The sequence below is a fragment of the Helianthus annuus genome, chromosome 16 (assembly GCF_002127325.2).
Source record: "Helianthus annuus cultivar XRQ/B chromosome 16, HanXRQr2.0-SUNRISE, whole genome shotgun sequence".
NCBI lineage: Eukaryota > Viridiplantae > Streptophyta > Magnoliopsida > Asterales > Asteraceae > Helianthus > Helianthus annuus.
In genome coordinates, this window is record NC_035448.2 from 27,840,923 (window position 1) to 27,913,011 (window position 72,089).

At 38.9% G+C, this 72,089-nt stretch overlaps 5 protein-coding genes across 6 annotated transcripts in view; 1 reads left to right on the top strand and 4 right to left on the bottom strand.

Annotated features, from left to right (window-relative positions):
- The first annotated feature begins 14,098 nt into the window (after positions 1–14,098).
- LOC110919130 lies at positions 14,099–17,431 on the top strand. Its single transcript, XM_035985396.1, has 3 exons — positions 14,099–15,305; positions 15,636–16,325; positions 16,636–17,431. The coding sequence occupies exons 1-3, from the start codon at positions 15,106–15,108 to the stop codon at positions 17,360–17,362; spliced, it is 1,617 nt and encodes a 538-aa protein (XP_035841289.1). The 5' UTR covers positions 14,099–15,105; the 3' UTR covers positions 17,363–17,431.
- A 413-nt stretch (positions 17,432–17,844) lies between these two features.
- On the bottom strand, positions 17,845–28,299 carry LOC110916687 (coatomer subunit gamma-2). Its single transcript, XM_022161375.2, has 18 exons — positions 28,053–28,299; positions 27,145–27,239; positions 27,010–27,060; positions 25,769–25,882; positions 25,476–25,676; positions 25,258–25,359; positions 24,989–25,096; positions 24,603–24,836; positions 24,000–24,250; positions 23,278–23,449; positions 22,335–22,490; positions 22,187–22,237; positions 21,008–21,148; positions 20,712–20,909; positions 19,804–19,935; positions 19,530–19,703; positions 18,437–18,676; positions 17,845–18,266 (listed from the first exon to the last, which is right to left on the bottom strand). The coding sequence occupies exons 1-18, from the start codon at positions 28,093–28,095 to the stop codon at positions 18,075–18,077; spliced, it is 2,655 nt and encodes an 884-aa protein (XP_022017067.1). The 5' UTR covers positions 28,096–28,299; the 3' UTR covers positions 17,845–18,074.
- Positions 28,300–29,845: 1,546 nt separating this feature from the next.
- Positions 29,846–30,379, bottom strand: LOC110919131 (uncharacterized mitochondrial protein AtMg00810-like). The gene has a single exon (XM_022163412.1). It carries the CDS (start codon positions 30,377–30,379, stop codon positions 29,846–29,848), a length of 534 nt encoding a protein of 177 aa, XP_022019104.1.
- Positions 30,380–60,666: 30,287 nt separating this feature from the next.
- Positions 60,667–69,449, bottom strand: LOC110919132 (SWI/SNF complex subunit SWI3D). 2 transcript variants are annotated; one of them, XM_035985753.1, is made up of 7 exons: positions 68,876–69,449; positions 67,571–68,094; positions 66,087–66,782; positions 64,117–64,271; positions 63,026–63,480; positions 62,172–62,247; positions 60,667–61,209 (listed from the first exon to the last, which is right to left on the bottom strand). In XM_035985753.1, exons 1-7 carry the CDS (start codon positions 69,321–69,323, stop codon positions 60,882–60,884), a joined length of 2,682 nt encoding a protein of 893 aa, XP_035841646.1. In that variant the 5' UTR covers positions 69,324–69,449; the 3' UTR covers positions 60,667–60,881. The 2 variants fall into 2 exon arrangements, with proteins under 2 accessions (XP_035841646.1, XP_035841645.1); XM_035985752.1 differs by having other exon boundaries at positions 60,667–61,217; positions 62,057–62,247; positions 68,876–69,448.
- A 1,735-nt stretch (positions 69,450–71,184) lies between these two features.
- LOC110919133 (serine/threonine-protein kinase WNK2-like) overlaps positions 71,185–72,089 on the bottom strand; it is an 11,992-nt gene continuing 11,087 nt past the window's right edge. Inside the window, exons 2-3 of the mRNA XM_035985397.1 lie at positions 71,644–72,026; positions 71,185–71,577 (exon numbers count right to left, since the gene is read on the bottom strand). Of these exons, the coding sequence (XP_035841290.1) occupies positions 71,185–71,577; positions 71,644–72,026 (776 nt within the window). The remainder of the gene's footprint in view (positions 71,578–71,643; positions 72,027–72,089) is intronic.

Genomic DNA, 72,089 nt, shown 5'->3' on the forward strand with positions numbered 1-72,089 from the left:
CGAACAAGGTGATGGTGACGGTGGTGCGAGGCGTCCACACTCCACAAACCCACCAATCTCTGGTGACCAACACCGCAACAGTTGTCCCCAACGTCATTGTCAACCTCCGCCAAAGGTGATGTCGCCGATGTTACTGAGGAAGAAGACGACGACGCACTTTCTGACCGGTATGGGTGGATCCGAACAGGAACCTTGTTGGTGTGGGGCGGTTACTGTGGTGGATTTCGTATTTCTGATTTGTGAATTTTGGATTTACGATATGTCTTATATGGGTGATTGTATGAGAAAAAAATGAGAAATGTGTACACTTGGTGAAGGTATTTGGTTGATGATTTTATTTGCAATTGACAGTGAGTACTAGAGTAAAGCTTATGATGTTGTTGATGAGAATTGGTTCTAAGTTTTGATTTTTGTGTTAGTCGTCATTTTTTCCAATCTTCTAGTTGGAGTGGTGGTGGTGGATGGATAAGGACGGTCGTCGGAATTTGGAGAAGTCAGAAGTGGCGGTCATCCATGGTGACTCCAGTGAAAGTGGGTTGTGGGGGTGGGGGAAGTTTTATAATTTTTATTCTTATGTAATAAAAAAAAACATTTTGTTTTTTAAAATAAGTAAAGAAGGTATAAAAAGGAAAACAAAAACAAATATAAAAAATTGGATGAAATGACAATAATACCCTCATATGCAAAGCATGTAAGAGGTGTTAACTAAGTTTTTCAACGATGTTAGTTGCAAAGGTTATAGATGTAACGAAACATGAACATAAAGGTTGAGTTTGGCTGATTTCATAGTGAAAGGTATGAAGTGCAGTTTATGTATAACATAAAGGTTGATTTTTGCAATTTAGTCTAAATAAAAATGTGTTTAAGGGTAACAACTCCCAACATAATTAACAAATATTTACATACCAAACGAGAGTATTAAATCCAAAAGACTAGTCTGGTGAGTGAGAGAGTCCATTTGGTATATAAACCCCACATTAGTTGCCCATACAACTGATGTGGGACAAGTCTCATACCTTGCAATAGTATTAGTCTATAACAATCGACCCTCCTTAAGAGCCAATGTACTCGTTGGTCACGGCCATGTTGGTCACGACTGGCTCTTTCCAGACCACCGCTCCATGGGTCACCACTCCGAGCCTCGTTGGCCACGGCTGGCTCATTCCAGGTCACCACTTTGTGGGCCACCACTCCGAGTTCTGGATCTGATACCAATGTTACATACCAAACGAGATAACTCAACCCAAAAGACTAGTCTAGTGGGTGATGAAGCTCATTGGGTATATAAACCTCATATTAATTGCCCATACAACTAATATGGAACAAGTCTCATAACTTGCAATGGTATTAGTCCATAACAAAAATTAATTAAACAAATTATTAAATATTAACAACCAACACCAAGCCAACATATTATTGGGTCTAAATGACAACCAACAAAATATGGAAAAAAGGCAAAAAAAAAAATCGTGGTTTTATTAAGGTTGTTCACGAGTCGAACTGAACCGAGCGGATCTTTTTTTGTGATTGGCTCGTTTACAAACCGAACCGAGCGGAGCGGCTCATTTAAAACCGAGCCTCAAATCAAAAGAGCATTTCTGAGCAGTAAATATTTCAAACGAACGTCGAGCGAAGTTCGAGCAATTTGGACAACCGTGTCGCCCGATTTAAATTTGCTGAGAGAGATACTGACAATGTTGGGTCTCAAGTTTTTATGTCTTTAAAAACAGGCACATCTAATGGCATAATATTTTTCTTATGAATAACAAAGTTATGGCCGACAAGGCGATGCTCATATTGCACGAACAATGACGTTGAGAGTGGTAGACAATCGACTTAGGGTAAAGCCATGAAACATTTAGGTGATGAGTAGACTGTCGTTTATCGGTTTAGGGTTTAACTTTTAGATTTGATATAAATTTTTTTATTGACGTGCTTGGGCTAGTATGTATAGATATAGTTGTAAATTTGTATATAGTGGACCAAAATCTAATAGAGTGGTATATATAAAACTATAAATTTTATTTATATTTAAGTATATATGTGTGTATATGTATAATTTATATTTGTGTATATATATGTGTAGAGTAGGGTTCCTACGGAAAGTGTGTTTTTCCTAGAAAGTCTAGGAAGCGATCTTGTCCATTCGATTGGTGTGTTTAAGGGTTAAGATTAAATCAATGGCAATCTTGTAATAATTAACTATATTTAATAGATTGTTTTAAATGAGTAGGGGCAATTTCGTCCTTATGTGTGTTTTAAACCAATCAAAAATAACCGTCAGAGATATCACATTTCCTTAATTCACGCCAATTTCCCCCTCTCTCTCTTTCTCTCTCTAAACCCAAATTCGGAAACCCCCAAAATCATACCAAAAATACTTAAAATCATGGATGAAGATAAGAGATTTTCCTTGTTCCATATACGTAAGATCAAGCTTTCATTGTACTGCGTGTTTTACAAAGCGATTACGGGTGATTCTTGTTTGTAATTGATGGTATTTTGCTGGTTGCAGGGAAGAGATTCAAAAAACAGAAAACTTTGGAAAGGATAAATAGCAGTGGAACAGTTACCGGAAGCCGATCGAAAGCTGGGGCGAAATCTGCAGATGTAAAACACATTTGTATGAATCTGCTTGCTGTTAAAACACAGTTGTATGAATCTGAATTGCTGTTAAAACACAGCTGTATGAATCTGAATGATAAAACACATTTTTATTGCTGTTAAAACACAGCTGTATGAATCTGAATGATAAAACACATTTGTATGAATCTGCTTGCTGTTAAAACACAGCTGTATGAATCTGAATGCTAAAACACAACTGTATGAATCTGCTTGCTGTTAAAACACACCTGTATGAATCTGAATGATAAAACACATTTGTATGAATCTGCTTGCTGTTAAAACACAGCTGTATGAATCTGAATGCTAAAACACAACTGTATGAATCTGCTTGCTGTTAAAACACACCTGTATGAATCTGAATGCTAAAACACAACTGTATGAATTTGATTGCTGTTAAAACACAACTGTATGAATCTGAATGCTAAAACACAATTGTATGCATCTGCTTGCTGTTAAAACACAACTGTTTGAATCTGAATGCTAAAACACAACTGTATGAATCTGCTTGCTGTTAAAACACAGCTGTATGAATCTGAATGCTAAAACACAACTGTATGAATCTGCTTGCTGTTAAACACAACTGTATGAATCTGAATAATAAAACACAACTGTATGAATCTGCTTGCTGTTAAAACACATCACCAAGAATAAACTGTTAAAACACAGTACCAAGAACATGCTGATAGATTCCTGCAAGAAAACGAAGGAATGATTGATATTACGTGAGATCAGAAATCGAAAATGTGACACCCCGCGAAAACGCTTAACAAAACTAGCTTCCTCAGTGATTGTTCGTCAAATTTCGGGACGAAATTTCTTTCAAGATGGGGATGATGTGACAACCCGAACTTCCAAGGCCAATGTCGTTTAATCTTGTGATCCTAATTTCTCATTATTCATTCCGCTTCTTTGGGCTGAACGTCTTGTGCTAGTATAAAAACCTGTTAATATTAGATTCGCACTCTTTGTATTTGGGCCGAATATATTTGAGCCGCTTACATCACAATTTTGGTTAACAAACACATACCCTCATTTGGGCCAGATAGTATAGTTGTTGCACATGTTGGGCCGAATAAAGCCCAAGTGGGTTATTGTTTGGGGGCCGGCCATTAAATTAGAATATGTATACACACATGTAGCTACGTAACTTGATAACACAACACATATTCAAACCCTAGACTCCTCTAATCGCACATGGCGGTGGTAGACCCCCCTGGTTCGAAATAGCATCTTGATCGGTCAAAGTTCTGGTTAGTGGTTCCGACTTGTTGATTTTCGTATTTGTGTTATATTGTTTTGTGTGCTAGTGGATGATTGACGCTTATGATAATCTCTATTTAATGATCTTGTTTATACGTAATCTTGATTTAACGAATTATACATGTATGTTAACTTGTTGTGCATGATAAGATCCTTGATTGATAATTTGCGTAATAATTAGAACTATGATTACTAGTTTTATTATTGTATGATAATTTATAGTCTTGATATTGCATGATGTGGACAAACGTGGCTTTGGGTCAGACGATTACGTGTAGGGTGGGTTAGGTGTTGTGGTATATAGTATGCAAGCTGGATTGTTATGGGATTAGCAAAATAAACGTGGCATGAATAAATCTATTCAATAATAGTGGGTGACTGATGAGTAGGATTCCAATGATGGGTGCATAAAGTTAAACAAAGAAGGTAAACTAGGGTTGTACCATACATTCTGTCGAATAATTGTTGAAGTATGATTTGATGATGGCTTGCTGGAAGTATCGAACAATGCATGAATTTAGAACCATGTGTGTTATGTATCTAGGAACGTAAACTGGTAGACTGATGTTATAATCTGGAAGTCGTTATGGTAATAAGCATGTGTTGAATCAACAGAAATTAATTGATCCAATTCGGTTAACAAGGGTGCATGCATGAACTATTAATTTGATCTTAGGGGTAGCATGTTCATTGATCCCCACTGAATACGGATTTGATGATATGCGATATGTGCAAATAATGAGGAAAAGCATCTGATGAAACATACACACTTCATAGATTGATTGTTTAGGAATGGGCCGCCCCACAAAATAATAAAGCTGGGCCGTGAATTTAGTCTGTTACTTATAGGGGAGGGGCTGGGGTGTATACCTGAATCGGGCCTGGTGGATGGGCTGTGACGTTGATACAAGAATTTGGTGGGCTGGGTAATGTAACTTAAAGTAATTCGGTATATGTTTTGGGCCGCATATAACTGTTGGACACACACATAATTTGATCTTCTAGTTTTGGGCTATGCGACTAAACAGGGGACTAGGTGGGCCGGAAGCTGTTTGGGCTGCAACTTAAAAATAGGATATATATAGCGGGCTGCTTAGGGTATTGGGTCACGCCTAGTTTGGACTGCGGACACACTAACATACACTCTAACTAGGACTTGTGATTGGGCTGCATTTAAGATGTAATGCACATTAGAAGTGGGCTGGTTAATTGGAATTCTTGGGCCAGCAACGTAATTGGGTATCTTGCTGGTAGAATGGGCTGGGCAATAGTGCGTTGAGCTGGGCTCCATATTGTAATAACAGTTGGGCCGTGCAAGTGCTATGAATTTTATAATGGGCTATCTAAACTCACTTTGGGCCACACAGTGAGACCACACTACATGAGCTTATTGTGAATAATACTTGAAGATGCTACTTGATGGAAATACGTTATTAAACCAACGTGATTTACTTGTATACATGATTGACCATTACCGTATTATGTTATATGAATTTACATGGCCAGTATTCATGCTTGTTATTTATGCATTACCTATGCTCACAGCGTACACATTCAACCACTTAAACTATGCGACCTAGATGAACGAGCACTGTTAGTATAAACTACTACTTACGTGATACTTGTGCTACGTGTTGAATATGTGTATGTGTGCAGTTGTTTGGGAATGTGCGTATGATTTGAATTACAATTTGCATGACGAAACGTGTATGATTACCCTTGCGATGTAATGTGTATACTATTTGTGTTACATGGATAGGAAATGTGTGACTTGGTGTTAATGAAACTGATTGGTTTTGGTAACTATAATAGGGATTAACTGATTAACTTGGAATACGTGCCTTAATCTTACCAAGCAAACCAAAGGTGAGTTCATCTCTCTTGAGCATGCGTCCCGGTGGTTGGGACAGTCAGTGGGTATCCCGAGGAGGGATAAGTCTTTTGGGTAAAAACGGGAATGTTGGATAATATACTCTTCCTATCACCTTTAAAGTCCCTCCGTGTTGTTTGGTTACCTGGAAGGTAACATGGTATTAGTTAGTAGCGCTACTTAGGTTTGGCAACCTCACCCCGTATCTGGGAGGACGGGTGTTGAACTAATGACCTAGTCATGACCAATGCTTTGATAGGAGCATTGGAGAAAGGGCAAAATAATCAGAAGCCGTCTTGTATTCGGGTTATTATCAACATTGTCTTCATCATTACTTTCGGAATTAACTTCAATGGATTAACTAAACACTTGGTAACCAACGTTTTTGTAAAACTATGAACTCACCAGCGTTGTCTGATACACTTGTTGCATGCTCGCAGGTCGTTAGGTATCTTGGATTTGGGGAACTTGCTGTCTGGAGTAGCTGGAGTGGTCATGGGTCGACAGGAAGGATTTATGTGACTGATTTCTTGATACTATACTTTGGTTTTGAAACAGTTTAACTTCGTTTACTATTTGCTTCCGCTGAACTTATTGATTTTCGTTTAAACTTGTTGAATATGTTTTTATTAATAATGGGGATTTTATTTATAACTTGTATGGGTTCAATGTAATTGGTGGCTCGTTATTGGGATGTCACACGCCTAACAGGGACACTCCCTATGTGGTAATTTAGGGGTGTGACAGTTTGGTATCAGAGCCATTGGTTATAGTGAACTTGGTTTTAAAACGTTTTCATAAAACCAGACTATAATCGAACAGTACCGAAATCGACCATGACACTCAGCTCCAGACTGCAAGGTTCGTTTCTCATTTACGATTGCATAGCATATTTAGTGTACACTTATGTATAACATTACACGTGAATGCACACTTGGCACCACAGCATGAGCCCTTACATTACCAACCCCTGTTATGTGAACTGTTAGTGTGACACTACCCTTCGACTATTGTGATTCTTGATCCTATAAAACCTTTCGCTTGCTATTTGAATGTGGGGAACCTTTTAGCGCAAGTTAAGAGGCACTGAGATAAGCATGCAAATCGTCTTATTATTATGGGTGCACACATAATAATAACGCGAGGTGCATGCAAGTCCCAGTGAGGCTTAACGAGCGTGGGAAGGGTTCTGCCCTATGGTGTGTAAACTTGATAATTAGTATATTTCAACGTGATGTTTGACTTTTACCTCGTTTCGACCCTTAAGATAGTTCCCTTCTCTTATTAGAACCATGAGTGGACGTGGAGGAGGCCGAGGTGGTGGACGTGGCCACATTGCTATGACCCAGGCCGAATTAGAACCATGAGTGGACGTAAGGACTGACTCCCACCTTTCTTGTAAATAAGCATGTAGTAGAATTAACTGATAGTAAATCGATAGAAGCTTCTCATGTTCTTTTTGGTTGTAAACTTGATCTCGTGGGTCAAGTGTTCGACATTGACCTACTTCCCAATACTCCTGTAAGTTTTGACATGGTCATTGCCATGGACTTGGTTATCTATGTATCAAGCAGAAAATTCTCTGCAAAAAGAAAATCGTGTGTTCCCTCTCCCCAGTGGGGAAATCCTTATCCGTTTAAGATCATCGTAGTGGTGCCGCTGTTGGCGTTGTCACCGTCGTGAAAGCCCAGAAGTGCCTACGACAGGGCTACTCTGTTATACTAGCTCTTGTCACCGATTCGCCACTTTAAGAAAGGAAGATCGAGTATCTTCATGTTATTCGTGAAATTTTTGACATGTCTTCCAAAGAGTTACCTGGTTTACCTCCACATCGTTAGGTGGAATTTTAGAATTGACCCTATGCAAATCCTGATTTCCTTCTGGGGTACAGCAATCCCTTGGATTAGCTGGATACTATCACAGCTTCATCATAGGATTTTCGAAGGGTTCGCAACTTCAACCTCCTTAGCATAGCGGGGAGCTGTGAATTCTTGAGAAATAAAATCGGGGAACGTCTTTTCAGCTTTTGAAACCCAACCCTACAACACGCGGAGCATCACTTCTATCCGAGAGCACCGATGATCCAGCGATATACCATGATGGCTTAATTCAGAGTCCCAGTTACACGCCGATGCAACACGAAAGAGTGATGATTTGCGTAATGGTGTTACGAAGAGGAGCTGCACGACCTACAATCTCCGGTGGAAACCGTGGTCGTTGGATTTAAGTGGGAGGCATTACTTAGACGGTACCGAATGCACCAATTAGACCGAAAACAAGGGCCTCCAGTGCACCCTTGTTTCAATAGAGCTAACCATGTGATGGCATCGCTAGATGGAACTTCCGAACGAACACGGGATTAGGAGAACTATACCCACGCATCCCTGTAGCCGAACCTTATCACTTTCACTTGTCATCGCCGCTAGAAGTGAAGCAGTCACAGCTACACGCGTTTGTCGTTTTGCAACACTAATCTTTACCCACCACACTCTGTTTGGGCAAATGATACACTCGCGCGACCGCAATGTAACGAACCTCCCTGTTGTGCCATGCCGCCATGCACCACTACTGGAAATTATTTCTAGACAACAAATTTGCTGGCCAAATCCTTCGGATGTTTAATGGACCCCTGTTTCGCTCGATTCTTTGTACGAACCTCATTAATTCCCTGTTTCTTGATTGGCAACTGATATAACAAAATGCTAACAACCATACCATGATTTCTACCGATCACAAGATTAGCCCCCCAGGCGTTGTAAAGTACCTATAGATCGAGTTCGTCGGAACTCACTTCAAGCCATTGTTTTAGATCAATTTTCGGGACGAAAATTCTTTCAAGTAGGGGATGATGTGACACCCCGCGAAAACGCTTAACAAAACTAGCTTCCTCAGTGATTGTTCGTCAAATTTCGGGACGAAATTTCTTTCAAGATGGGGATGATGTGACAACCCGAACTTCCAAGGCCAGTGTCGTTTAATCTTGTGATCCTAATTTCTCATTATTCATTCCGCTTCTTTGGGCTGAACGTCTTGTGCTAGTATAAAAACCTGTTAATATTAGATTCGCACTCTTTGTATTTGGGCCGAATATATTTGAGCCGCTTACATCACAATTTTGGTTAACAAACACATACCCTCATTTGGGCCAGATAGTATAGTTGTTGCACATGTTGGGCCGAATAAAGCCCAAGTGGGTTATTGTTTGGGGGCCGGCCATTAAATTAGAATATGTATACACACATGTAGCTACGTAACTTGATAACACAACACATATTCAAACCCTAGACTCCTCTAATCGCACATGGCGGTGGTAGACCCCCCTGGTTCGAAATAGCATCTTGATCGGTCAAAGTTCTGGTTAGTGGTTCCGACTTGTTGATTTTCGTATTTGTGTTATATTGTTTTGTGTGCTAGTGGATGATTGACGCTTATGATAATCTCTATTTAATGATCTTGTTTATACGTAATCTTGATTTAACGAATTATACATGTATGTTAACTTGTTGTGCATGATAAGATCCTTGATTGATAATTTGCGTAATAATTAGAACTATGATTACTAGTTTTATTATTGTATGATAATTTATAGTCTTGATATTGCATGATGTGGACAAACGTGGCTTTGGGTCAGACGATTACGTGTAGGGTGGGTTAGGTGTTGTGGTATATAGTATGCAAGCTGGATTGTTATGGGATTAGCAAAATAAACGTGGCATGAATAAATCTATTCAATAATAGTGGGTGACTGATGAGTAGGATTCCAATGATGGGTGCATAAAGTTAAACAAAGAAGGTAAACTAGGGTTGTACCATACATTCTGTCGAATAATTGTTGAAGTATGATTTGATGATGGCTTGCTGGAAGTATCGAACAATGCATGAATTTAGAACCATGTGTGTTATGTATCTAGGAACGTAAACTGGTAGACTGATGTTATAATCTGGAAGTCGTTATGGTAATAAGCATGTGTTGAATCAACAGAAATTAATTGATCCAATTCGGTTAACAAGGGTGCATGCATGAACTATTAATTTGATCTTAGGGGTAGCATGTTCATTGATCCCCACTGAATACGGATTTGATGATATGCGATATGTGCAAATAATGAGGAAAAGCATCTGATGAAACATACACACTTCATAGATTGATTGTTTAGGAATGGGCCGCCCCACAAAATAATAAAGCTGGGCCGTGAATTTAGTCTGTTACTTATAGGGGAGGGGCTGGGGTGTATACCTGAATCGGGCCTGGTGGATGGGCTGTGACGTTGATACAAGAATTTGGTGGGCTGGGTAATGTAACTTAAAGTAATTCGGTATATGTTTTGGGCCGCATATAACTGTTGGACACACACATAATTTGATCTTCTAGTTTTGGGCTATGCGACTAAACAGGGGACTAGGTGGGCCGGAAGCTGTTTGGGCTGCAACTTAAAAATAGGATATATATAGCGGGCTGCTTAGGGTATTGGGTCACGCCTAGTTTGGACTGCGGACACACTAACATACACTCTAACTAGGACTTGTGATTGGGCTGCATTTAAGATGTAATGCACATTAGAAGTGGGCTGGTTAATTGGAATTCTTGGGCCAGCAACGTAATTGGGTATCTTGCTGGTAGAATGGGCTGGGCAATAGTGCGTTGAGCTGGGCTCCATATTGTAATAACAGTTGGGCCGTGCAAGTGCTATGAATTTTATAATGGGCTATCTAAACTCACTTTGGGCCACACAGTGAGACCACACTACATGAGCTTATTGTGAATAATACTTGAAGATGCTACTTGATGGAAATACGTTATTAAACCAACGTGATTTACTTGTATACATGATTGACCATTACCGTATTATGTTATATGAATTTACATGGCCAGTATTCATGCTTGTTATTTATGCATTACCTATGCTCACAGCGTACACATTCAACCACTTAAACTATGCGACCTAGATGAACGAGCACTGTTAGTATAAACTACTACTTACGTGATACTTGTGCTACGTGTTGAATATGTGTATGTGTGCAGTTGTTTGGGAATGTGCGTATGATTTGAATTACAATTTGCATGACGAAACGTGTATGATTACCCTTGCGATGTAATGTGTATACTATTTGTGTTACATGGATAGGAAATGTGTGACTTGGTGTTAATGAAACTGATTGGTTTTGGTAACTATAATAGGGATTAACTGATTAACTTGGAATACGTGCCTTAATCTTACCAAGCAAACCAAAGGTGAGTTCATCTCTCTTGAGCATGCGTCCCGGTGGTTGGGACAGTCAGTGGGTATCCCGAGGAGGGATAAGTCTTTTGGGTAAAAACGGGAATGTTGGATAATATACTCTTCCTATCACCTTTAAAGTCCCTCCGTGTTGTTTGGTTACCTGGAAGGTAACATGGTATTAGTTAGTAGCGCTACTTAGGTTTGGCAACCTCACCCCGTATCTGGGAGGACGGGTGTTGAACTAATGACCTAGTCATGACCAATGCTTTGATAGGAGCATTGGAGAAAGGGCAAAATAATCAGAAGCCGTCTTGTATTCGGGTTATTATCAACATTGTCTTCATCATTACTTTCGGAATTAACTTCAATGGATTAACTAAACACTTGGTAACCAACGTTTTTGTAAAACTATGAACTCACCAGCGTTGTCTGATACACTTGTTGCATGCTCGCAGGTCGTTAGGTATCTTGGATTTGGGGAACTTGCTGTCTGGAGTAGCTGGAGTGGTCATGGGTCGACAGGAAGGATTTATGTGACTGATTTCTTGATACTATACTTTGGTTTTGAAACAGTTTAACTTCGTTTACTATTTGCTTCCGCTGAACTTATTGATTTTCGTTTAAACTTGTTGAATATGTTTTTATTAATAATGGGGATTTTATTTATAACTTGTATGGGTTCAATGTAATTGGTGGCTCGTTATTGGGATGTCACACGCCTAACAGGGACACTCCCTATGTGGTAATTTAGGGGTGTGACAGAAAACAATAAATTCCGAAATTTATGGATAGTTAGTTATTGAAGATAATTTCCTAAAATAAAAATAGATTGTGAAAGTACATAAATGCCCTTTTAGATAAAATCTTTTAATGCCACATGTCGCGTTCTTATTGCTTCCTAGACTTTCTAGGAAAAACACACTTTCCACCCAACTCCTACTCTATATGTGTATATACATGCTTATATATCTAGGGGAAGGATCCACTAAAAAATGAATTTTGCCTAAGAAGGATTGTGATAATGACATGTGACACTCCTAATAAGTAGGAATGAATGGCATTTTTGTCCTTATAAATAGGAGTGAAAATGTAATGTGACGCCCCTTTTATTTTTTAAAAATACAACAAAAAATATAGCATAAAAAATGTAGTACAAAAAAAATATTGAACAAAAAATGTAGTACAAAAAATATAGCACAAAAAATGTAGTACAAAAAAATATAGCACAAAAAAATCTAGTACAAAAAATATAGCACGAAAAAATTCAGCAAAAAAATTTAGTACAAAAAAATCCAGCACAAAAAATTGAGAAAAAAAAATTAAGACAAAAAAATCTAGCACAAAACTATAGTACAAAAATCCAGCACAAAAAAATATTATACAACATAGAAATATAACACATTTTAGTGGGTTTTTTTAGTCTTCATATTTTATATAGCAATATGGTACTCAAATTAAAGATAAAAAGACGCTCGATTTTACGGTGAAATTTTTATGAAAAAATAATGTCGTATAAAAAAGTATGAACATTTAAAAAAATGGGGGTGAAATATGCATGTGCCTTGTATGTGGAGAGAGAAAGTTTATAAATAGGATTTTCCCAAGATACCCTTACACTTCTCCTTTCTCCTACACTTTCATCTTAACCATTGATTTGAAAAATGAATGGTTAAGATTCATTCTCATCCTATTTAGGCAAAACAAACTTTTTATTTGATCTTACCCCTATATATGTATAGGATTAGGTTCATGAGTGAACACTAGTGTAGCTTGCGAACTGAGTGAACTAATCATGGCCATACACGTGTGTAGATCAATGACCAGGATTTGATGTTGAAATACACTAGTGTATTTTACGATTTGATGATGAGATCCTGGCCATACACGTGTGTAGATCAATGGCCATGATTTGTTCACTCAGTTCGCAAATACACTAGTGCTCTCTCTAGAACCCCACCCTGTATGTATGTGTATATGTATATATATACTAATTAAAAATAATAATTCGAGTTGAACCGAGCCGAGAGGACCTTTGCTCATGCTTTGCTCGTTTACAAACCGAACCGAGCAAAGCGGCTCGTTTACAACTGAGCGTCAAATCGAACGAGCATTTTTTGAGCAATTTCCGAACGAGCGTCGAGTGGTTTGAACCGCCCTAGGTTTTATAAACTTCCTCCTTCATTAAACACATTAGGAATTACATTTTATAAGCCTCCTTGTTCATTAGATTCACTTATATACCTCTAATAGTGGTTTAATTATATGATTCTAAAGACTTCGATGTTAAAGTGTATATTACATAAACACGAAAGATCATATAAGACCTGACCTTGATAGAAAATTTGTATAAATCATACAACTAGTCGATTTAGTAAGTGTTATTTATCTGTCCAAAACACTACACCCACCATTAAAAACAAAAAGAAAAACAGATTTGAAATTTTTATTTGTCTATTTTATTAGAAAAAAAAAATTAATTACTTTAGAAAATCAATTTTTTTTTAATTTTTTATCTGCTTACATAAAGTTAGTTATTAACGCTCCATCTGTATATTTAAGGATTTAGTTATAGTGTGTTGTCATTATGAAGATAAACTAAATTGTAGAAATTATGTCTTTTGTACAATAAAAATAAACAAAAAAACAAAAGTTATGAAGTTACTATATGAAGATACATTTTTGCCTGGTATATTTTTTTTCTTTACCGATATTTGAAATAATTAAGGGTTATTGGATTTTATCACCTTCAACTATCGGCCTTTGGCCGTTGCCACCCGCAACTAACACTTTGACACCCGGCACCCTCAACTTGACTTTTTGTTTGTGCTGGCACCACTCAGTTAAATCTTCACTAACTGGGTTTGTTTTTTATCCGACGTGACACAAGTATGATGAGTTGGAGCTGATTACGTGGCGATGATGTTTCTTTAACATTTAAAGTATGATGAGTTGGAGTTGTAAATTTGGCACAAGTATGAATCATCTCTCCATTTTCTTGTTCAACATTTAAAGTTGACTAAATTGAACTGTGTGAATCATCTCTCCACTTTCTTCTTCAACTGTGCATTCTTCTTCAACTGTGCATCATCCCTATTTAACAGAGGCAAATTTACAATTCCAGAATTCTAAAGTCTGCAATCTTAACCGATTACTCTTCAACCCTGCAACCTCCAAAACTAAAAAAACAAACTCCAAACAACCTCACATTACTTATCACCTCACATGGATCAAACCTAGGGTTCGAGCATATCACACATTCAATTACGCATAAACCACAATTAACTAACCAAACCTAACATAAAAAACATACAAATTCAACAAAACACAAACACATTACCCAATATCGAAGCGATAGATACTCAAAAACCGATTCATCAGGCGAACACCCCAAGCTCCGCTGCTTAGCAGCCTTAATCTGCGCCGTTTCAGCGTCCGCCTCATCGGCCGTAACCGATCCCGAAAGAAAACCGAATCATCAGGCGAAACACTAATCGCAAGCACAAGCTGCATCTGAAACTCCTCCTCTAAGAAAATCGAATCAACGGTGTACGCGTTCGAGTGATCGTTGACGTTCTCAACGGCGACGTTTGGATCGATAACCGGAGATATAGGTTGAGGAGAATAAGATGAGGTTGTTGGAGGTCGTGATGACGTGTCGGCGGAGGGTATACGGTTGTTGTTGGAGGTCTAGATGGAGACGAAGTTTCCAGCAGGAGAAGAGTACCGGAAAAGAATTAAGGTGGGCTTAGTGGATCATGATCTTCAATTGGCCATGAATTGATGAGAAGCCAAATGATTATGAGGAAATTAGGGTTTTTCTGTGTTCATTAAGGAGGAGATGAAGGTTAAAACACATCATCGCCACGTAATCAGCTCCAACTCATCATACTTGTGCCACATCGGATAAAAAACAAACTCAGTTAGTGAAGATTTAACTGAGTGGTGCCAGCACAAACAAAAAGTCAAGTTGAGGGTGCCGAATGTCAAAGTGTTAGTTGCGGGTGGCAACGGCCAAAGGCTAATAGTTGAAGGTGATAAAATACAATAACCCAATAATTAATCTTAACGGTTTCCCTTTATCTTCACAAGACCACACACACTACAAACTAACATCCTAACAAACCAGTCATGCACCTTCTACTCCGTCCTACTCCAACACTCTCTTCTTACTCCGACCACCGTCCTCCGCCCCACCGCCACCTCCAGTTCCGCACATCCCACCACCGCAACCTCCGTTACCTCAAATCGCTCGGTATCCTCCAACCGCCTGATACGTACCTGCAGGCCACAACCATACCACAACTCCCATCCATGCAACCCACCTTTTAGTCATGAAGTCCACGTTCAAGCTTGTCTTTTGATTCTTAGTTTTGTAGTTCATTTAAGGTTTTTTCTGATTGGTTACTAATTAGTTAATTAATTAGTGGGTCATGACTTCAACATCTTTAGTGGGTAGTTATATTTGTAAGGCTATTTAAAGCCATTCAAAGTTTATTTTAGTAGAAATGAATTAAGCAAAGATTGAAGTTTCTTCTTTATCTTGTGTTCTTGGAGCTTGACCCCCTCTAAGGGTTATTTATCTTGGGAGATTGACCATCTCGAATCGGTCCCTATCATTTGGTGCTTTCATTCTCGATCATCATGCCTCCTCGTACAAGCTTCGAAGAAGGCATCACGACCTTAGTTGACATGGTCGGCCGACTAGTGACCCAACAAGAAGCTGTTGCCGCCCAACAAGCCTCGCATACCATGTCAATGCTTGACACCATGTGGAGTTTTCTCGCGGTACAACAGCAACAACTCTTGTTTCTTTGTGCCCGACTCGGCCTAGAACCTCCACCTCCATTGCCCGCTCGACCACCATCTCCACCGCCACTCGCCGCTCGTCCGCCACTACCACCTCCTCGACCGCCACTCAAGCCATTTGCTCCGAAGCCTTTCTTACATCAAATATCCACAACCGCATCCAAAAAACGCAGCCGTCAACACCAACAAGCAACCCCGCAAACCGCACCCAAAAGATCCTATTCTACCACCTCGCCCGCACCACAAATATCGCCCAAACCAAGCGCGAAATCTGCACCAAAACAAACCTTAGACGGAACCCATCGACACCCTTATTCACTCCCCAACACCACATGTGCACCTACCAAACATGCCACCAACAATAATAGCCACAACCCCCAAGTCTTGCTATTGCACAATGAGGAACTGAAGGCAACTGGAAGATGTGATTGGCGGCCTCCATGGCGCTACGTTATAACCGCACCAAATGCCCTTGGCAGAGTCGAATGGCGACCCCCATGGGGTGTTCCTACCGTCCTTGAGGACAAGGACGTTTTCGAGCGGTGGGCATTGATACGTACCTGCAGGCCACAACCATACCACAACTCCCATCCATGCAACCCACCTTTTAGTCATGAAGTCCACGTTCAAGCTTGTCTTTTGATTCTTAGTTTTGTAGTTCATTTAAGGTTTTTTCTGATTGGTTACTAATTAGTTAATTAATTAGTGGGTCATGACTTCAACATCTTTAGTGGGTAGTTATATTTGTAAGGCTATTTAAAGCCATTCAAAGTTTATTTTAGTAGAAATGAATTAAGCAAAGATTGAAGTTTCTTCTTTATCTTGTGTTCTTGGAGCTTGACCCCCTCTAAGGGTTATTTATCTTGGGAGATTGACCATCTCGAATCGGTCCCTATCACCGCCACTCACCACAACCCCCTCTCCAGCCACAGTCTCTCATATCCTCTCAACCATAAATTTCTTCAAGTCCAAAGGCTTCTCCGAACCAGATTTCCCGCGAATCGCTTACCTCTCCCCACATATCTTCACCGAAACATTCGACCCGAAAACCATCGAGCCAGTTTTCGAATTCTTAACACTTGACTTAGCTGCCGCACCTGAGGATGCCCGTGGGTTGATCATCAAATGCCCTCATATTATAGAGTCAGACCCCGAATTCTGTTTAAAACCAACGCTTGATTATTTAAAAGGCTTGGGGATTAAGCGGTTGAACGTTCCGACAACTTTGAATGCTCATTTGTTGGATACAAGGGTCCATAAGTTTGAGGAGAAAATGAGGTTTTTACAAGACGTTGGGTTTTCGGTTGTGGAGTCGAGAAGGGTATGTGGGCGGTTTCCTGCGATATTCGGGTATGGGATTGAGAATAATTTGAGGCCAAAGTATTTTTATTTGGTTAGGGATATGAAGAGGGATGGTAGGGAAGAAGTGAACAAGTTTCCGCAGTATTTTGGGTTTAGTTTGGAGAAGAGGATAAAGGTTAGACATTTGCATTTGAAAATGAGGAATGTTGATAGAGAGGTGCCATTGAATAGAATGTTGTTGTGGAGTGACCAAAGATTTTATAAGAAATGGAAATGAAAAAAGAGAAGAAAAGTATATGCTTAGCACATGTTGTCATGGTTTTTTTGACAAGTTTGATTTTGATTACAAGCTTTGTGTGGTTCACTATGGTTTTCATTAGTTGTAAGTTTTAACATCATTACACACATAGCGAAAACACCTAGATATGTAGGGATGCAAAAGAACTCGAAATCTCAATACATACGGAATGGATATTCAAGAACGGGGTTAGCATCACGGCACCACATACCAGAAGGGTGCAAATTGCAACGAAATGAAAAGGACAGACTCAAGCGTCCACTATTTCAAATTAGGGACGCAAGTTGATTCTGACAACATACCACAAAAACGCAAATTGCACTTTACTCTATAATCTTTAGAAATATAATAAATACAATATTGAAGTTGTAAAAAACTTAAAATTATTATAATTATAAAAGGATATCAAGTCTGTCTTTATGTGAGTTTGATATAAGGTCTCAAGCTAAGGCCCTAAACAGTTATGAGAAATAGTTTTATAATGCTACACACGACATAGTGTCGAAATTCAAATGTTAAATTGTCAAACATCAATAGCAAAAAAGACCCAACACAAAGCTTCTTATAAACCACTCTCAAATCTCAATCAATGTCTACGTGACTAAAACACAAAAACAAGTAACATTAAATCTCCTCAACAAACTTCTATGTCGAACTTGTCAGAATGGCAAAAATGGTAAATAAAAGCGGGCTAATTGGCTACTATTTCATGAATTGCATCACTAACGGATTCGTCTTCAGACCTAACTGCAAGTTTCATAGCCACTTCTTTGGAGCTATCGACCCCAAATGACAGCCGAACAAGTACCTTCACATTGCCCATGTATACACCCGATAACAAGCATGAGTGTGATCTTGAGTTGGCCGCAACCACCTCAGTGCCCTAAAAAACACAAACCCAAATAGAGAATTTTAATTTTTGGAAAAATATATAGACAAATGGGGTCTAAAACTATCAACCCATTTGTGATATAAGTGTGAAACACAACCCAAATCGGCCCATTTATAGGCAAACGGGTCGAAGCTGCCACCTCTACGAGACGTAAAAAGTACCTCACAAGGCTGCATGCCAAGAAGATTGATAACGGCATTTACAGCCTCACTCAAGCTTTCTCTTGGGCCAAGACCGTATTCGTCAATTCGCTCGAAATCCGGGCCCAGGCTTTCCCATGCATTTCTAAAATTGGAAACCCCAACCTTAAGCATGTAATCAGCTGCAACAATCTCAGAATCCTCAAGTTGATATTCATCTTCAACACCATCTTCCTCAGCCTCACCAGTTGAGGGATCAACCTGCATAATTCAATAAGTTGAAATATCCGATGAACCTTATTTATGGATGGTTAAATCTCTTAAAGTTGAACCAGCGGGGATTACTGTGAATACGGTATTCAAGTTCTGTTAATTATTTATATTCTTCATTAATAAGCTAACTAGCCTTTTAGAGTAATAACACAAGTAAAGGTATATAGTGTAAAAGGTCATTTTCGTCCCTAGGGTTTGGCCAGTTTTGCGACTTTCGTCTAAAGGTTTGTTATTCCGCATCTAGATCCAAAAGGTTTGAAATCTTTGCTATTTTCATCCGGCTCGTTAACTCCATCCATTTTCTCCGTTAAGTCGGGGGTATTTTCGTCTTTTTACCTACTTGTTTATTGTCTTTTGTTTAGTAAGGGTATTTTGAATACTAGTATATTATGCTAAATGCTTGTACATAAAGTGAAAAAGACCGAATTGCCCTTTAAATTAACAAAAAAGATGGAAATACCCCTGACTTAACGGAGAAAATGAATGGAGTTAACGAACTGGATGAAAATGGCAAGATTTCAAACCCCTTGGATCCAGATGCGGTAAAACAAACCTTTGGACAAAAGTCGCAAAATTGGCCAAACCTCAGGAAAGAATATGGCATTTTACTCAGGTTATATAATAAAGGTAAAAATATATAACCTTGACTAAAATTAAAATATAATACATCATCTAAACTTATACCCTAATCTGTTTAATAAAACGATTTAAAAAGATTTTACACATTAAAATAACACTTTGGACCCATTTGACAAATGTAACCCGAATTGACCATTATTAAAGTATATCTAAAGTGCCAGCTCTTGTACTTTCTAATAACATCAGACGAGGAAGTTATTACCTCTTTGACAAGAAACTTCAGCACGTTAGAAAATCTGCCCACGGCTGGGACCCCTTCTGGTTTCTCAAATGCCACAAATGTCTGACCAGGTGTATCATACGGTAAGGATTTCAACGGCTTTGTTGCCACCTCAGCAAATTCTTCTGCTTCCGAAGCATCTACAACAACAACGACCTAAAACAGACATCCACGATTAAGATAAGAGATATTTTATTTTATTTTATTTTAATATATAATTTACTTGAAAAGGCAGCTCTCTCTAAAATAAGCTTACATTTTCCAGTAACTGCTCAGGTATCGTATTTGTACAGTTGTACTGGAACACCACATGCTTGTCAAATATATGCTTCACAACGTTTACTGCATATTCTGTTTCAGCTTCCGTTAGCTCCACTGGGGTTGAGGACTGTTACAGATTTGAACCACATACAAAAATACAATAATTAGCTAATATAGAAAAAAAACGTACAGAAGTGGCAATATGGGCAGGTCCGACAAAAACAGGTCGGGTTAGGTTGCCCCAAAACGTTTATATAAATAATCAGTATCAACGTATGATTACAAATATCTACTATGTCACAAAGAATCTATTTTCTTGTATAGAACCATTTACAGGGTTTTATGCATTATAATTCACGTTGGGAGTCTTTCAACCCTTCCATCTAGGGGCAGCAATTCTTGACACGACCCAAAACCCAACCCAACCCAACCCAAATCCGACACGAAAAAAAACAGGCTTGGGTCGACTAACACGACCCGTATGAAAAAAAAAAAAAAAAAAAAAAAAAAAAAAAAAAAAAAAACATGTCGGGTTTGGGTTGACCCGTATTAAAAACAGGTCGGGTTCCCATATAAAAATGGGTTGACCAGTTAACCCGTTTAAATATTTAGAAAAGTATAACTTTTACTTTTCAATAAAAACTTAAAAAATTTTTGACACGAATAATAATAATATGAGTAGGTTCAGGTTTGCACATTTCAACCCGACACCTGACAACCCACCAACGCATAATCCCAACACGATTGACACCCTTACTTTCACCTCATTTTAACCTATTTCGTTTTACCCCTTGAGATAAAATACAACTCATTAACCAATTCATAATCAAACGATCGAAATTGCCACCTCTAAACAACAGGTATCAAGTTTGTATTTTATAACATTATATCCAATTGAAGAACCTTGAAAAGCTTTCCGAATGACGAAAACTCTGAAATAGAAGATAATAGCTTCTCATATGCATCAACTGTGGAAGTGGGACCCGCTGGTGGCGCACCAAGAGCGGTGGGCTTTTTACCAGCGGTTTTTTTCTCTGCAAGCGGCTGAGACTTGACTTCCTTGGGTACAGAACTGATATCAAAAGGTTCTTCTGTAGGTTCCTATATTGGAAGATAAACCAATAATAAAAATGGATAACTGTGGCAGACAAGATCATCAATAAAATTAATAAAATAAAAAATTATGAGAAGGCACTTACGTAACTCTTTAAACTAGCCTCAAGGTTGGCCAGGGGGATGTCTAGTGACCCAAAGAGAAAGTCCTTTACATCTTTATCAGTTTCAACAACTGAACCGTCTCCTCCAAGAGTATTTAAATACAGTGTAGCCCTATCACGTACCTACACATAAATTGGTGACGTGGCAATTTCAATTATACATGTCTTGCATCTACTAAGGTCAAATGGATTAAGCAAAAGGATTTAACAAAGTTATTGATAGCGAATAGCGACAAGGTACCTATATGCTCCATAGCGATAGCGACGAAATAGAGCCAGCTATTTCGTGTTTAGCGATAAGGTAGTTAAAAATTTAAGAAATATAAAATAGCTATTTATAATTTTTATGTATAGATATATAATGTTAATTTTATACTTTTTATGTATAAATTTATAAGTTTAAGAACCAAATGTCAATTAGTGTAAATAGAGGGGTTAAATGTTAAAACACACAAACTAATTTTACACTTTTTATGTAAACTTTTACAAGTTTTAGGGACTAAATGTAAACTAGTAAAAAATGTTGAAATCCATAAAGTTATTTATAACCCTAAAAGGCTAAAACACAAGAAACAGAGTCGCTCTTCTTCTTCCTGGTTTCCGGCAGAATTTGCAGCACCGGAGCCAGAATTCGTCGTCGGAATCACGCTATGGAGTCGCTAATTAACAGATTACGAGATATGGGCGATACGCTATGAAGCGCGCGATAGCGAAAGCTATCTTCGCTATCGATAACTATGATTTAACAAAAAATAATAATAGGTCAAATGCGCCAAAGAGATTGAAAGCCATACACAGTGTAGACAAATTCATTAAAAAAAGCTCTTAAAATGCTTTTATTAACGAAAGATCTAGATCATTTTGCAGTGATAAAGTTTTTTATTAGGTCATATTTCCACATTAATAAATTTTACATTTGAGGAAATGGATAAAGGAGTGATTGTAGCTTGACCCAACCCATTTTGACCCGCACTTAAAATTTGACCGTTTTGATCCATTACTCAACCCACCCATTTGACCACCTCTATCAAAAAGGCAAAACAAAATAATTTCCAAAATGGGCTTCAAAAGAAGCTATAAAGATTTCAAGTTTCAAGGCTTTGTAAAACACATATTTACTATGAACAAACAACAAAACCTATTGTTATAGATGCAACCAACCTCATCATCATTGTCATACAAGCAGCGCCTCAAAAGAACGAATACACGGGGCTGCAGTCAAATATATAAATTCATGCCCATGTTAGTATCAAGAAATAGATAATCCGCCTTGTTGATATAAGATATAAATAAATGTAAGCAAAGTTACCTTCAAAGAATCAACCACCGCACCAAACTTAGCCAATGTGCTTACTGCACTTGCCCGAACCGTTGCATTCTCAAGGATGACCCGATTATATATATACCTTATGTATTTGCTAGGATCAGAAGTCTTTGGTCCCTCCACGCCAAGAAAATGTAGAATCTGATCATAAGTTAACAGAAATTTAACATGTTTTAGTACTATAGCCGAATGTTGTGATAATGTGATTCTACCTTCACATCAATAGGCATATAAATTTGAAAATAAAGAGTATTTTTTTTGTGCATAAATTATGTCATGTGTATCAGTCCTAGGTGAGTCTGTTTCTTTACCTTCTTTTAACTTTTTGTGCATTCAATTCTTTTTCGTGATTATATATTTATACCTTTATATCAATATGAAAACAATTTCTCACAGAACCTTTTAGCTAGAGATGCACAAAACGGGTATTTTTATACCCTGGAACCAGGTAGGAACCGGGTCCGGGTTTGGTCAACAAAGTTAAGAACCGGGTAGGGTAGGAACCGGTTCCAGGTACGTTCAGGTATTTGACCAATTTGACCGGATTTTGACCAGGTCGGGCCTGGGTTTTGAACGGGTAGAGGTGGAACCGGGTCCGGTGGTTCCGGATCGGGTTCGGTTCCTTTTTCTACACCCGGGTCTGGAACTGGTATGTACCCGCAGGTCGGGTAGTATAGGAACCGCTTCCAGTCGGGTCCGGAACCGGGTTTTTTGTGCATCTCTACTTTTAGCTGAAAATTATAAAAATTGGAAATTCTTGAAAACAAGAACTAAACAATTGGGTCCCAAGTCCTAACAGATTTTACATTTTCTGCACACTTTCTAGTAGCTCACTGGACGTTTACACTAACAATAGAAGTCTCTAACTACTAGCTTAAAAATGAATACTGATCACAAAAACAAAAAAAAAACCCACCAACATGCTTACCTGTGTTGATAGGTAGGTAAATTCACAGTCCTCGATAAATTCACACAAGTGAAGAAGGCCGCTTTCTTTGGCATCTGGAATGTCCCTTATGAGTATCACAATTGAATCAACAATTGCTTTCTTGTACTCAAACCCACCTTCTTCCCTCAGAATATTGCTTAAGAAATTCATCCTTAATTAAATAAAAAAGACAATACGAGTATATGAGAGACAGCCACACTACATTTCATCCTTTAGTAAAAAAAAATGACAATGAAAGCCGGTGATAATGCATACATGATTACGTGGTCTATACAAATATTCAAAAGTTTTCACTAAGGCCACCAAAATGCTAAAAAGGGGAAAACCATACAAGATGAAAAGATGTTTTGAACTTTAAAGCCTTTCACTTCTGTAGCTGTAAAATGACAAAAAAACCCTTTATATGCGCATATATGTTTTAATGTTCCATCTAGAGTTGATTCTTGTCAGTAGCTTCAAGGGCATTTTGTCATTTTTAAAACTTTAAAAGTGACGAGCTTTCAAATTAAGGAACATTTTGGAGTTCACAATTTTCCAGCAGGTTTTTTACCGAGATTGACATAAACCGAACCAAACCAAATTTGATACTTGGGAGACCTTTAAATATGTCATAATATATGGGTGTCCTTAATGAAGACTTTTGAATATTTGGGTAGCCTATGTATGCATAATGGTATAAAATAACAAAAAAAAAAACTCACAATGATCTGTACTTGAGGGGAAACTTCAAACACAAGGATCTAATGGCATCAACCACAACAATTTTGAATTCATCAGCAATATCTGACATGAAGTTAGTAATTTGTTTCATCAGACGGTCAACACCTGATTCGTTGCCTGTTTTCAGGAGTGTGGTAATTGCAAGGGTAGCGATACTTCTATTTTGGTCTGAGATTAAACTCTCCATATCAATATTACAACTAGTAACTGCCATTGGATGCGTCATTGCCACCTGGATAATGTAGACATCAAAAAAGTTAGGATATATACCAACAGAATTATCGTATTAAATAGAAAAAAAAATGTTACATCTTTTTGTAAAGGTATGATTACTGAGGCAATCACAAGAAACTGAATTTACAGAAGATAAGAAAATATGTTGGTCATTTATGGTATTAACCCTAACTATAAGAACCATAAATACTGGAAATTATACGATAAAAGAAATGAAGAAACAGAAGACCAATAATGTACATGTTTACGTTCATTACAAGGGAACTAAGCGAGGTCACATGTAATGATGACATGGAAAACTAGCAAACAAAATATATTAATAAAATGTCAAGCTGTGGAATGGTAATTACCTTGTTTAATGTGCGGACAGCAGCAAACCGAAGTACTGGTTTAGAGGAACTTAAGAAAAGCTGTAAAACGGTAATTGCAGGAGTTAATTCTCTACTAGTAACACCATTTAATTCCGTTATTGCCCTCGCCGCTTCAAATATAACCATTTCTGCTTTGTGACGGAGACAACCTTCTAGATAGTCATAAAATGGGCGGTCCCCACTTTGATTATTCATACTTGATTCTCTGATAACCTAAAAAAAGGTATCACACACTTGGCAATAAGTTCGAACTTAACCAACCAATAAATTACTTTAAAATATATATATATATATATATATATATATATATATATATATATATATATATATATATATTATAATAATAATAATAATAATAACAATACCTGACTGGTGTAACGAATCAACAGGCATTGAGCCAAAGGTGAACGCACCGTACCCCTTGTTAAGCTGGTAACTAATTTGCTCACAGCTAATCTATCGTTTTGTCTTATCTGCAAGTATATCAATATTCTTATATAAACAGCTGATGTTGAAAGTTTTGGGGGCGTTTGGCTTTTAATAAGGAATCACTAAGGACATAAGTACAATAACATGGTGAAACAGAAACAAGAATCACAAGTATCTGATCAGCATAGGGCCAATGATTTCATACCTGGTGGAGCAGTGCAAGTGCATGAAACTGTACAAGTGCAGCCCTTGACTGAACTGCTTCTTGTACTTCATTACTCCATCTTTTCACAATCTCAGGGTTCGTCTAAGATAACAAAGATGTACAAGAAAAAGAAAAAATTTGTGGTAAAAATAGATATCATTAAATATCAGTAAAGAACACTGCACAACATAAAAAAACTCCCAAATGCTTAGTTGTACCTGGAGCAAATGGATACCACTGACTAAAGCTGCACTGGCAACCACAGGATTTTTGTCAACGATAGCTTGCTTCAAGTACCTCTCAATTTGAGTAAGAAGTGTTCCATCTGTAATACGGCATAATACACGGATAGCATTTGCACGATACACATCGGTTTTGCTATTCATATCCTTCATGAGTGAGCTTGTGACAATGATAACCTTATTTTTGAACAAGAATAACGTGTCATTTAAACATAAATATATCTAGATTTTATGAGCATGGAAGGGAATAAAATTGTTTATTATATAACCTCATCTGAAGAGGGTGAGAGCTCCTTTATAATCAAATAAACCATTCTTCTTAAACCGATATCTTTAGACTGGAAAAGTTTTGTCACAGAAAAGAAGACTTCTGTGGCTTCAACCTATATCGAAGAACAATAACAGAGAGTCATAATACGAAATCAACGCTAAGTACAAGATCCATTTTCAGACATTGTGGGCAAACACAAATGAAAAACATGGTCAGCAACAAACATATCTTTTCATTTGTATTTAGTCATGTGGCAGGTAAAAGCAATCCCATAGACCTTAACACATGGTCATCCACAATTTCACATAAGTACATATGAACTAAGATATCTAGTCATAACACTATTTGTACAAACTGTATAATGAGAGTGGTTTTGGTTCAGTTTGATCAGATGCAATAAATACACAACCAAAAATCCAAAGAAGGAACATGTTTGTCACAACATGAAAAGAGTATATCAAAGATATCATATATAAGCTTGTCCATATAAAAGTGTGGATTAGGATCAAATACAAAGGATCCTAATTGTAAGAAGTGTAAGAAGGATTTATAGAGTGACAAGTGTCCAATAACCTAAAAAAACCCACTACACAAAAAAACCCCACTACAAAAAAAAAAAAAAAAAAAAAAAAAAACCTTAAACATCCACCACCACCAAAAACCTAAATCCCCCCCCCCCACACACACACATCACCCACCCTAAAAAAAAAAAAATTTTTTTTTTTTTGCCGAGGGGGTGAGGGGTGGAGAGGGGGGGGGGGGGGGGGGTTTAGGTTTAGGTTTTTGGGTGGGGGTGGGTGTTTAGTTTTTTTAGATTTTTTTTAGGTTTTTGGGGGGTGTGGGGGGGGGTTAGGTTTTTTGGTGAGGTATAGTTTTTTTTTTTGTTTTTTTTTTGCCCGGGGGGGTTAGGTTTTTGGGTGGTGGTGGGGTGGGGTGGGGTGGGGGTTTAGGTTTTTGGTGGTGATGTAGTGGGTTTAGTTTTAGGTTATTGGACACTTGTCACTCTATAAATCCTTCTTACACTTCTTACAATTAGAAGCCTTTGTAGAATAACTTGACCCATAAAAGTGTAAGGTTCCAAAAGGAATTTAACCATTTAAGTCATAAACTAGAGATGAAAACCCACTCCATTTCTATTCCTTATGTGGCCTGATCTAAAGCATAAACCTATCCATATATCTGTATACAAGTTAATGAGGTCTGTTTAAACTTTAAACAGTCTTGAGAATGAAATCTGACCTTTGTGAAGGTTTCCCCTTGATTTAGAAGATAAAGCAGCTTTGTAATAACCTGACAACAGAAAGATAAAGCACATATTGTATGAAGCAAAGAATCCTAATACCAAGAATCAGATGAGATGAACGAAACAAGCACCTGAGAGCACCTCCTTGAATCTAACTGAGGATCATTGAAGACCCTGGCTTCTTGAAGAACTGCTCCCTTCTCAATACCGAGAAAGGGCGAGTACTCTGTTGCACATAATAAAAAATTCCACATTAAATACAAAAGAATAGTTTAACATCCCATTATTCTTTAACTATTAGGTAACGAAGATCCAAAGATCTATATCATTTTCCGGTTTTCTGAAGTGTGTAATTTATCCATGCCAATACAATATATCATTTCTCTACTATCTCATCATCTTGTTTGTTATAAGTCACAGTGATCTAAAAGCTATATTATAGTTTCATCAACTCTCTCTAAATAAGTCATACCATCTTACAACTTACAAGTCACAATGATCTAAAACTAAATTATCATTTCATCAAAACTTTCGAAATCGGTCATGCTATGTTATAACTCACAATGATCTAAAACCTAAATTATAGCTTCGTCAACAATCTCTAAATCAGTCATACTATGTTACAAGTCACAATGATCTAAAACCTAAATTATAGTTTCATCAACAATCTCTAAATCAGTCATACTATGTTATAAGTCACAATGATCTAAAACCTAAATTATAGCTTCATCAACTCTTTCTAACCAGTCATACAAAAAAAAAAACACAAACCTAATTCATGAATATCAAGACCGTTACATCCAGAGCCTACCAGATCAACTGATCAACAACTTTTAAGCACTTTCTAATCATCTCAACTAGTATTATCACAACAACACAGTGAAATTACACGTAAACCTAAAACTGAAATGAAAATCATCCGATTCGCGTAAAATTACGAACAGGACAATTTCAGAAACTGTATCGAACAAATTGAAACAGCTATTCGGATAATTGAACCGAAATTCGAAGGAGATCGTAGAGATTCAGAGGTTCGTACCTTCTTCGTCGCGATCGTCATCTTTCTTCACGTACTGCGCCATCGAAGAGGTGTGTGTTGAGAATTAACCTAAAAGTGTAATTACTGAAGAAGATCTAACAGATCTGTTTGAGTTTCTGTGTGTGTGTTTGAGTGTAATTGAAGCTTTTATCAATGGAAGATGAGGTTGCAGATCTCTGAACCTGAACCTGTTTCGATGATTTGTGAGAGTGAAGTTTGATCTTTTTTAAGGGTTTGAGCTTTGAAACCTACAAAAGAAAATGAAAAAAATGTAAATCTTCTTTTATTAGTTTTTTTTTTTTTTTTTTTTTTTTTTGAGTTAAATGTCATTTTAGTCCCTGTGGTTTGGTCCATTTTTTCAGTTTAGTCTAAATGTTTCATTTTTCGTATATGAGTCCAAAAAGGTTTCACTGTTGTCATTTTAGTCCACTGGGTTAACTTCATTCATTTTTCTGTTAACGAGAAGGGCAATTCAGTCATTTTATATGGCCGAATTACCCTTTTAGTTAACAAAATTACATATAAAATGACCGAATTGTCCTTCTCGTTAATAGAAAAAATGGATGAAGTTAACTCAGTGGACTAAAATGGCAACGGTGAAACCTTTTTAGACCCACATGAGAAAAATGAAACCTTTAAACTAAACTGGCAAAATGGCCCAAACCACAAGGACTAAAATGGCATTTAACTCTTTTTTCTTACAAAGTGAGAATAACGAAAGTACTTATTCTTAATTTGATATAAGTCTATAGCCATGTCACAAACAAATTAATCCATATAGTTAGATGTTATGTGGCATACGTGTCGCACATGTTCTTTTCCTTGCGTATCACCTGTTTATGTCTGTTATAATGCATATAAATGGATTTTCTTCGCAATTGTATGTGAAGTATCTTCTGAATCCTATCGTTTAGCGCGATAAATAAGAAGACATCACCGATACACTCGTGTATGACAAACATAGTGGCATGTCGATTCTTGTTTGTTTATCGTTTCGTTGAATTTTTTTATTCTCCGCGTTATACGTATTGCTCAAATACAAAGAAATGGGCGATGAACATAAAAATAATCAAATCATGAATTGTATTATTGATAATAATAGGAGATTACAATAGATTATATAGATAAATAAATTACATTCTAAACCCTCTATTATTAAACTAATTCTATCTTAACTATTAAGTCTAAAATTCCACCGCAACCTGAGGGCGGGGAACGACCTGCAACTTGGATCTTAACAGCGGAAATCGTTGAGAGGGTAACGGTTTAGTAAACACATCAGCAATTTGATCATTTGTAGATATGAACTTGTCATTAAGATTGCCCTGAGCAACTTGTTCACGGACAAAATGGTAATCAACCTCTACATACTTAGTACGAGCATGAAAAACGGGATTCGCAGATAGATAGGTTGCACCAAGATTATCACACCAAAGAGTCGGAGATTGATGAACTATTCCAAGTTCCTGAAGAAGCGACTTTAACCAGATCAGCTCAGTAACAGTGTTAGCGATGGTCTTATATTCGGATTCTGTAGACGATCGAGAGACAGTTCTTTGTTTTCGAGCAGCCCAATAAATCAAATTAGAGCCTAAATAGATAGCAAATCCCCCCCCCCCCGTGGAACGACGATCGATGAGGCAGCCTACCCAGTCAGAATTCGAGTATGCGTGAATATCTTGAGTCCAATGAGAGTCGGAGAAGGTCTGTAACCTGGAACCTGTGTCATGACGAAAGTATAATCCAAGCCGAACTGTGCCCTAAAGATACCGCAAGATACGTTTCACAGCAGCCTAATGATTTTCAGTCGGAGAATGCATAAACTGACAAACTTTGTTGACAACAAAGGCAATGTCAGGTCTAGATAAGGTAGCATACTGAAGAGCACCAACAATTTGGCAATATTTGGAAGGGTCCTCAAGAGGAGGACTATCATCAGGTAACAACTCATGAGAGGTACTCATAGGAGAAGACACAGGTTTACAATCCACCATACCAACCCTGTGAATAATATCCAAAACATACTTACATTGAGATAGAAGCAAATTGGAATCATGACGAAGAACTTCAACACCCAAGAAGTAATGTAATGGACCAAGATCCTTAACAGCAAACTGAGAGCTAAAACGACCAATGATGTCACGGATAGCAGTATCATTATTACCCATAACGATGATGCCATCGACATAAACAAGCACATACACAATAGTGCCTCGGGAATTCAAGATAAATAGGGACGGATCAGTTTTTGGATCCATAAAAACCAAGCTGCTGAAGTGCTTGAGACAGCCTAGTAAACCAAGCCCGAGGAGCTTGTTTAAGGCCATATAGTGATTTGTGCAAGAGGCATACATGATCAGGTCTCATAGAGTCAATAAAACCAGGAGATTGCTTCATATAAACTGTTTCTTTAAGATCACCATGCAGGAAGGCATTTTAAACATCTAGTTGACGAGTAGCCCATTTGTTTGTCACAGCCAGTGAAAGAACAGTACATATAGTGGCCGGTTTGACAACCGGACTAAATGTTTCATGATAGTCAACTCCCGGTTGTTGATGAAAACCCTTAGCCACCAGACGAGCCTTGTAACGACTTATCTTCCCAGTAGGATCTGTTTTCAACATGTAACCCCACTTACAATCAACCACATTAGCATTTTTGACAGGTGGAACTAATAACCAAGTACCATTCTTATGCAAAGCCGCCAACTCTTCAGCCATGGCATGATGCCACTCAGAAGACTTATTGGCAATGGTAAATGAGGTAGGTTCGGTAGGTATAGGTGATGAGGTAGTAGCGGTGTATGCAGCAAGGTTGTATCGTGTGGGTTGTTTTGGGTGTGGCCTAAGGTTAGGTGGGAGTATAAACTCATGAGATGAACCGATTGGTACGTAAGCACGTTCCAAGGACAGCCAAACTTCACGAGATGTTCGGCCTTTAACATGTTGAAAGATGATTCAGAGACGCTGGAGATTATAAGCATGCGAACATGCGCATCATTGGCAATCCATGGGGCATAACTTGGATTGTTTTGTGACAGCATCACCGGTTGTTACACTTTCTGGTGGACACGGTATAGTACCATTAACATAGCCAAACAAATTGTGGGAAATTAAAAAGGGTTCAATCAAGGATCGCCAATGTCCGTAATTTGTAGGTTTTATGGTAAAAGAAAACTTGTGGAAGAAGTGAGTAGTCTTTTCTTGATTTGTAAAAGTGGTTATTGCAGCCATGGTAATCGAACAGGGTTCTGATTTTGGTTGTTGTTGGTCGGAAGTATCGTCGGCAGGATTTGTAGAGGTGGCAGCAGTAGGGTTGCTGGCCACGATTGAATGGTGGCTGCAGTAGGGTTAGGGCTGGCAGGTTTGGGGGAGATTTGATTTGGCTGTGATACCAAATCAAATCATGAATTGTATTATTGATAATCATAGGAGATTACAATAGATTATATAGATAAATAAATAAATTACATTCTACACCCTCTATTATTAAACTAATTATGTATTAACTATTAAGTCTAATAAAAATAATGTATGATATCCCTTATGGCTTAATGTAATATGAAATATCATTAATATGTTTGTGTTTCTGTCAAATAATCGAGGTTCTTTAACAGTTAAGTTGGAATCTTAAACCATTAATTCAATTCACCTGAGAGGAGGATGAGTATTACCATCCAGAGCATGTGATGTCAAATTGTTAGACTACATAAAAACCAATAAAAAATCAATAACTAAACATTTAACGATGTTTTTATGTTTAAGTGTAGTTCTCTACCTTAAGAGGATATGCAAAGATAACAGCTTCATCTGACATGATTTGAGCTTCTAATCATCAAACACATGAGCCTCAATTCAACATCCACACCTACATAAACTTGCTTGCATTATGCTTAATAGACCTAGCTTTATCTAACCAAGGTCTTAAAGTTACACCTCACTATTTTGGATATTCACACTCAAAAGAACAAGCTCATCATGATGTTCGGATTAATCTTTCAAATACCACACACTATAAGTTTTTGGGTTGCTCGAACCCAGTGGCGACCTACTACTATGGTTAGGGGCGGCTACCCCCGCAAAAATCCCGATCGCACCCTTAAAAATATTGTTAAACCCTCTGATCATCCCACAGATAATAAATTTTGGATCCGTCACTACTCCCACCTACAAACTTTATATTGAGTTTTATATTTTCATTATAGTTAACTTCTGTTGTGCTCCCTGTGGTTTTGTCATTTTAATGGTTTTGCCCCAATAGTTTAAGAATGGTCATTTTCCTCCCTGATCTTTCGATCTTATTATCATTTTGCTCCCAGCCTTTAACTCCATCCAAAAAAACCATTAACTAGAAGGGTATTTTGGTAATTTATAGATAAAAGCATGGGCATGTAAGTATTTTCACATAAATAAACCTATAACTTGTTTATTTACACGTATATAATTAATTCTTTTCTGATCCCACATCTTTCCAACCACTCTTTCTAACAACCCACCACCATCCACAACCATCCACCACCACCTGCAACTACCACCTGTCGCCCGCCATTACTGTCGCCTATTATCCACCATTTGTCGACCACCATTACAAGCAATCGACCATCTGAACCCACGCATACACATTGGCAAACAAAAACAGCACCCCAAATCCCAAATCGGTGCCAACCTGAATCAGTCTCCAACCCCAAATCGAAATACAAACAAACCCAATCCCAAATAACGATTTAGTTATTTATAATTAATCATTGAAAACATTTTCTACTCCCATTCCTTTCTCCCCCAACCTTTTATGTATCACCACAACCAATCACCATTAACCATACCAACACCACCAACCACCGCCGCCACTACCCTACCCACTAATCTGAAGACCACCCTGCCAGACCGTCACCACCACCTCACCCCGTTGTCTGAACCCTAACCCACCACCAACCGCCAATAGCAAAATTACCATTTTAAACTATTATGGCATAAACGTTAAAATGAGCAAACCACAGGGAGCAAAACAGAAGTTAACTCTTCTATCTACTATAATAAAAGAAACCAACTTCTAGACACGTGTCATTCATTGAAGGTATCCTCAAATATATACTTATCTTATATTAACTAAATAAATAACAAATTAATATTAAATCTTATCATACATTAATAAAATATTATGCTCAAATCTAAATTGTTAATTTAATATATTTTTAAAACAAATATCTCTCTTTCCTACTTATCTTATATTAGATATGTAAATAATAAACTAATATTAAATGTTATCCTAATTTATTAAAAATATAACTTTTTTATTATTTGGTATACAAAATTATATTTACTCAACTCGTGTAAAACACGGGGTTTTTAAAAATTTAACTTTTTTTCTTTACTGTACAAAGTTACATTTATATACCCCGTGTAATACACAAACTTTTTTAAAGATATAACTTTCTATCATTTGCTATGTAAAATTAGATTTATTCAATACGTGTAATACACGGGATTTTTAAGGATATAATTTTTTTATTATTTGGTAGATTTTTCAACCCGACTATACACGGGTTTTTAAAGATACGACGTTTTTAGTATTTAATATACAAAATTACATTTCTTTAATCTGTGTAATACACATGGTTTTTAAAGATATAACTCTTTTTTAGATCTATTAAACACGTGTAATACATGGGGTTTTTAATGATGTAATTTTTTTATCATTTGGTAGATATATTCAACCCGATTATACACGGGTTTTTTAAAGATACGACGTTTTTAGTATTAGTATACAAAATTACATTTATTTAATCAGTGTAACACACATGGTTTTTAAATATATAACTTTTTTTATTATTTGATATATAAAATTACATTTATTTAACCCGTACAATATACGAGTTTCATAAAGATATAACTTTTTATTATTTAATATATAAAATTACATTTATTCAACTCCTGTAATACACGGGGTTCTAACCTAGTTTCATTTTATGATCGTTCATGAAATAGAAAAACGCATGAGGATGCATGGACTAAGCCAAACTTCTAGTTTAGACCAAGGCTCAACAGATTTATTTGACATTCTTACCAATGATCTAGTGGTATTGTGTTTGTCCATCACTGAAGAAACACCAAACTAATCTTGTGATTAGTCTGTGGTTAGTGCCTCAACAAAATAAGGTTAATCTTCTTTCGTCTCGCCAAGTACAACTAAGATGATCCTGCAAAACAATCAACACTTCATAAGCTCGTTACAAGGAGGGGAATAAGGGGTTCTCCTTGTAACCACCCTCCGGCGTGAGACTAAGTATCGATTTTGAGGATAATAATGTGTGTATTAAGTGAGAGAGCAAGAGAGCGATCCTTAAACCTAGAGGTGAAGTTCCCTATTTATAGCCGAGGTGGTTTGTGAAGGAGATGGGCTGATGGGCCTTGGGCCCGAAGACGACAACAAGGAATATCCATTTTGTCCCCTCTACCATGACCGTTAGTGATTCCAGATGAGAGAGGAGTTGGCGCACGCTGGATGGATCCACGTGTCCTGAAGACTGTCCTTGTTGTCTGGTCTGTCATAAGAAGCTAAGTGGAGATCATGGGGCAGTGGTTAGCGCATAATGATTGGTGCCACATATACGTCCTTGTGTACCTTTTTGTCTTCTGTACGCTTGTCCATCGTGCAGCACGATCGGATACAGCCTGTTGAACGCTTATTGGCCCACTGCTCTGCCACTTGTACCTTTCGTACTTGTCCGATGTTTACTAGCGCTCCTTGCATCTGCACGACCCCGTGTACATCCTGTACAGTCGGCGCAAGGTCAAGGAAGCCAATGTCACACCCCAACCAATGGCGGAAACATCGGGATGAGACGAAGTGTGAAGATTGCTAGAGTCATCATAACGCTATTTGTGACAATATTTAATAAACCGATTTCATTTCATAATTCTTTTGTCAACATTACAAAGAAATCAAATAACATCAAGTTCAAAGGAAATACAATACAACATAATCAGCATTGATACAACGATTAAACCTAAACGTCTATATGTGTATCTAGGCATCAACGCTACTTCATTTCATAGCATCATCGTCCTCAACCTGTAACATGTTTAAAATAAAGTTCAATGCAAAAGCAAAGGCGAGTATACAAGTTTGATACGTACATAGCAAAAGATAAGTTTGAACAATTCCTCATAGCAAGCATGTGATTCAAGATAAACATTTAAACATGGCATGTGTCTAACATATCAAACCAAGAAAACGCAATATGCTCATGACATAACCGATGATAAAGGGCGGGTCGTTAATCCTATAGCGCTACATATGTCACGGTTTGGCTCGTACGAAGTTAATGATAAGTTCAACACATAAGAATCACCCAAGTTTAAAGTATCAAGCCATCACGTATACAAGCATGTTATAGGAATGTTCATGTGTTTAAGCAAAATGTTCATGTGTAAGTTTGTTGATAGATAAAACATGTTACACCCCAAAAGTGATAAAAGTAAAAGGGGAATACGAGTATGCTCACAAAGTTTGCATATGTTTTCCGATTATCCAATGTGACAAAGTTGCCGAGGTTGGAAGGTTGAATGCGTAAGGGTTTAAGTTCAAGCATGTTTAGAGTCGAGATTTGGAATGAAAGTGACATGAAAATATTATATCAAAATATTCATCTTCACACATAACACTTGTATGACACTTGGTAACCTCATGGGTTATAATGATTTTATGAGTTGAACACCCATAAGAATCATAACAAGGTTTAGGTCCTTAGATGATAACCTACTACTTTGACAATTGAATATGATTTCAACATCAAAGATTCGAGTGTACATAGATAGTATGTAGGTCGTATATTATACACATATTATTAAGTCCAAATGTTCAAGTATTCAAGTAAGAGGTAGAAGATTACATCTTCATTTAGGTACCTCAAGTTGAGTCATGGGTGTCATGGATGGGGTAGGAAGACAAGGCTTCCATTTAGGTACCCCTTTGATGTTCACCACTACACTTGATGTAAAAACAACCAAGGAGGGTCATAAACTAAGGTCTTTACATGTATGTAAAGTAAACTAACTAATAGAAATCATCAAATCATGTGAGGATTGTATGTTTGGACAACCCAAGTTGTTCCATAATCACTCATGTATCAAAGACTATGTTTGACATGATTTGTGGGTTGAAACCCTAGACAAAACACCAAGTTTATGAGGTTTAATCCTCTGATTTCAAATGTCTCAACCTTGTTTTTAAGCTTAACCAACCATGGGATAAGTTGTAAGCATTAGGACATAGGCATGAGATGTGTTAGACACAAGTTGCATAGACTTAAACAAGTTTTGAAGAACATAAAAATCAAACAGAAAGTTTATGGACTATTTCGGGGCATTTCCAGGTCTGATTTCTCCAAGGAGAAGTCTAGGAATCGAACCCCATGATTATCCAAGCAAGTAGGAAAAGGAATCAAGTGAATCGGATAAGAATTGAGTGAGTTATGCTCATTTTCGTGAAGGGGTGTCAATCTGCTCGAACCTTTGCTTTCAGCTACGGTTTGGAGGATGTTTTGAGAGTTTTTAGTGTTGCAAAAGTGGTAGGGAGGCTGGTTATAAGTGGTATTTATAGGGGGAAGGATTAGGGTTTCAATGGGTTGGGCTTTGGAAGTGTTTAGAAGGGGTTACACCTGCTGCCATATTTCTTTATTTTTTTTATTTTTTAAAACATTATAATGAGTAATTTTGTTAATTAAGTTGTGTAATAATATGCAACAATGTTTCCCCTAACTTGTAACAAGGTGAAATATGAAAACATGATTTAACTAGGTAAAAAGTGTAATGTACAAGTATGTAACATGTTTGTAAGTGACAAGTATATATCACATATTAGATGATTAACCGTTGTATAAATAAGCATATTATTAGGGGTTTTTAGGTATCAACAATATAAGGACAAGCATGGACATGCATCGTGAATAAGTATAAGTATGAATTACAAATAAGGATTCGATGTACAATGAATTCGAACGTATGAACATGTATGAATATGTAGATGGTGAATTTAAAGAAATACGAATTTTATTTATGATCCAAGTCTCGGATTTTACAACGAAAAGACGACTACAATAATACAAGATTTCCAAAAATAGCATTACAAGGCGAGCTTTCTAATTATGGAAAGTATGAAAAAGCAGGGCGTTACAGCCAAGGCTTTTGTCCAAGGAGCTAAGTGTGAAAATTGATCTTGTGTTGGTCCTGACCTCATGCGCGGCTTGGAACACATCTTATTAGTCGGCGCAAGGTCGGGAAAGTTACCAACTTGGTTTAATATGGATATGGTCTCGCGCGCAACTTAAGGCTGACTCGTATGGTCGACGCAGGATTTAGGACCATACCCTTTCAAGTCCCCCAGTCTAGTGTTGCTTCCATGCGCGAGGCTAGTGGTTGGAGCTCTATACTAGAAAATAAAAATTAAGTGTCTACGCTTGCTTTGGTGTTCAGAAAGGCATCTTGTGTGCTAGAAAAGCTGGCGCGCGTGTTTTATGTCTTAACTTACGCGCGCAGCTATTTAGCTTACTACTGAAGTTATCTCGTTTATTTGCGCGAGAAAAATCTTGAAATTTGAAAAAGAAGCATATTCTGACAGGTTGGTGGCGAAAGCGACTGCTGAGGTGACCGTTGACATAGTGAGGATCATGTTGTCACTGTGTCAGGCGCGCCGTTTCGTCTGGTGTCAGGAGAGTGAGGCCCACGCGCGCGTGGTAACCGTCACTCCAGTTTTCCCGCATGACGTGTCGACCTGAGGATACTTTGGGCGACGTTTATTACAAGTCTTACACTGAAAGTCGCGCCAATGAGATCCATGCCCCTGTATGGGGTTTGAAACAGGGTGATACTTTTTCCACTTTCCCTCCATGCCAAGAATGGTTTCTGGGAGCTTTCCCCCAGCTGAAGTGCTTCATTAGAAAAAGCGCAAACACGAAAATTTGTATCAAGCTCACATGTTTGCGCAAGCCATTCAAGTGTCCACCAGTAATCAAATTACTCGTGAGTGACGTACCATGCACCGCGAGCGTGCTGAATGGGAAAATTACAAGGATCGCTTGTCTGCTGAAGCTAAACAATTTGAAAAAGCCAAGGTTGAATTGGCCGAACAAAAGGCTCAGTTGGAGGCTGAGAAGAAGAAAGAGGAATAAGGCCTCTTGGGTGTGAAGAAAAAGTTGCAGGCAAGTGAGGATACACTTGCTGAGGTACGTCGGAAGTGGCGTGAAGCGTGCGAGAGGGAAAACCAGAAAATGTACGCCGCGCGGAATGAAATTACCAACCTTAAGGCGCGGGTTGAAGAACTGACGAAGTCGAAGGCTGATTTCGAAGAAATATATGAAGCTGCTAAGGTTCACCGCGAACATGCGGAGATGAATCAGGTTCGTGCCGCCTCTATATGTGCTGATCAAATAAATAAAATTGAAAGGTTAAACAACCTCTTATCTACGCAGGGAGAGTTGAAACAACAATCCATCTCTAAGGATAGAGACATGGCTGGTAAGGACATTGAGAATGCCGAACTCAAGCATCGCTTGCGTGAGTCACAGGAGAGAACGGAGTCTCTCGAGATTGAGCTGGAAGCTGAAAAACAAAAAGCTGAGGCTGCCGACGAGGCGCGCAAGGTTATTCAAGCGGCCTTAGATGTAGCTCAAGACAATTATGCGGAGGTCCAATCGACGGTTGAGCCCTTAATCAACAATTTGGAGTAGCCACAACATTATGGGGTTGCGCATGTAAGTTACTCATTACTTTCTTTAGTTGTGTTTAGTGCCATTTTGCAAGCTAACTTTCCTTTCCATGGACAGGTCGTGAATGTTGTGTTAAATTCGATCGAGTTGGACCATCGGTGGCGGCACTTACAGTGGCAGCGCGCCATATGGGCCACCACGAGGGTTATACTGAATGCGCATCTCACATTGAGGTCGCGTTCAAGGCGAAGTGGGATACTCGTCACTGCTCTGTTAACGTTGAGGCAGAGAAGGGTTTTACCCAAGCTAAATAAAGGTACAACACCCTTTCTCTGCCTATCATGGACCTGGTCTCTGATGCGCTCCAACACGATGACTATGTTACGCGCTTAAAGGCTATCTTCGAGGTTCCCGAAGCGCAAGAGCTCTCCGATGACGAAGATGAAGACACTGGTAATGGTGGCGCGAAGTAGATTGCACCTAGTTTGTAGGTTTTGTAACTTAGGCGTTTAGTGCCTTGTAAATTTTTACCTCAGTAGTTTTGATGTGTAATCGATGTGCGATGCGCTTGTTAATACAAGGTGACATTTCTGCCATTTGATTATCATGTTACAATTACTGCATGTGTTAGAAACTTTGTTTAAGTTGCGCGAATAAGAATAGGTGTGGCTCATGTTTGAACGATGTAATCTGACTTCGTGTTGTGCTCACAGGAGTCTTGGAGATTTGCTTAGTTCATGAGTTCATGATTTAGCTTTATCGTTTTTGCGTGAACTCAAAGTTGAAGCATGCATTTGTAACTTGAATTTACCGTAGAAAAATAACAAGGTAAAAGATGTAAACAACACTTGTATTAGTAAACTTGTCAGGCGCGCGACCATTGCTTACAAAGGTTGTGTAGTACATGTAAAAAATGTTCTCTGTTGTCTTGCGTCCTAGGTGTGTGGAACAATGTGACCGTCTAAAGTAAGTAGGTTATACGCGCCTTTGCCGACATCAGAGGCCTCATTGTCACGGGAAAACATATCTTGAGAATCTGCCATCAGTTGCGTTGACGACCGTCAAGCGCGATGGGGTAGTCTAATGTTAACCGGGTTAACCGCCCTGGGCCATAGATTTGGCTAAGAGCGGTATCGCCGGTGTTTATTCTCGGTATGATGTTTATTCTCGGTATGATGCGATGAGCCTAGTGTGTTAGTGGGCTCATCGACCACCCGTTTATCCAGTCCTCTGGATCTTCTTTGTTTCCTTGCGCACGTTCCTCACCAGGTGTTCTAGCTTGCCACTCTTCAGGGCCTTCTCGATCTCCATGCGCAGGCTGAAACAATCATCTGTCAGGTGTTCTGTGTCCTTGTGAAACTCGTAGTATAAGTTAGGGTATTAGCCCTTTTTATTGCGCATCGGTGGTGGAGCTTTGAATTCCAGTTTTTTCGTGTTAAGAACCTTTAAGGGTGTCTTAGTCAGCGGAGTCCAATGCTTCTCTCGATTCTCGCTTTTTATTGCTTTTTTGTATTCGATCTTGTCGATAGTAGCTCAAGCGTCTTCACTATGGTGATGTCTTTCATCATCACTGTTGGATTCGTTTGACCTCTAGCCAGAGTGTCTCTTCCTTTTGTCGCACCTGCTAGAGTCATGTGCATAGTCCTTTGAGTAACGGTCTCTCGAATAATGACTGGACCTCGACCCAGTCAATGTTTCCTCTGTCTATGCGACAATCTTTGATGCTTCCATCAGCTTGTCCCATTCTTTTGGCATCCCATCCCTTCCTTTGATAGTCCTGATTAGGCTATCACGTATCACTTTCTTGAAGTGGGCACGCATGAGATCTTCGCTAACGCCCCTATTTCTAGACACTCCTTGTTAAAGCGAGTGATGAAATCTTCCAAACCTTCACCTCACGCCTTCAGATGTCCATCACTTCTGAGGTGTCGAGCTTGTACCGCCTCTGCTGGCTGAAGTGGGCGAGGAATTTTTCTTAAAAATCAGGCCAAGATTTTATTTTACCTGAAGGGAGGCTGTCAAACCGCACACGAGCCGCCTCTGCCATGGTCTGCACGAAAAGATGGCACCACATTGGCATGGTCCATCCCCCAACTACACCAACGCTTGTGAACAATTGTATGTACGTCATCTAGATCGGTTAAGCCATTAAACTTACCTACGACCTACGCAAGCTTGGCTTTTTCTAACGGCGCGAGAGCAATCTCGCGGACAAACTTTGATTTCTCTGCTGTTGCTGCTGGTCTATAGACCAGGCTGTAGTCGTGCTCCGCCGACGAGTTGTACGTTGCGCGCGCCCGTGGCTTGTTTGGGAGACGGCTGAAAACTGATGAAGTATCTTCTTGTTGGTACGTTGAGTCGGACTCGTCAGTGTTTTTACCCCACTCGTCGTTCATGTTGCGCGGCCCAAGCCGGCTATTCAACGGAGTTTTTCGATGTGACTGAGGGTAAGTGTCATATTAGCCTTTTATTTCACCATAAATGTCGCGCGTGCTGCGAGCACTTTGCCATCGAGGTGATGGTGACCTTTCATACTGTTACCTTCGCGTGCGCTCCTGATGCGGCGTCTCATAGTTCAGCTGCCTGGGCATTGGTGTCACCACCGGAGATTGTTACGTTTGGGCTTGTGCTGGCCCCTGTTGCGCACAGTTGTGCGTAAATGAGGTTCAAAGTTGCTTGGCTTTTTGCCTACCATGAGGCGGGAGTTTCCCCCTCGGGCAATCCTGACATCGCGGGCAATCCTGACATCGCAGGTGCTGAAGGACCAGTGCCATGGCTTGTTGGAAACACCATTTGGGCGGTACGAGTACCACTTACGTGCATGGCTCCAACGTCTGTGCATTCACTGTCACACCCCCAAAATCCACCCGCGGAGTACCACCGCTTGGGAGCGTGACTGACCAGGATCAAGCCATCAATCATATCAAACATAGCATTTAATACAAAAGTAATTAACGTAAGTCACCATGACATGATTGATGTTTCAAAACCAAATACTGTTTTAAGTAGCGGAAGCAATGTAAAGTAAACCCAAATCAAGTTATAAGTTCAATAACGTTCATGATCCATCTGCCCACAACGACCTGCTCCTTCCTTGTGCAAGCTCCAAGTATACCTAAGGTCCTGCAAGGCATGCAGCAGAAAATCAACAAACTAGTTGAGCGAGTTCACAGAAAGTAATATCATAATGTAATGCATAAGTATAGCTAGTGGGGGCTTCCCATACTAGTGTGTAATAAAGGTGGGGGCTTCCCATGTTTATCCTAGCTAATGAGGGCTTCTCATTAACGGTACTTACTAGACTAACTTCCGACCATGTGTTCTTCTTTATCGAGAACAGGAAAACGTACAGGGTCACGTAGGCTTTACGTGACGTGCCCTTCCCCGAGGACAGTGGTACGCGTGGGGGCTACGTAGGCTTTACGCAGCGTGGCCTTCCGACCTGGAAGCCAGTAGATGGTATTGGGTTACGTAGGTTTTACGTAACGTGTCCTCCCGACCCGGGAGACATATGGCAAATATACTGGGTTACGTAGGCTTTACGTAACGTGTCCTGACTAACCTGAGGACGATGGTCTATAGTCTGGTATATGCGTAAGTACGAGTAATCATTCCATATCCAACATATCCAACCCAATTCCCAACCCGGGAATCCCATGCCTTGGCTGTGTGAACTCACCTTGGTTTGCTCGGCAGATACACAAGGAATATAAGTAGCAAGTAAATGGTCACTCACGTCCTATCATGGTTATTATACGAGTCAGGTTCGTATATAACACGTATATAGTAATCACGTATAGTCATGGCAAACATGCACGCACGTAAGCAGATAAGACATAGCATGCGAGGATTCAATTGTCTAAGTCCAAACAATACCCGGCCCAATAGCATAACCGCCTAGATTCTCATTTGGCCCAATTAGTAAGCGTATGCCGGTCCAATAACAAACAGTCCACAATTCAAATCGTTGGGCCCAAATGATTGGACCCGTGACAGTGAAGGCCCAACAATGTGCGCGTAAATGGTGGTCTCGACTCGCAACGGGGTTACGAGTCGCAACGAGGATCTCGAGTCGTGACAGCTGAATACGAGTCGCAATGACTGGTTACGAGTCGCAATGGGCGGTCTCGGTTCATCATGGTCTGGTTACGAGTCGTAATCTGACTCGCAACTGTGGTTGCGGTTCGTGCGGTTTGGTCTCGAGTGGGGTTCCGACTCGCAACAAGCGATGCCGAGTCGCAACCGTGTGTGTAACGACTTTCCTGATTTCATGCAATTCATTTAGGCAATTCAATCATCGTTGATAGTTTCCAAAAATCAATTATCACTAACAGTTTGCCATTCAAGAATTCATCGATCAAACAGGGAAATAAATCATCAATTCTTATGAACCCTAATAATCCCACTCATGAACAATAGCAATATTCATAACACTCAATCACATTATGATCCGATTTCATGAATGTTAACTCGAATTGCATAACTACACAGCCAATCAACAAGACATTATCATTAACATCATCAACAACAAATCCGATTATATAACCTGTCCGGCCGATTAACAAACATCACTATAATAAGTACTCGCATCCAACATCAACAACCAATCAATTTTACTAACATACGCCCTAGTTACATCGCATAACAGAATGATAGCAATCATGGCATCACATATAATCGAACATGAATTCAAACAAACATACTAACCGGTTACAAGTAACGAGATGTGATCCGAACAAGAGGGTGATCGGATGGCCTTGTGCCGTCGGTTCCTAAACAAGCCGAGAGAGAGAGAGACGAGATAGAGGAGCTAGGGTTATGTGTGTGTTTTCTTGTGTTGTAACAAATGAGAGGAAAACAAGACCCTTAGTTTTGGTATAGTGGTTGCGAGTGGGGAGTGGGCCGAGCCCACTCGGTTACCTAATGGACCGAATGTAAGGTGTAAAGCCCAAAGGCTTGTGTGACCGGTTATCATGTGCAGTTTGGGTTCGGTTCAATTAACATACCACGTATATCACACAATACACATAACGACATCTCATAAATCACGTAATATTCATTAGCTCAAAATGTCACATAAACACGTAACGTTACATCAAGCGAGCCTAAAGTTCGAGTTGTCACATTATCCCCAACTAATTGGAAATTTCGTCCCGAAATTTGGTATGCACTCACTGAGGAAGCTAGGTAAACTGTACTGTTCACTGATTTTCCTGGGGTGTCACATCCTCCCCCCGTTGATCTGGAATTTCGTCCCGAAATTCCGAAGTAGTAGCTTCAGCCTCAGTAGTGGTTGCCTTGTTCCCGAATAACTGGGGGTACTTTTCTGTCATCCTGTCTTCGCGTTCCCAGGTGTACTCTGGGCCACGTTTGGAGTTCCAACGAACTCGGACAAGAGGGATTCTCTTGTGTTTGAGGACCTTCACATCCCGGTCCGTGATTTCCACTGGTTCCTCGACGAACTGCAACCGCTCGTCGATAGTGAGTTCTTTGAAAGGAATGATGAGATTTTCATCTGATAGGCACTTCTTTAGGTTCGATACATGAAAGACATTGTGAACTGCCCCGAGTTCAGCTGGTAGTTTCAACTTGTAGGCTACTTTGCCAATCTTTTCTATAATTTCGAATGGTCCGACGTATCGCGGATTCAGTTTACCCCGTTTGCCAAAACGAACCACACCCTTCCAGGGTGAAACTTTCAATAAAACCCGGTCCCCGACCTCAAATTCCAATGGCTTTCTACGCTTATCCGCGTAGGCTTTCTGACGGTCGCGTGCTGCCGCCATGCGTTGTCGTATCTGTGCTATCTTTTCTGTGGCGTCCACTACAATCTCTGGACCCGTAATCTGACTATCCCCCACCTCTGCCCAACAGAGAGGTGACCGGCATATACGCCCGTACAATGCCTCGAATGGAGCGGCTTGAATGCTGGTATGGTAACTGTTATTGTAAGAAAACTCCACCAAAGGGAGGTGCTTTTCCCAGCCGTTGCCGAAATCGATAACGCATGCCCTAAGCATGTCTTCGAGGGTTTGAATCGTTCGCTCAGACTGCCCATCCGTCTGTGGATGATAGGCTGTGCTCATGTCTAACCTTGAGCCGAAAGATTTGTGCATCGCTTGCCAAAGCTCTGACGTGAATCGTGCATCGCGATCCGAAATGATAGATGTGGGCACCCCGTGCCTCGAGACAACTTCTTTGAGATATACGTCTGCGAGAGTGGAGAACTTATCCGTTTCCTTTATAGGTAGGAAGTGTGCAGACTTGGTGAGTCGATCCACGATCACCCATATGGTATCGTTCCCACGCTGGGATCTAGGTAGGCCTGTAACGAAATCCATGGAAATTTCTTCCCATTTCCATTGCGGTATCTTAGGCTGCTGAAGTAGGCCAGCTGGTTTCTGGTATTCGACCTTGACTCTCGCACAAGTCAAGCACTTTCCAACGTATGTAGCAATGTGGGCCTTCATACTAGGCCACCAATAAGTAGTGTTGATGTCGTGGTACATTTTATCCGACCCTGGATGTACCGAGTAGCGAGACTTGTGTGCTTCGTCCATCACAAGTTCGCGTAGACCGCCATAAAGTGGGACCCAAATCCGGCCCGTTACATAGTAGGCACCGTCTTCCTTTTGTTCCATTTGTTGTCGTGAGCCGCGTAAGGCTTCAGCCTTGACGTTTTCGGGCTTCAATGCTTCTACCTGAGCATTTCGTATCTGTGCTGGAAGGCTAGACTGAATCGTAAGCTGTAGCGCCCGCACGCGCTTCGGTAAAGTGTCCTTTCGACTAAGGGCATCAGCCACAACATTGGCTTTGCCTGGATGATACTTGATAGCGCATTCGTAGTCATTAAGTAACTCGACCCATCGTCGTTGACGCATGTTCAAATCCTTTTGCTTAAGAATATGCTCGAGACTCCTGTGATCGGTGTAAATCGTGCACCTGGTACCGTACAGGTAGTGTCGCCATATCTTAAGCGCGAAAACGACAGCTCCCAGCTCTAAATCGTGCGTCGTGTAATTCCGTTCATGAACCTTGAGTTGACGAGAGGCGTAAGCAATAACCTTGTCGCGCTGCATTAATACACATCCTAATCCCCGAATGGATGCATCACAATATACTACGAAGTCTTCTGTGCCCTCTGGCAATGAGAGGATAGGTGCGCTGCAAAGTCTATCCTTTAGGTGCTGAAAAGCAGTCTCCTGGGGCTCTCCCCAGCGATAGGTAACACCCTTCTGTGTCAGCAACGTAAGCGGCTGAGCAATCTTCGAAAAGTCTCTAATAAACCGTCTGTAGTAACCTGCCAGACCCAAGAATTGGCGTATTTCTGTCGGTGTACGCGGTGCAGGCCAGTTCCTGATCGAATCTACCTTGGATGGATCGACATGGATCCCATCCTTGTTTACCACATGACCTAAGAAGTGGACTTCACGAAGCCAGAAGTCGCATTTAGAAAGCTTGGCGTACAGCTGTTCCTTCCGAAGGAGTTCCAAAATAAGACGAAGATGCTGCTCGTGTTCCTCCTGACTCTTGGAGTAAATCAGAATGTCGTCGATGAATACTATGACGAACTTGTCGAGATAGGGTTTGCACACCCTGTTCATAAGATCCATAAATACAGCAGGCGCGTTCATTAACCCGAACGGCATGACAAGAAACTCGTAGTGACCGTAACGAGTTCTGAAGGCTGTCTTAGAGACGTCCTCATCCCGGACTCTCAGCTGATGATAACCAGACCTCAAGTCTATCTTCGAGTAGTAACACGACCCTTGCAACTGGTCGAATAAGTCGTCAATGCGTGGGAGAGGATAACGGTTCTTCACCGTCACCTTGTTGAGTTCACGGTAGTCTATACACATTCTGAACGTACCGTCTTTCTTTTTCACGAAAAGCACTGGAGCTCCCCAAGGCGAAGAGCTTGGTCGTATGAAACCCTTTTCCAAGAGTTCTTGCAGTTGCTTTGACAATTCCTCCAATTCCGATGGAGCTAGACGATATGGTGCGCGAGCTATGGGTGCTGCTCCCGGAGCGAGCTCGATTTGAAATTCGAACTGACGATGAGGCGGTAAGCCAGGTAAGTCTTCAGGAAACACCTGAGGGTAATCGCGCACAATTGGAATATCTTCCAATTTCTTTTCCTTTGCTGATGCGTCTGTAACGAGAGCCAGAATGGCTGCGTGACCTTTACGTAAGCACTTCTGAGCCTTCAAGAAAGAGATGATGCCAACCACCGCACCACTCTTGTCGCCTTGAACTTCTAGAGGTTCCTGACCAGAACGAGGAATGCGAATAACCTTTTCGCTGCATAAGATTTCTGCCTGGTGTTGGGAAAGCCAATCCATCCCAATCACGACGTCGAAGCTACCCAAAACTATGGGAATGAGATCAATAGAGAAAGCTTGGCCAGCTAGGATAAGATTACAACCCTGAACTACGTGCGTGGCTTCTAGACTTTTACCGTTAGCTAACTCTACTACATGTTTGGTGGGTAAAAGTGTTGGTGCACGTTTTAGCAGTTGACACATTTTCACAGACATATAGCTTGTATCCGCACCCGAATCAAATAAAACAGTAACGTAAATATTGTCGAGGAGAAACTTACCCATGACAACGGTGGGATCGTTCACTGCGTCGCCCCGACCTAGTACGAATGCACGACCACGAGCTTCATTGCCGTTGTTGTTGTTGTTTCCCCCGTTGTTATGCCCATTGCCCTGGTTGTTGTTGTTGTTGCGGTTCTGGTTCAACTGAGGGCAATCGCGTTTGAAATGACCTTCAGCCCCACACTGGAAACACCCCCGGTTTCCCCGCTGTGGCTGCTGCTGCTGCTGCTGGTTCTGTGGAGCTGGTTGCTGAGGTTGCTGATTCTGGTTTGCAGGTCGTGGACTCCTACAGTCTTTGGCCTCATGACCCATCTTTAGACACCTTTGGCAACGACCCTTGTTACATGGGCCGTGGTGATGCCTGTTGCAGTTGTGACACCTGGGTTGACTACCCTGATATCTCCTCTGTCTGTGACCACTAGAGGATTGCTGACTGGGACTCTGATAGTGGTCAATCTTCTGCTGCTGAGCTTGTGGCTGAACAGATGCTGAACCTTTGCTGGAATCCCCATCCCATTTTCTTTTACTGTCACCAGATGTAGCAGGAGTAACTGAGGTGGTGACATTAGCAGTAGCATTAACACGCTTGGGCAGTCTATTCTGATCCACTGCCTGATCGGTGATGCGATGAGCGAGACGCTGAATTTCCTGAATGTTTTCGAGATTAGCCGACGTCACGTGGCTCTGAATTTCTGGCGCCAATCCCTTGAGGTACAACTCAATGCGCTTGTATGGAGGGTCCACCATAGTAGGACACAGAACGGCTAGCTCATTAGACCGTTTAGTATACGCCTCGATTTCCGATCCAACCATTTTCAAGTTATACAGCTCGTCTTCTAGCTTGTGAATATCTTCCCGCGTGCAATACTCACGCTTGATGAGTTCCTTGAAATCGTTCCATGGGGTGGCGTTAGCAGCTGCCAACCCTAAGATTTGAACTTGGGCGTTCCACCAAGTCAATGCTATTCCCTCCAAAGTACCGGTGGCAAACTTAACCTTGCGAGCCTCAGGGCACTCGCACATTTCGAATACTGATTCTAACTTTTCAAACCAATGGAGGAGTCCCACTGCCCCCTCTGTGCCACTGAAAGAATTTGGACGACAGTCCATGAAGTTCTTGAAAGTGCAGACAGGCTGCTGCGCGTGTTGACCTATTGTGTACGAATAGGACGAAGTTAAATACGAGAGTTAATGTAGGATCTAAAGATCCTAGTGTGTGCCTATACTGCAGGATATACTACCTGCTTGAGCTGCTGCAACTGCCGCAGCAACTTGAGCTTGAACGAGAGCCTCTAGCTGGGCTTGTGTCATATTGATTCGTCCAGACATGATCTTCATAGTAACAAGTAGCATACGTAAGAATGGTTCGCGAGTATGGCGATGACAGAAAAGCGTAGGCATATAGGTGTTCTCATGTAATCAAAGCATGTGTATCTAAGCGTAATGCGAGCAAAGTTCTAAGCAGTTCTAGCAAACAGGCAATAAACATAAACCTTATTACCTAGGATGTCGAGTCTTGCACGTGGAGCGAAGCGTCGTTGTGGATCGTTGAGAGCACTGTACTGGTTATAGTCCGGTTTTAATAAAAACGTTTTCCCATATTAAAACCAAGTTCTCTATAACCAATGGCTCTGATACCAATCTGTCACACCCCCAAAATCCACCCGCGGAGTACCACCGCTTGGGAGCGTGACTGACCAGGATCAAGCCATCAATCATATCAAACATAGCATTTAATACAAAAGTAATTAACGTAAGTCACCATGACATGATTGATGTTTCAAAACCAAATACTGTTTTAAGTAGCGGAAGCAATGTAAAGTAAACCCAAATCAAGTTATAAGTTCAATAACGTTCATGATCCATCTGCCCACAACGACCTGCTCCTTCCTTGTGCAAGCTCCAAGTATACCTAAGGTCCTGCAAGGCATGCAGCAGAAAATCAACAAACTAGTTGAGCGAGTTCACAGAAAGTAATATCATAATGTAATGCATAAGTATAGCTAGTGGGGGCTTCCCATACTAGTGTGTAATAAAGGTGGGGGCTTCCCATGTTTATCCTAGCTAATGAGGGCTTCTCATTAACGGTACTTACTAGACTAACTTCCGACCATGTGTTCTTCTTTATCGAGAACAGGAAAACGTACAGGGTCACGTAGGCTTTACGTGACGTGCCCTTCCCCGAGGACAGTGGTACGCGTGGGGGCTACGTAGGCTTTACGCAGCGTGGCCTTCCGACCTGGAAGCCAGTAGATGGTATTGGGTTACGTAGGTTTTACGTAACGTGTCCTCCCGACCCGGGAGACATATGGCAAATATACTGGGTTACGTAGGCTTTACGTAACGTGTCCTGACTAACCTGAGGACGATGGTCTATAGTCTGGTATATGCGTAAGTACGAGTAATCATTCCATATCCAACATATCCAACCCAATTCCCAACCCGGGAATCCCATGCCTTGGCTGTGTGAACTCACCTTGGTTTGCTCGGCAGATACACAAGGAATATAAGTAGCAAGTAAATGGTCACTCACGTCCTATCATGGTTATTATACGAGTCAGGTTCGTATATAACACGTATATAGTAATCACGTATAGTCATGGCAAACATGCACGCACGTAAGCAGATAAGACATAGCATGCGAGGATTCAATTGTCTAAGTCCAAACAATACCCGGCCCAATAGCATAACCGCCTAGATTCTCATTTGGCCCAATTAGTAAGCGTATGCCGGTCCAATAACAAACAGTCCACAATTCAAATCGTTGGGCCCAAATGATTGGACCCGTGACAGTGAAGGCCCAACAATGTGCGCGTAAATGGTGGTCTCGACTCGCAACGGGGTTACGAGTCGCAACGAGGATCTCGAGTCGTGACAGCTGAATACGAGTCGCAATGACTGGTTACGAGTCGCAATGGGCGGTCTCGGTTCATCATGGTCTGGTTACGAGTCGTAATCTGACTCGCAACTGTGGTTGCGGTTCGTGCGGTTTGGTCTCGAGTGGGGTTCCGACTCGCAACAAGCGATGCCGAGTCGCAACCGTGTGTGTAACGACTTTCCTGATTTCATGCAATTCATTTAGGCAATTCAATCATCGTTGATAGTTTCCAAAAATCAATTATCACTAACAGTTTGCCATTCAAGAATTCATCGATCAAACAGGGAAATAAATCATCAATTCTTATGAACCCTAATAATCCCACTCATGAACAATAGCAATATTCATAACACTCAATCACATTATGATCCGATTTCATGAATGTTAACTCGAATTGCATAACTACACAGCCAATCAACAAGACATTATCATTAACATCATCAACAACAAATCCGATTATATAACCTGTCCGGCCGATTAACAAACATCACTATAATAAGTACTCGCATCCAACATCAACAACCAATCAATTTTACTAACATACGCCCTAGTTACATCGCATAACAGAATGATAGCAATCATGGCATCACATATAATCGAACATGAATTCAAACAAACATACTAACCGGTTACAAGTAACGAGATGTGATCCGAACAAGAGGGTGATCGGATGGCCTTGTGCCGTCGGTTCCTAAACAAGCCGAGAGAGAGAGAGACGAGATAGAGGAGCTAGGGTTATGTGTGTGTTTTCTTGTGTTGTAACAAATGAGAGGAAAACAAGACCCTTAGTTTTGGTATAGTGGTTGCGAGTGGGGAGTGGGCCGAGCCCACTCGGTTACCTAATGGACCGAATGTAAGGTGTAAAGCCCAAAGGCTTGTGTGACCGGTTATCATGTGCAGTTTGGGTTCGGTTCAATTAACATACCACGTATATCACACAATACACATAACGACATCTCATAAATCACGTAATATTCATTAGCTCAAAATGTCACATAAACACGTAACGTTACATCAAGCGAGCCTAAAGTTCGAGTTGTCACATTCACCTTCAGCGCACTCGTCAATGGGTTGGATTTGGACGTCCGAGTTGCCCGCTGCCGTACCCATTTGAGAGTGTGAACCGAACGATGGAAAAGGAATACCTTTATCAGCCATTGATCAAGAGTAACAGCTCAGAAAGAAGATGAAAAGTGATTGTAAAAAATCGGTGAGCGCCAATGAAGAAACACCAAACTAATCTGGTGATTAGTCTGTGGTTAGTGCCTTGACAAAATAAGGTTAATCTTCTTTCGTCTCGCCAAGAACAGCTAAGATGATCCTACAAAACAATCAACACTCCATAAGCTCGTTACAAGGAGGAGAATAGGGGGTTCTCCTTGTAACCACCCTCCGGCGTGAGAATAAGTATCGGTTTTGAGGATAATAATGTGTGTATTAAGTGAGAGAGCAAGAGACCGATCCTAAACCTGGAGGTGAAGTTCCCTGTTTATAGCCGAGGTGGTTTGTGAAGGAGATGGGCTGATGGGCCTTGGGCCCGAAGACGACAACAAGGAATATCTATTCTGCCCACTCTGCCACGACTGTTAGTGATTCCAGGCGAGGGGGGAGTTGGCGCGCGCTGGATGGATCCATGTGTCCTTACGACTGTCCTTGTTGTCTGGTCTGTCATCAGCAGCTGAGCGGAGATCATGGGGCAGTGGTCGGCGCACACTGATTGGTGCCACGTATACGTACTTGTGTACCTTTTTGTCTTCTGTACGCTTGTCCATCGTGCAACACGATCGGATACAGCCTGTTGAACGCTTATTGGCCCACTGCTCTGCCACTTGTACCTTTCGTACTTGTCCGATGTTTACCTGCGCTCCTTGCATCTGCGCAACCCCAGGTATATCCCGTATAGTCGGGGCGCAAGGTCAAGGAAGCCAAGGCTTTTGCCCAAGGAGCTAAGTGTGAAAATTGATCTTGTGTTGGTCCTGACCTCGCGCGCGGCTTGGAACACATTTGATTAGTCAGCGCAAGGTCGGGAAAGTTACCAATTTAGTTTAATATAGGTATGGTCTTGCACGCGACCTGAAACTGACTTGTATGGCCGGCGCATGATTTAGGACCATACCCCTTCAATCACTTGATGTGGTTTCAACTCCTTGTAAATATAATGTTATGTGGTATTTAGTTAAAAAAAATTTAGCCGATTTCACATTTTTAGCATCACTATTCAAAAAGTGATTTAACCTTTTGAACTCAACTCGCTGGAGGATTGATTTATGCATCATGTTTTTGCTACTTGATGATATTCATACTCAAGTAAGTAATGAGTAATAAGCAAGAATTTATTCGAGGTATTATATCTTTTATTTGACTAGGAGGAATACCCGTGCGATGCACGACATGCATAATAGTTATTGTTTTTTCCTGGAACGACGACTGATATAGATAGTACGTGACACGGTACGAAAGTGCGAATATATTATAGATTTTTAAAACAAAAACCGGGTTTTTTTAAAGTTAGCCGTTTGACCATGGTTATTTTGACCAAAGTCCACTCCTCATTCGGTGCTTTGTGGTAGCACCACCAGTCAAAAAAGGCCCAAAACACCCGAGGGTACAGTGTTCCCCCACGTTTTTAAGACGCTTTGAGAGAGGTTTGCGCCCCACCACATGTGGTCTCACAAAACTTCAAATCTATGGACGTGTGGTTTCTCATTCCTCTTCAAAAGACGTCACAGTTTTCAAATTTTTTTATTTTTTCTTTTTCATTGTGTTTTAAATGGTGTAAAATAGATGTTATATATATATATATATATATATACATATTATACTACATACACATACACATATAAATTTAGTTTTAACATCTAAAAGTCAAATTGCAGGTTTTGTTCCCTTTTATAGATCAGAAAGCAGTTTATAAACCAACAAAATTAACAAATCCTAACAGTTCTTCAAGTGTTTAGTTATATAATCTATATATTTATTTACTAAAATTTATTACAATTAACCCAATACTTAATAAATAGGGTATGCAAGACTTAAAAAGTGTTATCTGGACACGTATGTCACTCCAGCTTGCCAATCTTGTGTACCGACTCCAGGGTAACATTTTCAGATGCCTGCAACACATCTGGTTATAAAAGTAAAAAATAAACAAAAATGATGTTTTAGATTTTTACCCTGGTCTCAAACTTAATGTAGTTGTTTAGTCCATTTAATTAAATTTTATTTTTAGTTGACGCATAGGTACAATGTAGTCCTCTATTTGTGACAATTGTCATTGTGCTTATAGTCATGTGATGTTGTTTTAATACCCGTTAACCAACTCGTTTCGCCTCTATTTCTCAGTTATTTAAAGAAGCAACATATACATCAGAAGTAAATTTCTAAAGATAATGGTGAACCGTCAATGGTACAATAAACTTACCTCAAGACTACCATTTGCTAAACTGGTAGTGTATCTCAGAGTCCAGAAATCCCGTGCTAGAGCTATTTCAATTAATATATGGAGAAAAGGAAGAGCCGCATTGATTAAACATGGTCATAAAGGCTCGTATTATTTCATTAAAGTTAATTGTAATATTAAGTATTAGTTATCTAATAACCAATCAATCCTTTAAGGTGAATTGTTATGAAAAGTCTATATACCCTAACTTAAACATTAATATATGGAGAAAAGGAAGAGGCTCATTGATTAAACATGGTCATAAAGGCTGGTACTATTTCATTAAAGTTAATTGTAATGCATTTAAAGCAACCATAAATTTTGATTTTAAATATAAGATATAGCTAAACTTAGAAATTGTTTACTGAAAGTTGAAGTTGAAATAAATCATATTCAGATAATTATTTTTTATCTGCAAATTCAAACAGACCTATCAAAATATGTAGGAAAACTCCATGCAAATCTAACTCCGTCACGCTTAAATTCATGTAACCTGAATGCGGTTCATTACTTATTTAACCCATTTATTTAAATAGGCAGGCGAGTAGTAATCGGGTTGGTGGGTTGTAAAACTGTGTTAATTTTACCAGCATGGTGGAAGTCAATATTCTACCAGTATCATTACATCCAACTTTTTAAAAGTAAACAAATGGTTTGATAATATGAAAACTATTTCAAATGAATATTAGTAATGTATAAATTTAAACGAACATTCAAATGAAAATAAAGAATGGTTACAAACGAACGCAAATAAGAGAGAGGACAGACATAAACCAAAGTCAATCATCGAACATAAATGAACGAAAATAAACGAACATAACATTGAACCTCCAATTCGTTTACGGGTTGCACCTACTTCTGTTTAAAGCAAGATGTATAGATTATGCAACGTACCTTAACCACGCGTGTGTGTGTATGTGAATATATGTGTTTAACTTGATCCGCATAAATAGTTTTGAGCCAATAGAAAGCGAACCGAGGACTAAATAAAAAATGGAACCCAACTAAAAGCGAAAACCAAGGAAACTGAAACCAAACCTAAACGAACCAAAAAAAACAAACCAGACCGAAATGAACCTATACAAACTGAATAATTTTACCGAAACAAATAAGCTGAGACAAATAATGTTGCTGAAATGAAAACCGAACCTGAACCAAAAACAAATAAAGCGAATCTAACCGGAAAGGAAACTAAATTTACACAAAACTAAAAAAAACTGAAAACGGAACAAAAAACGTAAAAGATCTTACCGAAACGAACTCAAAAAACTTAGATCGAAACAAAACAACTCCTGGGAAAAATCAAAACCAAAACGATGCAACTAATGAGATGTCGTACGGAGGCGAAACTAATGAGATGTCGTACGGAGGCGAAACCGAAACCTCTGGCGGAGGATTTAAAGCTTTTCCGGCGAACCTCCGATGACTCGCCTTCTCTTTCTTCTGGTTAGGTTTACGGCCGCGACAGTTAACCTGTTCACTCTATTTCTTCTGGTTAGGTTTACGGCCGCGACAGTTAACCTGTTCACTACTGGTAAAGTTTTCTTCAATAGCTTCAATTACTTGATGAATTAGGTCTCGGTTAACAGACGTGTCCCACCGGAACCAGTAGTTCGTGTAATAATCGAAGCAATCGCAGTCGAATACCGGAGATTTGTGTGCGGCCGGAGCTTTCTTCTTATTGTTATTATCAGATGATCTAGGGTTTGTGGAATTATTTTTGTGGAATTATTTTAGACACAAATGATTAAAGTAATGTAACTTGTGATTATTAAACTGGAATTGTTTTTGACCCAAATGATTAAAGTAATGTAACTTGTGATTATTAAGTAAATTAAATGAAATTAATAGGATTCTTATAGGCTGGTGCATTTAAAAGGAATTTTTACATATATCCCCTTATTAAAAGCCCTTATTACATATTTGTCCAATCTTTAAAATCAATTACATATTTCCCTTTTCTTTATGAAATTACCCTTTTACCCTTTTTCTTAATTTCTTATCTCTTAACTTCAAAATCAATCTAGTCAATACTCTATATGTTGTGATAAAATCTTTAAAATATTTCTTTGGAAAAAAAAAACGATCATACCCATTTTATAAAACAAGTGACCTTTTTACATACCTAGTTACTGGTTAAGTTTAAGTTTACATATTTTTTACAACCGACCCATTATACATTTAAATTTTAGTTAACTAAACTAACAATTTACGTTAAAATATTGATTATCTAAAATATCTTATATAAAAAACATATTGTTATACAATATACGTTTGTTTTTTTCAAGTCGTAATCAATTTTTCTTTAGCCTAAATTTTAGTTCGATTATCAATATTTTAATTGTTTTGAAGCAAAAGCTAAATTTCCATTTTTTTTGTGTAATGCTATTTCAGAAATCTAATTGTCATGTTTTAAACATTCAAAATAATATTGAAAAAACTGTTTTATAGCAAAAGTAAATTTTTAAACCATGGTCGCATGACTGTTTCTTTAAAAAAAATAATGCTTAAGAGCTATGACGTATTATATATAAGCAAAACTTTCAATTTTCACATAACAGATGCAGAAGTTTATAAAAAACTAGGCAGGGCTTATAAAAAAATGAATTCATATCATTAGGTTAATATCTTATTTGTAAACAATTATATTACACATTAAATCATAAAATATGTAAGTAATGGTATTAGAAAAGGGAAAAATGTAATAATCATTTAAAAGTTCATTAAGGGTAAAATAGTAATTCAATAGGAGTGATTTTAATAAAATGGGTAAATATGTAATATGTATGGTTTAAAAGGGGGAAATATGTAATTGATTTTATGGGTTAGGTATATATGTAATAAATGATCTTAGGAGGGGGATATATGTAAATGTAAATGACCTCATTTAAAACAACCATAAATTTTGGTTTTAAAATAGAACATATAACTAAACTTTAGAATATATATAGATATTAATCTCAACAATTAGAGCAAGGAATTTCTTATCCAAGTGTTATCTTCCTCTTCCTATACTAATAAATGAAAATCTTTTTATACACGTGTCACTCTCTCACGCTCTGATGCTTTCTCCCTTTTAATAATAGTATTACATATTAATTTTATACACAAAATATAATCTATACTATATAATAAAAGAAACCAACTTTGGGACACATGTCATTCATTGAAGTCATCTATTTTTTAATTTTCTCATATTTATCTCCTACTTAATTATAGATAATTTTTTTTTTTGGGTAAAGGGTTACCCCGGTAAATTTTATATCAACCAACAAACAAAACAAGTGAGAAGCAAAAGTACTTCCCAGTTCTCTCGAAAATTAATATTAATTAAAAGATAATTATAAAATTAAACAATTCGTATAAGAGATAATATAATCTTTTCAAATATTTATTAGATTTCAAAATTATTTAGCTTGACATTAACAAAAGACGTAAATTAAATATAAATTAATATACTGTAATGAGTTAAATGTCATTTTAGTCCCTGTGGTTTGGGCCATTTTGTCAGTTTAGTCAAAAAGTTTTATAATACACAGGATTTATAAAGATATAATAACATATAACTTTTTATTGATTGGTATATAAAATTACATGTACTCAACCCATACAATACATGAGGTTCTTAAAAATGTAATTTTTTTCATTATTTAATATATAAAATAAAATTTACTCAACTCGTACAATACACAGAGTTCTTAAAGATAACTTTTTATTATAATACACAGGATTTATAAAGATATAATAAGATATAACTTTTTATTGATTGGTATATAAAATTACATGTGCTCAACCCATACAATACATGAGTTTCTTAAAAATGTAATTTTTTTCATTATTTAATATATAAAATAAAATTTAGAGTGAATTGCAAGTTTTGTCCTTTATCTTTAGGCCATTTTGCAAGTTTTGTCATTTATGTTTAAATTTGACGCGTTTTGTCCTTTATGTTTGAAAATCAAGCACGTTTTCCCCTTTGGGGCAAAACGTGCTTGATTTTTAAGGACAAAACGTGCTTGATTTTTTAAACATAAAAGACAAAACGTGCTTGATTTTTAAACATAAAGGACAAAACGTGCTTGATTTTTAAACATAAAGGACAAAACTCGTCAAATTTAAACATAAAGGACAAAACTTGCAAAATGGCCTAAAGATAAAGGACAAAACTTGCAATTCACTCTAAAATTTACTCAACCCGTACAACACACAAAGTTCTTAAAGATATAATTTTTTTTATTTAATATATAAAATTACATTTATTCAACCCATGTAATAAATGAGATTTCTAAAGATATTTTTTTTTATTATTTGGTATATAAAATTACATTTATTCAACCCGTGTAATAAACGAGGTTTTAAAAATATATTTTTTTATTATTTGATATATAAAATTACATTTATTCAACCCGTGTATTACACGGGGTTCTAACCTAGTATAATATTAATTAATATAGTTAGAGATAAACGTCTAAATTCAAATTTAATTAATAATTATCTATAACAAATATAAATGTATCAAATAATATAATAAGTATAATATTATTTAATATAGTTAGAGATCAAACGTATAATTTAAAATTTAATCAGTAGTAAATTACTTTTTAAGTCCCTATGTTTTATTGGTTTTAACCACTTGAATCTAAAATCAAAAAGTTTAACACCTTGAGTCTCTAACCGCTCATTCACATCCTCTGTAAACATTCAAAAAACCTTTTGTAAGGTTGAGTTCTCCAAGTTCTCAAAACTCGTAGAAGTTTTCATTTTACCCTAACCATATATATTTGTTAAGATAAAATATATTATTTGGATATAAACAATAGTTATTAATAAAGTATCAAATCATATATACAAGTAACGAAAAGAGAAAAATACCCGGATAGTCCCTGTGGTTTCGCATTTTTTCACCTATAGTCTCAAACTTTCTAAAATTACCTGAATAGTCCCCAACTTTTCATTTTTGTTCCCGGATAGTCCATGGGTCTAACTTCAGTTTGTTTTCTCTGTTAAGTGGGTGTGAAATGACAAAAATACCATTTCCTTTAAAAGGCCAAACCACAGGGACTATCCGGGCATCTTCTACATTTTTAGAGAAAAACCCCACCACCACACTTTCCGGCGAACTTTTCCGGCGAAATTAATTTCCGGCGAACTTTTAGAGAAAAACCAAATCCACAGACACCGAGTCAAACCACAATAACCACGTTCCTCACCAGCGACGTAACCGTCATTTGGATCTTCAAAGTCCATTGTAGCCACTTCAATTTGGGTGTTATACGTGTTTGAAGTTTGAAGTTTATGAACTATGTATTCTACAACTGCCTATGAACTCGTGGCTTCTGTCTCAACTAACATTGACATTATCATGGCAGGAGGGAGCAAGCAAAGGGGACATTGAACTTCTCCCAAAATTCACATTTCGCCGGGATGGTGCAGCTGGAAAAACTAGTGATGAGATACAAGGATTGTGTGGTGGAGTAATGACTGAGTGTGGCACCGTAACACCCATTGAACATGTTCTCTCACCTGAAGATGCTGTAAGATCACTCTCTCTCACGAACTAATCACTTACTGTTAGGTACAATAAAGTTGTGGACTGGTTTATAATCTGCATTGTGTGTAAATATTGTCCAATTCAGTTTAGTAAAATAAAGTGTCAACTGCACGAAATAGAAATCAATTTACATTTTAGGGTAAACGTCATACAATAGCAATCTGAAACAGAGAGGTGGTGTGATAGTTAATGACGGAGGTGAACGGAGGTCGGAGAATCGGAGAAGATCACGACGATGAGGTTGGACGACGGTTGTTGTCGGAGATGAAAAGATGAAGATCGGCGGAAGTTGTTTTGATGATGATAGTTAACGGAGAACAAGAGTTGCAGGTTGGTCGGAGATGAACGGAACAAGGTTGCAGGTTGGTCGACGGAGGTAAGTTGCAGGTGGTGGTTGTGTGGAGCATCGGAAATCGACGGTTGTTTGCAGTGGCGCCGGTGACTCAGACTCGGTTTCTCCGGTGACGGTTACGTCGCCGGTGAGGAACGTGGTGTTTGTGGTTTGACTCGGTGTATGTGGATTTGGTTTTTCTCTAAAAGTTCGCCGGAAATTAATTTCGCCGGAAAAGTTCGCCAGAAAGTGTGGTGGTGGGGTTTTTCTCTAAAAATGTAGAAGATGCCCGGATAGTCCCTGTGGTTTGGCCTTTTAAAGGAAAAGGAAAGGGTATTTTTGTCATTTCACACCCACTTAACAGAGAAAACAAACTGAAGTTAGACCCAGGGACTATCCGGGAACAAAAAATGAAAAGTTAGGGACTATTCAGGTAATTTTAGAAAGTTGGGGACTATAGGTGAAAAATGCGAAACCACAAGGACTATCCGGGCATTTTTCTCTAACGAAAATATATCTGTTCTTTTATTTTACTAATTTATCTAAATAAGTCATTTCATTAATAAAGATTATATACAAGTTCATAATTTACATTTTTCGTCATTAAACCCGTGTAATACACGGGGTTGTAAGCTAGTTTTATTTATAAACCAAAATCTAATTCCTGATTATTTGCTGTGTAAATACACGGATTATTTGCTGTGTAAATTTTAAAACATTTATGGTTGTATCTGGTAATATTTCTGTGTTAATTATCCTAAAAGTGTATTTTGCTTATTCATAAAACCTTCTCAACTTATAAAATAAATCATCAAAATAATGTAATCATGTTTTACGCTCTAAACTATGAGTAATCCAACCAATTTTGACCCAAACACACTAGAATCTGCCCATTGTCACCAGTAGAAATGTACTAGCAAAAAACTGGGGTAAGTGAAGAAAAAGGTAGATTTTCATGTTTTAGAGAACAAAAAGATCATTATACCCCTTTTTTTTCCAAAGGATTGTTCAGTATGAACATGACATTTTAGTGTTCTCGAACTTATGATGATACCTGCGAGGCGCCATTGAGGTAGAGTAGAAAGCAACAGTCAGCAGGGGGCCGATATGAAATTCTTTTCTTCAGTTTATTAGCTGGCTAAATTTATAAATATATAAACAAGACAACTCTAAAATTTAAAAAGTGTATGCAGCCATACAACATACAATACCTACCCATCACACCTGAAGAAGATAATAATCAAGTACAAATGAACCCTAGGTTATCCTTGTAACTAAATAACACGCACCCACCACACCTACTCATTATCTGCAGGCCCAACTACTTCATTGCTTGATTGTTTGAAATCTGAGCAGGGTTTCCCGCAACTGACGTGGGCCCCATTGCGTTAGAAAACGGAGGTGTGGGTCCGGGTCCCATCATGGGTCTCGAAAGTGGTGGTCTTTGAGGGGTCATTCCCATAGGATTTGGAGGCCTTTGTCCGGGATGTGCCATGGGCCTAGAGGAAGCAGCACCCGACATGCCCAAACGGGCTGCGATTATCTGGGCCCGTTCATGGTAAAGTCCCCGTTTTGACCTTTCTAATTGTTCGCGGGCCCTTGATACCACACCATCCATCTCAGTAAAGAAAGTCAACTTTGTCTCCAACTTGTGCAGCTGTAGTACAAATTTAAGCAAGCAACAATTAAAGGGGCAAAGTTGGTAACGAGTCGAACAAATTCAAGCGAAAATGGGTAATTTTGGTCGGGTTGACCCGAAACACATTTTGCCCAACTTTTAGATATTTGTTCTATAAAAGATATGTGTCAAGTATTACAAAAACTATATTATTAAAAGGGCATCCTGCAAATAATAAAAACAAACTTTTACACCTTCTCACCATGAGTAAAATGCCATGTTCGTCCCTGAGGTTTGGCCAATTTTGCGACTTTCGTCCAAAGGTTTGCTTTTCCGCATTTGGGTCTAAAAGGTTTGAAATATTGCCATTTTCATCCGGCTTGTTAACTCCATCCATTTTTCTCTGTTAAGTCAAGGGTATTTTCGTCTTTTTTTGTCAAGTTAAAGGACAATTCGGTCTTTTTCACTGTATGTAAAAAGATCAAATATCCCTGAAAAAAGACCATATTGCTCTTTAAGTTAACAAAAAGGACGGTAATACCCCTGACTTAACGGAAAAAAATGGATGGGGTTAACGAGCCAGATGAAAATGGCAAAATTTCAAAACTTTTGGATCCAGATGCAGAAAAAACAAACCTTTGGACGAAAGTCGCAAAACTAGCCACACCTCAGGGACGTAAATGGCATTTTACTCTATACCTTAATTATGACTTTAGCAGCTACGTTACCTTTAATAAAGTGATTTGAGGAGAATATATGCATTAAAAATACAACTTGAAACACTTGCACCTGTTAACTTTTTAGCTAAATTTGTTTATTTACCCGTATGACACATTGTAGATAGGACCTAACGAACGGGTTGAAACTAGCCACCTTACCTGCTTTTCTACCAACGATGTGGCCAGCTGTCGAATCTGGTCTTCTTCCTGGTCTGCTAAGAATTTAGCCTTAACTGCAGCAGCTGAGATGGCAGCAACAGCTGCACGTGTCAATTTGTGCGTAACCGGGTCATCTTTAGTGTCTGGAGGTTTTTCGTTCACGTCTTTCGAGTCTTTTGCTCCTGTGTCCCCTACATTGATAAGTATAACCAACAAATTGAATTAGGTATAATCAAATAAGATTTCACTTGTAAATACTAACCGACGTTTAGCCTAAGTACTGCTTCCTAAAAATACTGTCCAACCTTTTACATTAGTTTGTTTCAAAATTAATGTCCGCTTCCGAGATAAATCATCAAGTTTCCCATCCTACCCTTACTTTGAGACAGAGCATAATTGTTATACGCTATTAGGGGTAAGCATACGAAAACCGATAACCGAAAAAAACCGAACCGAAAATAACCAAAACCGATTTAAGTATTTAACCGGTCGGTTATGGTTAAGATATGGCCAAAACCGAATCATTTGGTTACGGTTTCAGTTTGCCCTTCTTCCAAAACCGAAATAACTGAACCGAAACCGAGAGTTATATATTTCTGTGTTTTTCATGTATATCCATGTATTTGAGACATATTTTCTTCTATCTCATGTATTTTCCACGTATTTGAAACATATTTTCATGTATTTTTCTGTATTTGTATGCTTGAAAATGGTTCAAAACCCTTGATTAACCATACTAAGCTTATAATTTTGCACAAGTTTTGTTTTTGTTAATTAACCGAACAAGCGAACATAACCAAAACCGAACCAATTCCCGACATAATAACCAAACCGAACGGACATTTGCTCACCCCTAATAGTGGGCAATTGAACAAATAGCGTTAAATAGTACTATTTAACACTATTTATTTTATCTTTAGTTACTTATATGTACAATTGAATTGTTCAAGAAACTAAAAAATAAAAAACCTGAACTCGGCGTGTTGTTAGCCAAAGTAGACGGGGGAGATTCTGTCTTTTCTGCCATCTCCTCGTCTTTTGGAGCTTCAGTAGACTCAGAGACCACTAACCCTAACTCTGTCCCACCATCAGCAGGATCTTCGGTTTCCTTTTTAGAATCTGAAGAATTATTCTCCACTTTATCAGTTTGCTTATTTGTTTCTTCAATAACAGGCGGTTTCTCAGTTGCTGGATCTTTGTCTTTCTTTGAAGCACCCCCCTTTCTTCGTGTGCCAGCTTTGCTTCCTTTTTTAGAAACTGTCACTTCTGCTGTAACCACATCTTTTTTCTCATTAGAAACCGACTGTTTTTCCGTTTTGTTCTCGTTTTCAGTTACTTTTGTACCTTCCCTTTCATCTTCCTGCTTATCGCAAGAATCGGTCTTCTCTTTCGAGACTTCTTGCTCCACCACTTTTTGCACATCTCTGCATATACCCACTAAATGTTAGTTATATTTAAACCAACTTTCAACGTATTTAGCGGTTTAGTGTCTTTACCTTTCTTTGTGAAATGTTTATGTCCCTTAACGATTTTGACTTGTTAAAAATATCATTTTGAATAGCTGAACATGCTAATTGGCAAATGCTTATGTGAATGATACGTGTACATAATAATGATAATAATCATAGTTAAAAAAAAAGTCGAGAAACATAACCATCACAAAAAAAAAGTTTGACCAAACGGCTAAAATAATGAAAGTTGGTTAGTTTTATTGAACTTTAACCAATATTTAAAGTTAAAAGCTAGTTCAGCATTCGCATTAATGATTAAACCTGTTTAATCGGTTAAAATTGCATTTTCAACAAGTAAATATAAGGTTAGTTGGTTTAACCAAACATTAACCTTAGATATTATATAAAGGAGGTTCAAAACATTTGAATAACAATCAAGTAACTTTTTTAAATTTTAAATTTGGTGCATTTGACATGTTTTGAGTTAAAAACATAACCCAAATCAATTCATTTTAAAGTAAATTAGTTAAAACTTCCACAGTTCCACCTTCAGTTAAGTAGTAATATTTTTTAAATGTTAATTAGATATGGATCTAGAGATGTATTGACCTATCTGTGTCATCTGCTTTTGTTGTTTCATCAGCCGGGTCTTCTAGAAGAAACGAATGCCTTTCAGACAGCTGCAAGCCCGACACAGATTTCATAGACGTACGGGCTGTAGCAGTCGCAATATTAGGTTTCACCAACCGAGTCAAAAACGCTGCCTGAAAACAAAATTAAAGGTAGCAAACTCAAGAAAAAATCCAAGACCTTTCTTTACAGCCTTGTAGGGGTGTGAATTTCTGACACGAACCTAACACAAAATTCGCGGGTTTGTGTTTAGTCCAAACGGGCTTGGGTCAGTTTCAAGTTGAACCCGCAAACCCGTTTAGCTAAGCAGATCGGGTTCGTGTCAACCCGGTTGGGTTGGCGGGTTGACCCGTTTAACCCATTTATATTATATTTTTTACAATATGTTTCATGTCATAAATTATATTGGGTGTGCATAGGGCTGTAAACGAACTGAACGAACACGAACAAGGCCATGTTCGTGTTCGTTCGTTAAGGAAATTAACATGTTCGCGAACTGTTCACGAATGCATACCGAACATAAGTTTATGTTCATGTTCGTTCGTTAAGAAAATTCAGTTGTTCACGAACAGTTCGTGAACACTGGTCTCGAACACAAACGAACGCAAGCAAACACAAACGAACGCAAGCAAATAAAAAAGAACGCACACGAACATTTAACTTGAAAATAAAAAAAATAAAAATATTGTTATCATTAAACATTGGATATAAGTAGTAAATACAACCATCAAATGATAAATCAAAATACAAGAAGTCTAATACACCACCAAACGATGAATCAACTTTAACTAACTTAGACATAATTATCCCCAAAAATGTCTTAGCATGTCCAAATTTTAGCTAACTTAGAAAAAAATAGGGTTTCAAGTTTTCAATATGTTTAGATAAAAGGTTTATTATTTATTAATATAATCAAACGAACACGGACGAACGTAACCGAACATATTACCGAACGTTCACGAACGCAGTCGAACGAACGAGACCTATGTTCGTGTTCGTTCGCTAAGCTAACCGAACGGAATTTTTTGTTCGTGTTCGTTCGTTAAGCTAATCGAATGAAGATAAACGAACTTCCCGCCGAACGGTTCACGAACTGTTCGTTGAACGTTCGGTTCATTTACAACCCTAGGTGTGTATTTTATGCTATAATTATAACTTAAACAGAGAAATTGACATAAGATTTCATAATTAAAATGTAATTGCATTATACACATTTGTGTTTTTTTAGTAAATTTTAGAGTGAATTTCAAGGATTGTCCTTTATCTTTATACCTATTTTCAGGCGCTGTCTTTTATGTTCAAAATTGTCGAGTTTTGTCCTTTATGTTTTCATATCATACACGTTTTGTCCTTTAGGCCTAACCCAGTTAGTTTTTTCTGTTAAATTTGGTCATGTGCTTTGCACATGAGGGCATTTTTGTCAATTCAAAGGTTGCAGAAGCTTTGAGCTGTAAATCTGCCGTTGAACTTACCTTTGAATTGACAAAAATGCTCTCATGTACAAAGCATATGACCAAATTTAACTAAAAAAACTAACTGGGTTAGGCCTAAAGGACAAAACGTGTATGATATGAAAACATAAAGGACAAAACTCGTCAATTTTGAACATAAAGGACAGCGCCTGAAAATGGGTATAAAGATAAAGGACAATCCTTGAAATCCACTCTAAATTTTAATTTAACATATTAATTTGCGAAAAAAATAAAAAAAAATATTTTTTTTTGGGTTGAACGGGTCATGTTCGGGTCAACCGCGAATATTCGAGTCGTGTTCGGGTTCATATGTTACATGTATGACACATTTTTTGAGTTCGGGTCGTGTTCCAGTTCGTCTAAAATTTTCAGGTTCGGGTCGAGTTGAACCTGTCAACCCACGAACACGACCCGTTTATCACCCCTACAACCTTGAACCAGGAGATAAAAGCACACACACAGAAGAATTTAACTTACCATTGCCATGACAGGGTTACCAGCATCAGCAAAGCAAAGTTTCTCATCAAGAGACGAAACGGACCCCACGGCATCAAATGCTTCTCTTAGTGCTTTCACTGCAATATTCACACCATTTTCCTGAATATCATCTTTCATTTTATCATCATCTACCGATTCCGAGATCTCCATTGGACCGGAACCTGGTTGATCATTATCAGCCTTCAGATCCTTGGTTTCTTTCGTATCTTGTGAATCACCGTTCTCCTTATCTACTTCCATTTTGTCGTCATTTTCCTGTTGACTTTGACCAACTTCTTTCTTCTCGTTGTTTTCATCAGAACTTTTTGCATCTTTCTTCTCGTCATTTTCATCAGAGCTTTTTGCATCTTTCTTCTCACCATTATCATCAACACTTTTTGTATCTTTCTTCTCATCATCATCATCACAATCCCGAAAAGTGTCTTCAATCGGCATTTGAAGAAAATGCAGAATACATTGAGCTTTGGTTTTTGTGGCAACATGTTCAGCAATCTCGTTCCAGTTTTCACTGAAGAGTTGCAAAGCTTCAAGAAGAAGTAGTGTTTCTTGATCGGTCCAGGTTCCGCTACTTGCACCAGCAGCATCACCAGGCTCCATGAGAATGAAATCCGATGGGGCCATATCAGAGTCAAACTTGCCTTCGTTGAAGCATTCAGTACATAAGTCAAAATCTGCCTGCCTAACAGAAACTAAATCAACATAAAACAGGCAAATGTGATTTGTGTATTTATGTGTATGCTAAGCAGTTAATGCGGTAAAAAATCGACCGATATTTGAGATATCGGTTATCACGGTGGGATATCGGTAATTTTAATATCATGCTGAATTTGTCTATATAGCAATTTAACACTAACAGTTCAGTATACTTTCCTACCATCAACAAATTAACCTTTTGCAACTTGCAAAACACTACAATTGTAGCCAGTAGGAACTCATTAAGACTTAAAACACTAACATTTAACAATGAAGACTTAAAACACTAATCGCAGCAATAAGAAGAAAGACGAATGGTAGAACTAAGAAAAGAGGTACTGATATCGGGAAAATCGGTGATATATCGGTCCAATATCGGTACCGATATTTTGCACCGATATCTCACCAGGGGATCGATAACCGATATATCACCGATATATTGGTGATATATCGCGATATTAACTACATAGTGTGTGTGTATATGAAACATGTTTTCCTATCGTATATAAAGCTCATTTATAGCTAAATTTTATCCATGTTAAAATACTTGTATGAGAAACGATACATATACCTAATGCAGTAAAGGGCCCACTTCCTCACACTACCATGGATGAATAACAAGTAGCGATAGGCATAGGCATCATTTCTCTACTTTTATTTGACAAGTCAAAAATAAAACTTAAAGGCGTATCAGCAGGCACCGTTTGGTAGAATGGCATGAATAACACAAACATGTGGCGATAAACTAAGTAATAAGAAAAAAAACAGACCTGCTTCTGACAGTGGTAACGCTTACGAGAACAATCAGCTGCACATGAATTGCAGTGATACTCAACAGATGGTCCCTCGGGCTGTGCTGAGTCATCAACCGGTATGGACTCGGGCAACCGGTACGGAACCGCAGGTGTTGCAAAGCTACTCCGGGGTACAGCGGGGGAGCACGATTGTTCCACATCAAACTCATACAGTTTCTGTATCAGTGAATTTACTTTTGCAGCTTCTTCAGTATCACCCACTGAGTTAACAACATCTGTCTCAGGGAGTGGATGGTAATTAATCAACCCCCAATAGTCCAAAAAATCCATCACTTCCTTTTTAGCATCCAATTCTCCAACTGGTATTTCGGAAAGATCTTTTTCCTCTATTTGAGTTTTGGGATTTTCATGAAATTTTTTCACAACTGAGTTACGAATTTCCAAGTAAATTTCACGAGTCCGATTCTCCAGCTTTCCGTTGAAGAAAGACGGCAATGCTTTCTCCTCCAATGGATGAATTTCTGTCCATGAAAACCAACCTACAAAACACGTGTGTCAGTTCAACAACAAAATCTACAAATAAAGTATACAACAATCAAAAGAATATTGATCCAAGGTCTCGACCATAGAAAATCCCAAAATTTCTTTCATCGTGTACCAAAAATGAAAAATGTCAAGCTTGCATATCCTCTTCACCGATTCTAGCAATACAAAAAAGCGAGCAACTGAGCCCAATACTATTGCAAATTCAACACATCAGTACCCCTAATTCATACGAAACTATATCTCCAACTGATGCCAGGTAAACATTGTTAAAGGTACCAAAATACTTCTTTTCTCAATTAAGTTAACGTACAAACAATTTCTTTTAACAATTTCGACATTCGACTATATAAAATACTTCACATTTTCTGATAGCATTACTAACATTATTTTGCCTCTATTGAATCTAGAAACCCTAAGTTTCACTGTAACAGCAGCTAACAATACTATCGCCAAAATTCAGCGCACATCAGTACACCAAATTCATAGGAGACTATATCTCCAACTGCTGCTAGATAAACATTGTTAAAGGTACCAAAATACTTCTTTTCCTCGATTAAGTTAATGTGTACAAAGAATTTCTTTAAACAAATTCGACAGTCGACCATACAAACTAAAGCTTCACATTTTCTAATAGCATTACCAATGTCATTTTCCCTCTTTTGAATCTAGAAACCCTAATTTTCAATGTAGCAGCATCTAAACCCTAGGTACTGTATGCACATCAAAACCTAAACAACCAAATCAATAATTTTGCTCAACAATCAAGTAATTTACCAGCAGAAACAGGTACAACATGAACACTATCACCACGAGACTTCACAACACCATACTCCGCTTCAACCTTCGCCTCCAACGCCTCCCACGCCTCTCTCCTCGCACTCAACTCCTCCTCCACCTTCGCCGCCATCGTCGCCGCCGCCGCCACTGCACCTTCCCCTTCATTCACCGCCACCGCCTCCCAAAACGTCGACGTATCACCGTAATTAGGCTGTAACCTCGCTCTAGTCAACGGACCGTTGTGGATCGGAGAAAACAACACCGGCGACGGTTTCTCTCGCGTTTGACGCTTCGAGGACGGTGGCGGAGGTGTCGATGCGTTGTTGTTGTGGAGATTTGACGCTTTCCGTTTCAATCCGCCTCTTCGCCGTGACGGTGGTGCCTCCGATGACGACGGTGGTGGTTGTTCACCGGCGGTTGCCGGTGAATTGTGCTTTTCTTCCATTTTTAGGGTTTGTTTCTGAAGGAAACTGTGAAAGAGTGTTTGAACAGTTTGGAGATCTGCAACTACACACACTAATGTGTGTTGTTGAAGTGTTGTTTTGTGTATTGCGGTTTATTATTGCTATGGTATTCTGCGTTAATATGCGCCTTAGATTGGAGTGTGTCTTGCATCCGACGGTCATCAGAGTGTCGTCCCCAAAGGCTAGTAAGACCGTGGGTGTGGGTGTGGGCGTGGGTTGGGCGGCGGTTGCCAAGCAACGCTGGCTAGACCACACTGGGCTAGCATTGGTCATGGGGTGCTCCGCTGGTGTTGGGATTGAGCCTGGTGTGGGGCGGGGAGGCAATGTGACATGGCTGACTTTAATTGGTTTGGTCGATGTAATTGTTTGAGGGTAGCCGTTGGGGGTGGCGGTTATAGTATGGTAAATCATTTTTTTTAAATTACATTTTTTACCTATAAATATCCAACCCAAATTACATATTTTCTCATTCTTCTTCAAGTCTTCAACCAATACCCAACACAAATTACATATTTTCAACCAAACCCACACACAAAAAAAAAATGAAAATGGTGCATTGGATCGAAGAGGAGGAAATAGCACTAGTGACATTGATTGTTGACGCACAATGAATCCTACAACGCGGTCAAGCCGCGTATTGGGGTCGAGCGTTTCAACAATATCAACAACACGTCGGGAACACGCGTCATAACTTAAGCGGGTGTCAACACAAATGGCGTGAGCTCAAACCGAAGTTGGATCGGTTTAAAGTTTGCTTTGACCGTGTCCATGCGGGTGACTTGACCCACGACGATTGAGTTCAGATCGCAAAGATCGAGTACAGGCACGATGAGAATACGAATTTTAAATAGGTTCCCCACTTTAATATTTACCATACTTTGTAATTCTTTTTTATTTTTTAGGATTCAATAAATAAGTTTTTTTATTTTTTTGGGATTTATTAAGTATTTTTTTACTTTTTAGGATCCTCTTTTATGCAACTTTTTTTTAAATTAATATAACTTGTGTTATTTTATATAATTGTCAACTCTAAAAGAAACAAAAAAAAAATGGTAATCCTACGCCGGCCTGGCCATGCCGCTACCACACCCCACTTTTTTGGGTGTGCACACTGGTGGAGCCCATATCTACCACGTGTCGAGCAATGCTCCCAACCCAAACCCCTCCACACCCCATAGCCTAACTAGGGGTAGCTTTCTTTTATGATTTTTTACCCGACGTAGATTGAACCGGTGGTGTTACCAGTTCACCGTTCGAACCGGTTAAACCAGCATCAAAAACCAGATCATGGAAATATTAATATTAATATAAATATTTGATGATATAATAAAACAAAAAAATTAATATTAATTTAAAAAATGTTGTTATAAATGTTATGTGATTTTTTGAGCTCATATTTTAGGCCTATATCTTACTTTTAACCTAAATTAACTAAATCATGCCTCCTCACACATTCATTTTCCGAAACTCCGTCACAAATACAAACTGAACAGCGAGATACAAAAGCTTGACGGCATGAGGCATGCTTTACTTTTTCCATTCTTACGGGGTAGGGGCGGTCCATTATATCACCATCATCACTCGTCATAGCAAGTGATACACCACCGCCACTCCTTCTCATCACTCGTCAAATTTATAACGCGTCAAGTTTATCACGCGTGATGAATTGATTTGAATTCAGTTTTGTCTTGTTATTTTAATGATTTTGAATCTTTGATAGTGTGTGGTGAGTGATGGGTATTTCCACTAAAAACCATTACTGGTGATGGAATAAAGCTCGATGACATGACGGAAATTGATTGGATGTTGTGAGTGGAGTCAACGTACAGCAAAACAATCGAATCAAAGATAAATTTTGGCCGGTAAAAAATCTAACGAAACCCTTTCAACAAAAGGAGCAACTGCGGGTGCGGGTGCATCGTCATGAACACGGTCATGCTCTAATGCAGGATCAGGAGCAACGACTGGCTCAGGGGCCATGACAGGCTCCGGGTCAACAAAATCCATATCAAAATCAGTTGGATCGTCAAACAAAGGATCGATAGGGGCTACAGGCTCCTCTAGGGGCTGATCCAGGTGAATGAACTCAATATCCTGGTCAGGATCAAAACCAGGGGGAAAGACACGATCAAAGTCATCGTCAACCTCGTGATCAAACTCAAGATCGTGTGCGGGAGCAGGAGCAGCTGATGACGCCATGTCAGGGTCGGCGTCGTGAGAGTGATGCTGCACTCCCTTAGTGTGCAAAGATACAGACGCCACAGACTCAAATGAGTCTGGGACAGGTGAATGAACAGGAGCCTCCTCTGCAGGAGCATCAGCAATGGGTAAGATGACATCAGCAGCAATAGGTGCCCCGCCCTCAAGGTCAGTCTCAGGTGGGTCCTCCTCAAACAGATCGACATCGTCGTCAGAAACGACATCGAGTGGCATATCTACGACTGGATAAGCAGCAAGTGGTACAGGAGCAAGGATCACCGCAAGTGGTAAGTCCCCGACAGGAAGGCCATCAGCAGGCTCGGCTCCGACGTCAGGCAGCGCAAAGGGCTGGAAATCGGCGTCATCGGTACTGGTGGTGTCGGAAGTGTAGACCTCTCGCTCTGACGAAACTCTGTCATCTGATACTATCGCCATGGGATCTAAGGTGTCTGAAACTCCAGTGTCTGATGAAGAAGGCATGATGTCTGTAACACAACCACACATATGCACAAACAATTAACATATAATCAAATTAACATGTTAGTCAC

Bases quoted from the DNA above. Each gene is read 5' to 3' on its own strand.
- LOC110919131 (XM_022163412.1), bottom strand. From the start codon at position 30,379: ATGGCCTTAAACAAGCTCCTCGGGCTTGGTTTACTAGGCTGTCTCAAG.
- LOC110919132 (XM_035985752.1), bottom strand. From the start codon at position 69,323: ATGGAAGAAAAGCACAATTCACCGGCAACCGCCGGTGAACAACCACCA. The intron at 66,783-67,570 runs GTCTGTTTTTTT...TCTGTTAGGCAG, and splicing joins GTTACCACTGTCAGAAGCAG to GCAGATTTTGACTTATGTAC. The intron at 62,248-63,025 runs GTTTTTTATTTT...TTATCAATGTAG, and splicing joins TAACAACACGCCGAGTTCAG to GGGACACAGGAGCAAAAGAC.
- LOC110916687 (XM_022161375.2), bottom strand. From the start codon at position 28,095: ATGGCGCAGTACGTGAAGAAAGATGACGATCGCGACGAAGAAG. The intron at 22,238-22,334 runs GTAACTTTGCTT...ATTTGACTGCAG, and splicing joins CGGTGGTTGATTCTTTGAAG to CCCCGTGTATTCGTTCTTTT. The intron at 21,149-22,186 runs GTTGGTTGCATC...ATTTATGTGTAG, and splicing joins TGTATGACAATGATGATGAG to GTACGTGATAGGGCTACACT.
- LOC110919130 (XM_035985396.1), top strand. From the start codon at position 15,106: ATGCACCTTCTACTCCGTCCTACTCCAACACTCTCTTCTTACTCCGAC. The intron at 15,306-15,635 runs GTCATGAAGTCC...TCCTCGTACAAG, and splicing joins TCCATGCAACCCACCTTTTA to CTTCGAAGAAGGCATCACGA. The intron at 16,326-16,635 runs GTGGGCATTGAT...ACCCCCTCTAAG, and splicing joins GACAAGGACGTTTTCGAGCG to GGTTATTTATCTTGGGAGAT.